At 32.6% G+C, this 72,089-nt stretch overlaps 2 protein-coding genes across 2 annotated transcripts; both read left to right on the forward strand.

Annotated features, from left to right (window-relative positions):
• The first annotated feature begins 7,046 nt into the window (after nucleotides 1-7,046).
• LOC25497697 (beta-hexosaminidase 1) lies at nucleotides 7,047-14,841 on the forward strand. Its single transcript, XM_013592397.3, has 15 exons — nucleotides 7,047-7,617; nucleotides 8,370-8,453; nucleotides 8,775-8,810; nucleotides 9,449-9,560; nucleotides 9,674-9,744; nucleotides 9,867-9,997; nucleotides 10,492-10,508; nucleotides 10,658-10,706; nucleotides 11,345-11,445; nucleotides 12,340-12,399; nucleotides 12,721-12,754; nucleotides 12,877-12,975; nucleotides 13,917-13,976; nucleotides 14,067-14,317; nucleotides 14,446-14,841. Exons 1-15 carry the CDS (start codon nucleotides 7,222-7,224, stop codon nucleotides 14,619-14,621), a joined length of 1,677 nt encoding a protein of 558 aa, XP_013447851.1. The 5' UTR covers nucleotides 7,047-7,221; the 3' UTR covers nucleotides 14,622-14,841.
• Nucleotides 14,842-29,823: 14,982 nt separating this feature from the next.
• On the forward strand, nucleotides 29,824-43,680 carry LOC25497699 (separase). The gene is made up of 27 exons (XM_024770775.1): nucleotides 29,824-30,440; nucleotides 30,533-30,713; nucleotides 30,794-30,889; nucleotides 31,814-31,948; nucleotides 32,051-32,517; nucleotides 32,837-32,945; nucleotides 33,043-33,168; nucleotides 34,367-34,627; nucleotides 34,724-34,843; nucleotides 34,935-35,156; nucleotides 35,268-35,378; nucleotides 35,762-35,767; nucleotides 35,859-36,224; nucleotides 36,305-36,394; nucleotides 36,765-37,028; nucleotides 37,125-37,248; nucleotides 37,352-38,125; nucleotides 38,557-38,794; nucleotides 39,120-39,177; nucleotides 39,548-39,721; nucleotides 40,132-40,187; nucleotides 40,284-40,513; nucleotides 40,618-40,852; nucleotides 41,880-42,237; nucleotides 42,593-42,832; nucleotides 42,966-43,053; nucleotides 43,163-43,680. The coding sequence occupies exons 1-27, from the start codon at nucleotides 29,824-29,826 to the stop codon at nucleotides 43,678-43,680; spliced, it is 6,264 nt and encodes a 2,087-aa protein (XP_024626543.1).
• Nucleotides 43,681-72,089: the final 28,409 nt, after the last annotated feature.

A 72,089-nucleotide genomic window follows, 5' to 3' on the forward strand; every position in this document is an offset into this window, starting at 1 on the left:
GAGAATATTAACCGTGAACAATAATCGCAGCGGATTAGTAATAACGAATCAAGTGTTCTGATACCACCGTTGGGTATCAAAATAATAATAATCGCAACTAAAATAAAGTTGAAACTGTTTAATGTATTATTGTTTATATGCAGATTGCATTATGAATACATATTAGACTCCAGTTATACAGCAGTGGTTACTATTCTATTTATAGGTTTTTAAACTTATTCTCTTCCATACAATTCCTACGGTAAAAACTCTACCACCATTTATTTAGTAAAAAACTTTTATGGTGATGACCATTTCCATAACTTAAATGTGACTTTACATCTTCACAATCTCCCACTTAAAGTTACTTTTGTGAACTTTCGATCATGCCGTAGGAGGATCGACACCATGTAAATTTGTCAGTATTGATTGACTTTGTCATAACATCTGCTAAATTGTCTTTGGTGTGAATTTTTTGCATATCAACACTCCCTTTCTCTACCACTTCTCGAACAAAATGGTATTGAACATCTATGTGTTTTGTTCTCGAATGAAAGACTGGATTCCTTGCAATGTGCAATGCACTCTGACTGTCACAATACACAACAATTTGTTGTTGACTGTGCACGAGTTCTTCCATTAGTCTTTGTATCCAAATAGCTTCCTTGCAAGCTTGCGTAGCTGCCATATATTCAGCTTCTGTAGTAGATAGAGCTACGACAAATTGTAATTTTGACAATCAACTTACCGCTCCTCCTGCAAGTGTGAACACATAACCAGTAGTAGATCTTCTTTTATCAAGATCACCTGCAAAATCTGAATCAACATAACCTTTGACAATAAATTCCAATCCTCTGAAACATAATGCAACATCTAAGGTTCCTTTTATATATCTCAGGATTCTCTTAACTAGAGCTGTCAAAACGGGCCGGCCCGTATGGGCCGGCCCGAAAGCCTGAATAAAATGTAGGGCTTGGGCCTAATAATTGCAGCCCGAATTTTTCCAGGGCTTTTTAGCCCGGCCCGTAAAAGCCCGTTACCCGTCCGGGCTAGCCCGGCAGCCCGAAAAAAAATACAAGTGGGTTAAGTTTGGTGTGGTTTTGAAGGCATGGCTTTTAAAGTTCTATCATTTTTATAATTTTTTTTAACAACTAATATTATTAATGGCCTCAATCCACTCAAGCTGAGCAGAAAAAACACAAAAGCCTCTGATGTAGCAGTAGCAATCTAACATAAGAAGCTTACTGCACATCCACCAAATTAATGTTGGCATCAATTCACCAAAAGACATTAAACAAGATAAGTATACATATAACAAAGAAGCCTATGGCAGTAGCAAAAAACACATGCTCCCTAAACCAACATCACACCGTCCAGGAACTACACAATCACCAGGCCATATAGCAGCGGCCTACCATGACAGTAGCAAGTGATTATATGGTTATTATTTCTGCAGCAACTGGTTATTTCAATTTTCCAGTGACTCGTTTTTTTTTTATTTTTTTTTTATTTTTTTTTATAGCTTGTGCAAGTCTTTAAAGAATAAAAAAATAAATAAATACGTGCGGGCTGGCCCGGGAGCCCGTATAGGGCCGAGCTCGGGCTCTAATATTCCAGCCCGTATTTAAACAGGGCTTTTTAGCCCGGCTCGAAAAAACCCGCTGCCCGTTCGGGCCGGCCCGAAACGGGGCGGGTAGCCCGTTTTGACAGCTCTACTCTTAACAACATCCCAATGCTCTTTACCAGGATCCGCCATAAATTGACTAGCCGCTCCCACTGCTTGTGCAATGTCTGGCCTTGTACATATCATGGCATACATAAGGCTTCCCACCGCTGATGCATAGGGTACTCGAGACATTTCCATCCTATCTACTTCATTGCTAGGATTCATACTAGAGGATAATTTATAATTGATAGGAAGTGGGGTAGATATTGGCTTACAGTTTTGCATGTTGAAGCGCCGCAAAATTTTTCGTAAATAATTTCTTTGAGAAAGCCAAATATTCCTATCTTTTCTATCTCGATGAATTTGCATCCCTAAAATCTTGTTTGCTGACCCCAAGTTCTTCATATCGAACTCCCTAGCCAATTATGCCTTTAATTCTTGGACTTGATCTTTGTTGGGTCCTACCACCAACATGTCATCCACATACAATAACAAAATGATAAAATCATTATCACCAAACCTATTGTAGTATGTACAATGGTCTGAATTAAGTCTGTTGTATTCAAGGCTAACTATGAAAGAATCAAATCTCTTGTACCAACATCTAGGCGCATGTTTTAGACCGTACAAAGATTTGGTCAACATGCAAACCAAGTTTTCCTTTCCTTGTTCTTCAAAACCTTCTGGTTGAGCATATATATTTCTTCTTCAAGCTGTCCATGAAGAAAAGCAGTTTTTACATCTAATTGTTCAAGATGTAAATCAAACGCAGCACACATAGCCAAAACTATTCTGATGGTAATGAGTCTAACAACTGGGGAGAATATTTCATTGAAATCTATGGCGAGTAAGCTGACTCGCCTGGCGAGTAAGCCAAACCATCGCTCGCCTAGCGAGCAAGATCGCTCGCCATGGCGAGTACCTGAGGGGGAAAACTTGATATTTCAAAATGTCGTTATAGGACGTGGGTTGGATGGGTTTGGGTGCCTGAATATATATGGAGAGGACTGGGCAAGTTTTTGGATAAAAAACAAAAGATTAGGGAGCTTAAAAATGAGGATTTAGTGTGAAAAATGTCAAAACTCCCGAGAGCAACTATTTCCTGCTCGCCATAGCGAGTAACCATTCCTTCAGCTCGCCATACCGAGCAGTGCACTCGCCTGGCGAATTTGCCCAGTGGTTGATGCCACATTGTATTTTTTTCGCGTATTGTTCGCATACGTTGTTTTCGTTGGACTTTTGGGTAGAATAAATAATTATGATTAATTATGTTATTTTTACCAGAGCTGTTGATTTGAATATGATGGATTGTTGATTGTTGATTCATGTGTAATTGCATTTAAATAAAATGTACAAAGTATTGAATGCCATTGTCAAAAGTTTTTGTGTCACAAGTTGATCATGTTGAGGTGTAAGTCATATTTAAATATGCACTGTTGTATAGTAGATGTTGTTGTCCATGTTGTCGTTCTTGTAGATGAGTTGTATGTTGATATACACAAAGTTGAGTCCATTGCATACTCATAAATTGTTGAGGGCTTATGCCCTGTGAATGCCTTGTCGTTCAAACTGTTGAGGGTTCATGCCCTGTGAATACTTAATTATTCAAACTGTTGAGGGCTCATGCCCTGTGAATGCTAGTTCATTCAAATTGTTGAGGGCTTATGCCCTGTGAATGCTCGTTCATTCAAATGCGTTAAAATGGTACCACATGCATGTGCATTGTCGCATTTGTCGTTGTGTCGTTACATTGTTGTTGTGTTGTTGCATAGTCGTTGTTGTTGGTTGAGTTGTTGTCGTTGTTAATGTCGATAAAGTAAGAAACATGACTGTAGAAATATCTGTTGTTTATTAGATTGTTAAATACAGTTGATGAATTATATACCTATTATTATTTTTTGTGAATCTCACCCCTTCTACTTGTAAATGTTGCCCTTCGTATGAGTAACTTGCAGGTGATCCAGAATAGTAGCTGTTAGTTGTTGTTGTGAGTGGACTTTTCCTCACATGTGTCTTAGGTGCTCTGATACGTAACGGGATGGGAAATAATGTCGTTGTATTCATCATTTCTTATGTATCATTATGAACATGTTGGTGTTGGATTAAATCTTTACAAATGATTATGTTGAGGCCATGTGCCAGATTTATTGGAAGTTGTTTAATGTTGAAAATAATTCCGCTGCGATGAATTGATATGGTTTACCAAAGCTATTATTTAATAAATAACATTTTATTCCATTTATGAATTTTTAAAAAGCAGTGTGACATTCCGTTTGTTGATTAACTCTGATTTTATTTAATATTTACGTTGTTGGGTTAACGGGGTGTTACAAGAATTGTTAACCCAGTTCGATGACAAACACACCTACTTTTGGGGCTACCAAGCCAGGAAGGAAATCCACTAGTGTAGTCTTTATTCTAAGTTCTCAAAAAACTCCTCGTTTACAACTCTAGACCTAGAACCTATCGGCTTGACTTCAACCTAGGAACTCCTAGATCTGAGATCCCATCTCACTTCCCTTAATCAACCACAGCCCCTGTGATTATCAGATTACTTGTTCAATAAGGTGAAGTTACCTTCAAACACAAACTACTACCTTGCTTCAAAGCTTTAGTGCAGCAACAACTTACAACTCAATAAACAGTCCCAAGCTTGCATCAAGATGATACAAGAAAGGCTCACAAATAACAAACTAAAACACAGTCCTGATCATGTATCAAAACGATACAAGAAAAGGCTCACAATTAAAAAAGACTCAAAACCCTAAAAACATTATTCTTTAGAATGACGGCTTAAATGAATAATTAAGTATTCTAGTATTATATAAATTCTGATGCAACACAGGCTTGATAAGCTTTTTGAGCTTCAGAACATTGTAGATCCTTCAACTGATCCACGTAACAAAATAGAAAACAAATATAGCAACTCCTAAAATGTAGGAACATTATTAGGAACCGCCAAACATAACACCAAGGATCCTAAAATATTATCTATACTTGAGATTTGTCTTAATGTTCAATACATCTTGACAATTTGGACTCATGCACTCCCCAACTTATAAACAATTTTAAACTTACAACTTGCAAGAGACCTTAGAGTACATGTTTACTGTCATAAATCTAACTGATAGTAAGTATGCACAGTCAAAGACTTAAGAGTACGTTGATATTTAATGGAAGGTTGATTTTGAACAAGAGAGTGAATTAAATGATATTTAGGGATTTGAGATTTAGGGGTTTAGGGATTTGAGATTCAATTTGGGGATATTGATTTTTGGTTTAGGGACCAAAGTGACTATTTTTCTACTTTCACTTTAGTCCATATGACACATCATATTCCATGTCATCGTATGATGTACCACATAATCACTTAACAAAATTATTTAACGTCAGGGGTTAAAGTAATAACGGAAGTGCAGAATCTGAGACTTCTTTATATTTAATCATGAATCAAAGACCTTTGTGACAACGAGGTGTATAATCATGGATTAAGTGACTATTTTCTCATTTTTCTTAAAATGGAAAATGAAGATAAGACTAAGTTATTTTGGAATGAAGCGAGTATGATTTATTTCGATGTTGAGCTGTATCACTTTGTTGCTACTTGCTAAGCTGTGTCATGTTCATGCTGTAATAACTATCTATTTATTTCTTCTCAAAGTGTGATGCGGTTGAGGTGTTTGGATCTTCACAAAATATTTTACTGGAATTTTTTCTTCCTTTCTTGGAAGTCTGTCAACCCTTACCGATGGTGATAGATAGATTTAGCTTTAATCCATTGGTTGCAAAGCTTACACTACTAATTTGGTGTATTAATTAATCGATATGTATGGGTTGGATAATAAAATATAAATGATGAATTATTAAAATATTACTGATGTGAATCATGTGATTGAATATTTTTTTAAAGAAAGATTCATGTGATTGAATTTGTTATTAATCAAATGAAATATAATATTTTGTTAAAAAAAAAAAAAAATTATACAGTTCATCTCTTAATTTGATTATAGGTAAAAAATTATATTAGTCCATGGTTGTTGTAACATGTAAGCTGCTTGTTTTTGTTGCTTTACTTAAAGATTTCTACAGCCTATATTATATTATTATATTATTGCTAAATAGACGAACATAAGATTGGTCTTATAATTGGTTAAACTCAAAATTATAACTTCAAAGTTAAAATTATTTAAAAAATAGAGATTTTTTTTTTCTTCTGTTAATTATCCAAATTTTTAGAAAAAGTGGATCTTATCTAGAATTTGATCAAAGTAACTTAAAGTTGAGAAAAAAATTATTCAACTCAAGAATAAACTTGAATTCTCCTAAATAATTTGTCTTAAGTGAAATTTATTAACAATTTCACTTCAATTACTTAATAATGGAGAGTTTTTTGTGAAAGGTACTTAATAATGGAACTAAAAATTATTTAGGAGGAACTAAGTTAGTTCAATTGATAATGGAACTAAAATGTAATTTGTGAAAGGTACTTAATAATTTGTCTAAAGTGAAATTGATTAGAAGTAATTTTTGTAACGAATTACACTGTAATCTATTAATTTAGACACAAGTGGTTATTGAATTTCCCTCAATAAATTATTTTGAACAACCCAAATTTCACTTCTGAATAAAACAATTCATAACCAAATTTTACAACAAAACAAAATGAATCCGTTCTCCAAAAACGCAAGGTTTACAACAAAACAAAATAACATGAATAATGATGTCTTAATTCATACTCAACCGATATTAGGCTCATTTAAGCAAATTATTTAGAAAATCTAACTTTTACTTTCTTTCTTTTTTTTGGCAAATATCTAATGGTTAAAATTCACTTTTTAAGATGAATGAATGGATGTTTATGGTTCAAACTTTAACCCCATATATATAACAATGCATTATTTCTATCAATTGAACTATCCTCGTACTAATTACCTAACTTTTACTTCTAAGATAGAACTAAAATAAAACAATTCTTAACCAAACTTTATTGAGTAAACCATCAAATTGGTCCCTATCTTTGTACCAAATTCTCAAATTGGTCAATGACTCTGTTAATAACTCAAAATGGTCAAACGTTTCTCAGATTGGTCCCTAACTCTATTAATTGTTTTGTATTTTAAGTGTTAATAGTTCAATGTCTTTGAATATTATTTAGTAGTTAATGACATAATGCTTTTTAAATCTTATTTTATACGTTAATGACTTAAAATACAAAATAACTAATAGAATCGGGGACCAATTTAAAAAACATTTAACAAAATAGAGACCATTTGAATTATTAATAGAGCAGAGACTAGAAATCAATTTGTTCATTTACTCAAACTTTATTTATCTTATCAAAGTACTTCAAATAATATTAGATGTCAACAACAAAACAAAATTCTCCATTACCATTTTTCATCTCAAAGTAATCACTTTTTCCACATCTTCCAAAATAACAGACTCAAAATTGTTACCAAAGTAACACAATTTCCTATATACTCTTTTCTCTTTCTTATCTCTCTCTCACTACAAAAAAACAGTGACAAATCATCCTCAAAACAAAAAAACACAACATAAAGTACACAGTAAGTACTATGATGATGTTTCATTCCAAACCCAGAAGAACACTTTCACCTTCATTCATCTTCTTCTTCTTGTTCTTCTTCATTTCATTGTCCTTTGCTTCAAAAACAACACCAAAACACCACTCACAATCTCTCACATACCTATGGCCACTTCCTTCAAACTTCACTTCAGGAAACCATTCTCTCTCCGTTGACCCTTTACTCACTCTTTCAGTCATTGGAAATGGTGGTGTTGCTTCTTCTCCTATTCTTGATGCTGCTTTTGATAGATATAAAGGGATCATTTTTAAACATGCTGGTTTTGAATTTGGTAAAGGGTTTGTGAGAAAGTTGAGGGAGAGGATTAGTTTGATTGCTTATGATGTTGTTGGTTTGAATATTCTTGTGCATTCAGATGATGATGAGGTGAATTTTGTTTGTGTTTGTGTTGGTCAATTTTGTTTCTTTTTGTTGTTTGGTTGATGGGTTTTTTATGAGTGTTTTTTTTTTTTGTTGAGCTTTGTTGTTTTGAAACAATGTTTTGAATTTTGATTGACTTATTTAAGCTTATGTATTGACATAAGTTTTTCAGCTTATTTTTGTAAGTTTTTCATATTAGCTTATGAAAACAGCTTATAACATATACAAAAAATGTTAACTTTATTTGATCATTTCCTATAAGCTGTAAATAAGTTGTTTATCCAAACAGGAGGATTTGGAAAGTTAACTTAGTTTAAATACATTGTTAATTAAGTTCAGTGGATGATTATTAAATATAGCCATGATTTTGAACATTATTGACCACACAACTTTCAGATATATATTTGAACATAAAATTAAATTGTGGTTAATTGATATCATGTATATTTGACCATCTGAAAGCAAGATGTTGCAATTTAATGATCACACACAACACAATTAACCACGATTTTGAACATCATTAACCACGATTTCATTTGTATATTTGAACACAAATCGTGGTTAAGGGATATCACATATATTTGAACACAATTTAGATGGTTAATTGATATTATGTATATTTGACCAATTGAAAATTTTAGTGTATGGTTAATTAGTTAAAAACCTTATTAGTTTGAGAATTGGGATTTTTTAACCATCCAACTTGTTGTTAAATTTGTGATTTTGGATTTGAGAATCGGGATTTTTTTGGTTTCCAGCTTCAACTTGGTGTGGATGAAAGCTATACCTTGTCAGTTTCTAAAGCCAGTGAATCTTCTGTTGCTTGGGAAGCCACCATTGAGGTACGTTGTGTCTTACTCATTGCAGTTTACAATTTGTGGATTCTATTTTATCTACGGTGTTTCTGGATTTGGATATTCAATGATGCTTTTTAGTTTTTTGTGTGTTTTGATTTAAAGTTGGCTGTTAGAAACTCCACAATCTCAGTTATATATCGAATTCCTAAAGGCATTTAGGAACTATTTATTTGAAAAGGTTGAGTGAATGTTTGGATTGGCAGTGAGTTTGGTGAAATCACAGCTGCGCCATGATTTTGATGTGCTTTCATGCACTCATTCTATACAGTTGTTATTTATCTTATTCTGTGGTTTTATTTACTGTAGGCACATACTGTTTATGGTGCATTGCGTGGATTAGAGGTATGTAAAGAATTTACAAAGATTGATGCATAGAGAGAAGTTAGTTCCTGTTTAACACTTAAAATATTCGTGCTTGATGACTTTATTTCATGTCTGTTTACCGGAGCAGTAGATACCATACATTTATTTATGCATCAGCAGACATATACTGTTTATGAGAATTTTTAACATTTATCTGCATTCTCCATTTTCATCTTTTAGTTCTGTTTTTCTGCATAGGAATGACTACTTTGTCATTGCATAAGAGCTAAGATGTTAGAAATTCTTTGAGGCCATGTTTGGATAAAAAACTTAACTAAGCATGTACCATATAAGTGCTTATGTATAAGCTATTTTTAAGACAAAAGATAAAATAAAGAACTTGTTTTCATAAACTGTTTTCTTAAGCTTTCCCAAACAATGTCACAACACAAGTGCTTATGCCAGTAGATAAGCTCAAATAAGTCAATTCAAACCCTCCTTGAAATGTTTTTCCTTCTTATACCCTTACGTTACCAACTTCATATTGTAGAAGTATAAATGTCACATGTATATGTATTGGCATATATATTGTAACTTTAAGTTCCTTAAAGTGAGTTTGTCTTCTTTACCTTGAAAATTGAAAACTGAACTATTTTTGTTTTTGCATGATCAACCAGACATTCAGCCAGCTGTGTTCTTTTGATTATACAACTAAAACAGTACAAATACAGAAGGCACCTTGGTCTATCCAAGATAAACCTAGGTTTGCATACCGTGGTCTTATGTTGGGTAAGCTACAATGTTTAGAATGAGAAAAATTAATATACAATGTGTGATTTTACACTATCATAAAAGGATATTATTGATTGATACATATGGTTTTTTGATTATCTATTTTGCAGATACATCGAGGCACTATTTACCAATTAATGTAATCAAGCAAGTTATTGAATCTATGTCCTATGCCAAACTTGTAAGATAAACGTCATAAGTTTCTTTTGTTTTCCTTCAATGCTCTTTTCGACACTTGGAAACCAATCTTAATGTTTTGTTTCATGTAACGCTGAATATATATAAAAAATAAATGCTTCGTAGAATGTTCTACATTGGCACATCATAGACGAAGAGTCATTTCCTCTCGAGATACCTACATATCCAAATTTATGGGAAGGTTCTTACACAAAGTGGGAACGTTATACAGTGGAGGATGCATATGAAATTGTCAAGTAAGACTCTCCTTTTCCAAATCATTTTTGCTTCGAATTGTTTGACTTAAATAGTCCTGGACATGATTCTAAATTGTGGTCTGCAAGCATAATTGCAGATTCAATATGAAGTCAGTAATGTAAAGTTTTGCAGTGTAACCGCGATTGCAACTGCAATTTAGAACCATTATCCTGATATGACAACTGTTCTATTGTAAATGGGTTGCTAACTTTTCTATGTCAAAATAATTTTGAACTGAAAATTGTTATCTGTAAAATTGTGTTAACAACTGAAGAGAAAGGGAAAAGAAGTATTAACTGGAAATTATGTTTGTATAATCCAATCCTAACATTATAATGTAATTTCTTTGGTCAAATGATCCGTGATGATGTTTTCCATTTATCATATTGCTACATTCTAGTTACTAACTTATCATCTGCGAGTTCTCTTTCTTAATCTATCACTAACAGATATTATGATTTCTTTTCATGTTTCACATTGTGATGATCTAAAGCTTTGCCAAAATGAGAGGTGAGGTATTTTCAAATTCCTTTTGAAGTTTCTGCTACATGATATCCTCAGCATTTTGCAGTTGATCGCGATTTCAGATTTTGTTATCCTTTTGCGTCTGTCTCTTTCATCATCATATATTTAATGAGTATTTACATAACTTATCACAGGCATAAATGTGATGCCAGAAGTTGACGTCCCCGGGCATGCAGAATCATGGTAAAACAAACATCTCAGTCATTATTTTCCCTTAACTATAGCTTGATAGTATCATAATAATTGGCTTCGTTACTGTGTTGCGCAGAGACCCAAGATTTTTTCCTTTTACAATTTATTATACATATTTCATTTGAGAAAGACTTTGTTTACCATAAAAAAAAAACTGTACACTTTCTACCTTGTTACCTGTAAAAACATTAAATGATCCCTCCAATGATTGCTATAGATTGACATTGAATTCATAATTTTGTTTATAATTAATGTAGCACCGGCGCTTCAGATTAAAGATGTGTCAGATATCTAACACATATAGTTACATTGAATCACTTCTATTCTCTCAAATTTTTACCGGTATCTACATGTCTGTGTCAATGTCATGACTGATGTCCTTGTCTGTGCTAGTGCTTCATTGTTTATAACAACAATTTAGTTGATTATTTATTCCCTTCCATATTTCCTTGCTTATTCCAATCATAACCTTGAGATCAAGTACTTCTAGAAACCTTCTGTTCAAGTATTAATCAATAGGTTCTATTAATTTGGACCATAACTAGTTGCACCAGAAATCTAATACTTCTACTATAACAAGTAGCGTTCATCGCACACATTTTAAGTTTTTATTTTTGTTTTCTGTGCAGGGGTGCGGGGTATCCTGATCTTTGGCCATCACCTTCCTGCAAGGAGCCACTAGATGTTTCAAAGAATTTTACTTTTGATGTCATTTCTGGTATTCTGTCAGGTTAATTTCCTATAAAACCTTAAGCCCCTTGATATTTTTACGCTATGTATAATAACTTTCTCCTCTGATGAACATTGTTGATGACTTCTTGAATTCATGGTAAAGTCTTCGGAAGATTATATTGATACAACTTGAATTTCTTAGTAACGTAAGATTCTTAGAGTCTGAGACACCATTTGATATTAAGTAGCATATCTTGAATCACTTACTACTCTCATAGTTTAATAATCTTTGATAAGTTTTACATTGGCAAAACTACACCAGGGGTGCCCTTCAACTTAATTTAAAGTTTCAAACAGGTCATTTGTCTTTTTTCGTGTCAAATTAGTCATTTTTCATTGTTTGTTAATGAGCATGCAAATGCTTGAATTCTTTAAAGTTGGGAGAATTTGGAAAATAGGGAGAGGGAGAAGGGAAGAGAGGAAGAACTGAAACAACTGAACAATTAACAAGAATCCTGAAAATAGACTAAAAATCCAAAGCATATAACAGTTATTAAATAGCTGAGCCACTAGCTAGTCCTAATAAATCCTCGATTCGGTAGACGAGTAAGCCTAATTTGGTATATATAATTAATCATTAAAAAATCTACTGCTAAATACCCATAAATCGTAGTTTTTGTAAATCTAATATTCCTTTCCCCTAAATTGTTATTCCTTCCCCAAATTTGGATTTTTTTTGGGAGATATTAGATACAAATATAGGTTTGGAGGGTTCTAACTTAAATCCATGCATTCACAACCATAAGATTATGAAGTTATTAGACCAAGGAGCTGAATTAATGATGCTTCTGTGTTGGATAATTGATTAGAAATTCAGATGGCCTCTAAGTATAATAGATTAGTTCATCTAACATTTCTATCTCTTATATTTTTCTCTTTCCTTAATTTGCAGATATGAGAAAGATTTTCCCATTTGAGCTATTTCACTTGGGTGGTGATGAAGTTCATACAGGTCAGTATGAGTGGTTTTCTTCTTGCAACATACCAAAAATCAATTTGATCTTAAAGCTTAAGCTGTTAGATAAGGGATTAAAAATATATATATTTTTATCATTATTACAATTTAAAGTGATAAATGCAATATGAGAGCTATGAATAAATCATGTTGTTGGATAAATCCAACTTTGTTCCTTGTTTTAAATCTTAAGAGCTTGTTTGGTTTGATGAAATGTTCTTTTTATTTTGTAACAAATCTTGTATTATTAGTGGGAATTGGAACTGAAGCCATTCATATTAATGCTAATTAATGAGAAATTATGTTTTATTTTGACAGATTGTTGGACCAATACTTCTCATGTAAAGGAATGGTACAGATTTTAATCTGTTTTATTTCTAAAGTGATTAACTTACCTTCAATTTTGGATATTTAAGTAAAACTTTGTATGCTTAATAAGTAATGACCTGCCACAATTTTGACTATTTATTGCAGGCTTCAGAGTCACAACATGACCACTAAGGATGCCTATGAATACTTTGTACTGAAGGCTCAAGACATAGCCCTTTCGAAAAAGTGGACTCCAGTTAACTGGTATGATCAGTATCTATACGACAATCTGAATAAACAAACGGATTTATGCCCTTATTTTGGCCTTGATAGTCCTTTCACCTTAGTTCCTGTCGAAAACTGGCTTGCTTTCAAATGCCGTTTATAGTTTGGATATGTATTAGACAGCACGTATGTTGTTGTGTGCAAGTGTGAGTTATATGTCCCACATCGGATAAAAGAGTAAAGGTTGAACACCTTATAAGTAAGAGGACCCATAAACCCATTGCCTTAAGGTTTTGGGTAAGAGTGTGGTGTCTGTCTCACTTGTGTGGTTGTTCTAGCCTCGATGTGGGTGGTCCCCTTGGCTCCCCTCAGTAACCCAACACCGATGTCTCTCTCACTTGTGTGGTTGTTCTAGCCTCGATATGGGTGGTCCCCTTGGCTCCCCTCAGTGACCCAACAACGTAACACTGACACTTTAGATTGGAAGTGTGTCCCAACGTTCAACACGTGTTGGTGTATGTCACCAACATACTATGATACTTTTGTGTGGTTACGTAGCAGTGATGTGTCTGTACGTGTCTGTGTTTGTATGGATGCTTCATAGCCTCGATGTGGGTGGTCCCCTTGGCTCCCCTCAGTGACCCAACACCGATGTCTCTCTCACTTGTGTGGTTGTTCTAGCCTCGATATGGGTGGTCCCCTTGGCTCCCCTCAGTGACCCAACAACGTAACACTGACACTTTAGATTGGAAGTGTGTCCCAACATTCAACACGTGTTGGTGTCTGTCACCAACATACTATGATACTTTTGTGTGGTTACGTAGCAGTGACGTGTCTGTGTTTGTATGGATGCTTCATAGGGTCACAGTATAATATCTGAGCATATCAAGAACTATATTTAATTATTCTATTTACTACATAACCTGCCTAACATACATATACATATTTTGCATGTGACATTTTCTTTTGTAACTTCTCAGGGAAGAAACCTTCAATACATTTCCATCAAAGCTTCATCCTGAAACAGTAGTGCATAACTGGTGAGTTCCCTTTTCTACAAGTAGTTTTATGGTGGTACGAAACTCGAATATCCGAGTTGCAGAATAAAATATTCAAGGTAAATTCTGTAGGTTGGTCTCTGGTGTTTGTGCAAAGGCTGTTGCAAAAGGTTTCAGATGCATTTTCAGTAACCAAGGTGTCTGGTATCTTGACCATCTAGATGTACCTTGGGATGAGGTCTATACCGCTGATCCACTAGAATTTATACACAAAGAGTCAGAAGAAAAGCTTATACTTGGAGGAGAAGTTTGCATGTGGGGTGAGACTGCTGATGCATCTAATGTTCAACAAACAATTTGGCCTCGAGCTGCCGCAGCTGCAGGTAAGCAATGCATGCTGAGTCCATATTTTTCATTGTTTTCATGCAAGTCATAAGCTGTTTTAATAAACTATCCTAGAGAGCTTCTGAAAATAAGCTGAAAACATATAACTGCTCATTGTTTCTGACAGAACGCATGTGGAGTGAGAGAGATTTTACTTCTACACGAAATGCTACCTTAACGGCATTGCCGCGGTTGCAACATTTCAGATGTCTGTTAAATAGACGAGGGGTTCCAGCTGCTCCTGTCACAAACTACTATGCTAGAAGGGCACCTGACGGTACAGGCTCATGCTATGATCAATAATCTGTATCATGTCTAATTTGTATTTGTAAAGCCTGTTGTGAAAGTTCTCTGGTTGATGAGCTAGAATTTTCAATCTGGTGCTCAAATGCTTAGTAGCTATGGTCATTGTATATCAGATCTCTCCAATGATGGTAACAGTCATATTGTAATGTTAATGTAATATCTGTAAGAAATAAATTCAAAGGCTATAATGTCTGAAGTTTTTTTTTCTTTCTTTTCAGTAACCATTCTATTACCACGAAGTATCTTCGCCGAGAAATTTGGCTAGCCAATTTTAACGGGGTCTCCCCAGCCAACCACATTTTTTCTATCAACAAGTCACAACCCGAGACCTTGCTTAAGAAATCCGAGTTTAATCACATAAAATGATATCATCTATCTTTTGATCCTATTGCATGAATTTAGGACACCGTAAATAATGATAAGGGTGAAAAATACTTAAGTCATTATTTTGTTACTTGTGCGATATGGTACACTTGTCAAAATTTCCGGTATGCGTATGTGACAAATAACACAGGTAAATTGTTGTGACATCAATGTAAATACCATTTTTCAAAAAATCATAACACTTTGGTCCTTTGTTCAAACACCATGAACCATTGGTCCATTTCGACCATTTAGACGAGGTAAATCCATTGTTCAACTCATATCAACATGATGACGCATACAAAATGAGTAAAATACCCCTAAAGGATCAGCAGGTACAAATTACATAGCAAAATCAATTTTTTGAAAAACTTAATTAGTACAAACAATAGATATGTTCACTGTAACACTATCCATGATATAAAAAGAGGAATGTTAGGAACACACATTTTAATATTAGATATGCTAGCAACACACAATTTCCTTTAGGTCAATGTGTATCAATTGTCATATCTTAAATGCATATGTGATTCTTCTTCTCATGTTACATTTCATCATATGGATATTCCTTTGTTGCTCAATTTCCTTCAAGATAATCCAGATGCTCCCATTTCTTCTCCATGGAAACAAATATACGATGTTGAGGTATATCTCTCTCATATATTAGATTTGTGAAAACAAAAACTCACATATCTCATATTTTGTTTTTTATTTTTCACATGTTTACATGGTTAAAATCCAACAAATGAATGTATTTTTATTTATTTTACTTTTTATTTTTTATTTTTTCCATATCATAGACATGGCTAATTTTCTACAAGAACAATGAGAGTGGATTCTCTATATATGATATTAGGTCGTTGGTCAATATTCAAAGGGGAGTTTTATGGGACAATTCTTCTTATTATGCAACTATAGATGTTCCTTCGAATGATACCAAATATTCAACAATCAACTGATTTTTCAAGTGTTTATCTTTTTCGCATTACTTGTTACTTGTTATCCATCAATACAATTGCATAACAAGCATTGAAACACTGGTTGCTCCACAATACAATGAATAATGATATCGGAACAACAAGTAATGTGAAAAAGATAAACACTTCAAAGATAATTTGAATTTTGAATATTTATTATCATTTGACGGATATCAGAAACATCTATAGTTGCAGAATAAGAAGAATTATCCCATAATATTCTCCCTTAAATATTGACCGGCGGCCTAAAATCATATATCAAGAATACATTCTCACTGTGCTTGTAGAAAAATAACTATGTCTATGATAAGGAAAAGTTCAAAAAATAAATGAATAAAATACATTGATTAGTTGGATTTTAACCATGTAAAACATGTGAAAAATAAAAAACTAAATATGAGATATGAGTTTTTGTTTTCACAAATCTGATATATGAGAGATATACTTAAACATCATATATCTGTCTCCAAGGAATGAGAGCATATGGGTTATCTTGAAGGAAATTAAACAACCAAAGAATATCCATGATGAAATGTAACAATAGAAGAAAAATCACGTATGCATTTAAGATATGACAATTGATACAAATTGACATAAAAGGAAATTGTGTGTTGCTAGCATATCTAATATTTAGAGTAAATTTTACCATGAATAATTTGGGTATTTAAACCTTAAAACAGAGGCGGTTTTGTAAATCCACCACATCCCATTCTTCCTCTTGTCTCTGCATGTGCTTTTCTTACTCCATTCTTCCACCATCCTCCTCCCTACCACCATTATCTTCCACCATTCTTATCAGTCATCACAACCAACATCGTTATCAACAACGACCACCACTGTATCTGAGAACGAATGAAAATCATATAAACACAAATAATCTTAAATAATGATAGATGAATACGAGATATGGAACGAAAGAAAGAAGACGGCAGAAGGTGGTGATGCGCGGTGGTGACGGTGGTAGTTGTGAGGGTGGGAGCTCAGAAGGCAATGATTGTAGGGATAAATGGTGGTGGTGAGGACGGTGATGACAGTGGTGACGATGGATGGGAGTTGTATCTGTGAAGAAGGTTGGTGGATGGTGCTGTGAATGCAGATCTAAGGAGAGGGATGACAGTGGTGATATAAGGATAGTGGTGATGGTGGTGAACGGAGATCATAAAAGAAGGCTGAGATGGTAAAGCGACGACGGTCGTCGGTGGTCAGAGAGATGAGTGGTGGATGGTTGGTGGGGGGGAGATGAGAGAGAAAGGAAACAATATGGGAGGGAGAGAAGAGAGAGACGGATGGGAAAAAAACAAATAATACGGAATCTTTATGGTGAAGTTTGTATTGTGTTTGAAATTTTGGGTTGAGTTATCATAACTCATCTTATACCTTTTATCCTTAGAGCCTTTGACTAAAAAAAGTTATTTTGGCTTCCTTTTAATTAATGATTTATATTTATTTTTTTAAGAAAGCTATTAATGCATTCAATTTGTATACCAGTGTTAGGTTGTAATTTCGACATGCTCAATTAATGTAATCAATGTGTGTTGACTTTTGTCTTTTCAAAAATCAAAGTCTTTTTTCAAACATGAGGAGTTCGATATGATCTGGACTTAGCGTTTGAAAGAGATAAACATGTCTTGAAGTTCGACAAAGACATGAGTTAAAATGTAAATTGGTCGAAGCGAAGCAGTTGCTGTGAAAGAGGGAAGAATTTGAATTCAAAAGCAGCGGTTTCCTTAATGAAGACGTGGGGGTTAAGCGGTTTTCGATGGAGGAAGTGTTGTTCGTGGCAGTTAGCTTTTTCCAGTTGTTTTTACTATGTATAAATAGTAGTTTTTCATATGGAAAATAGGTCACAAATCACTTATAGAATTATAGCACTTCAAGTACCAGCGTATCGAGAAAAGAGTCATACATAATTTATGTAATCTGATTTGTCGAACCACCTTTACATTAATGCAATGTAATTTACATTTTTTTAAGTTTCTGCATTTTAAACTTTTAAAGTCTTTTGCTTCTATTTCCTTTAAAAAAAAATATGTCGAAAGACACTACACAAATCCGTCTTGTTCGTAAAGCAACCTATGAATTTGATGAACACTCACTTACTTTCTGAAAAAACATTGCGCACCATGTCTTAGGATTTCTGGTTTGATCCTACTTGTAATAACCAAAATCAGTCCTCTTGTTTACCAAAAACACTGGTAAAAAATGAGAGAATTTAATCTTTTAAAACATTTATACAAAAAATAAACCATGAAAACAAATCAAAAAATTAACAAAGAAAGCATTAAAAAAAATTATATCGATTATTTTCCTATAAATAACCAAATATATCCATTTAAGTAAGATTCATGTTTGACTATAACTTTACTTCAAAAAAATGTTTGACTATAACTACTTATATAATTATTCTTTATCCTATATATAGGTTAGGTCAAGTTTTAGATTTGCATTGGCAGACCATCATCATGACTAATAAATGTTTCTTTAAGGAAACCCCCACAAAAGGCATACAATTATTTATTTTTGACCAAAAAGTCATTTATACTTCTATACTATATATATAAAGAAAACTAATCCCCGTGAGTTTAGTTCAGTTGGTAAGGATATTGCATATTATATGCAGGGGTCGAGGTTCGAATTCCGGACACTCTACTTCTCCACAATTAAATTGTGTGAGCTCTAGCCACTAGGTTACTTGACAAAAAAAAAAAAAAAAACTACGTCTTTCGGCACTTTTGGGTTGGATTTTTATTTCAAAAAATATCCTCAATTTTCAATACAAATAACACATGTAACAAATAGATAAGAATAAATTTAAATATTAAAAAAATGTAACAAACACGATATGAATATATATATATGTTTTATTTTTTTTCCTTTATCATTTAAAACGTGTAACAAACTAGATGAGTATATTTATACTTACTTTTTCATTGTCCCGATTATACCCTTAAACAATTTTTCGGATAATAAAGATCGTTGTTGGTGTCATTAAAAAAAAAGAATTTAGATTATACTTTTTATGTTATATTGCCAATGTCATTGAAATAAATAATCATGATTAGTTGAGTTTGTTATAACTTAAAAGCAACAAACATTTAATTTTTTAGTTATAATCCAAATAAATATTTAATAAAAAAAACACTGTTAATAATTTTCAAATGTTAACGAACTAAAAAGAGCGGAAAGACGATTAGTTGACTTATGCCCATCTTTTTGCTAGTCATAATAAAAATAGAGAAATGCTAGTAACACACATTCTAACACACACTCACTTTGATTTGTTAAAATTCACATGGATCCCACCAAATTTATATGAGACCAGCATGATTTGGTGAGACACATGTAAATTTTAACCAATCAAAAAAAATGTGTTACAATATGTGTTAGTAGCATTCCTCATAAAAATACGAAGACTCTCACACTCAATAGTCAATGCAAATACCATTTAGTATAACTCAACCTTTTATCTTTCGTCCTATATAAAAATCCTTCTCCTTCCTTTCTCATTCAACAACTCAACAACCTTTTTCTTCCTTTCCTAATTCTAAAATCCCAACTCTCCTCTCAAAATTAAGACTCGTCGCAAAAGTCATCCCAGCTTTCCAAAACTGCCATGGCATCAAACAAACGTTGCGAACCATCATCACCATATTGCTTGGAGCAAAAAAAATTGAAGAGAGAAAGGACGGGCACAGAAGAGTGTATGTTGGAGCCGACTTATGCCAAACAGTTCAAGAACTTGCAACCAAGTTTTGACAATGACTTAGTTCAGAAACAAAATATGCCGATTGTCCTCACTGATGATGGTAAAGTACAGAATCCAACAGTTTCTGAGAAGAAAATGGATCCATCTTTCAAAAAATCATGACCGATAGTGAAGTTTTAGTTCTCCAAGTAGTGTTCTTTTTGTTCATGTTATATTTTATCTCTTAATAATGGAATTAATTTAGCTGGTAATTTATGTTTGTACTGTATACATTTCATTCAATAAAAAATGTGTGTTTAAATCTAGAAACTGATTCATGCCTTCTACATTCTGCAAGGTATGTCATGTATGTGCACATATATCATGCATGCCACGTATTAAATTGTTCTGAGGGAGATATAAGAAATAGGTAATAATGCAAAACATTGGGTTAGGGACTCCTTAACAAAACTATCATGTCATGTATTAAATTGTAGATAAAGCCAACATATATATATTTGAGTGTATTGGTATACCAAACTCTTAAATTAATAGTTAAATGAGTTTTTTTTTTTTTAAAAAAAATAAATAAATATTTTACCCAACACTATCATCAAATAAAAAAGGAAAATGATTGGTAGACCACTCATAATTTCGTACCACCCATACAGCCCCATATATTTGAGAGGAGAGAGATGGATGAAAAAAAAAAGAGACAAAGTGTTTATGGAGTCTAGGCCACATGTCACATGTTTGTGTGGAGGTTTAAGTGTGTATGCCACCAATGAATATGCATGTATCACCCCTCAATAAAAAACCATGTTTCCGCCATGTCATTTTAAATCAATTTAAGTTAATTTAAAATAATAAATGACTGTTTAATATCACTCACAATTTGTTTGTCTTCTTCCTCACATGATTTGTTCATCTTCATCCCCACCCCATCACACTTAATATATGCATCTATGAACAAACTGTGGAACTTCTAAGTATAATTTTCGATCCTAGCAACATTTTATTGTTTCGACTTCATTGACTACAAAAGAGTTCATTTCTATTTATAGATATGTTACATTAATTATATTTGTAGGTTATAAGAGATTTACTATTCTAATGATTTTATTGAGCAAGAAAGATTTCAATTGAGGTTGCAATTAAGTCATTATTACAATGGTGACATAACTTAGTCTTTTCAAAATATAACAATACTATCTGAGTTGTGCAAAAAACTAGTAGAATATGCTATTTCAAAGCACTATCAATTTAATTGATTCATCTTGTTTTGGTACAATCTGCTATTCTATTATGACTTTTTTAATACAATTTGTTATTGCCGTATTTTTTGGTATAATATGTTCTTGTTGAATCAAGTGTATAATTTATGAAGAACATTTTATATAAAAGTAATAGTTATTGCGAATTTTTTTTTTCCTACTAGATTAGATTAGTCAAAAAAAATTATATACCTCATAGAAATATTGCTAGCTTCGCTGCTAATTGTGTGGTAATACAATTGAGATTATAGCAATATAATATAACCGAGAAAAATTACATGAGAAACATTTTCAAGAAAAATACTACAGTTATATATGTGGGAATATGTTGCACTTTGCAATATTTAAATCTATAAAAATATAAGTTCTGAGTTTGACTTATTACAATCATAGGACAATTTACAAGGTCTAACCTGCTCAGTGTGACAAAGTATAAAAGTATGTTTAAAAGTTTATTTTACAACGTTTTTCTCCTCCTTTTTTACAAAATCATACGTCTTTGTGTTGACTTTTGTAAATAGACTAACAACATATTAAGTCAATGAGGTATTAAAAAAGGAAAAATTTCAAGTCAAGTGTCAACTTTAACATTCCTTTTTTAAAATTCACCATAATTGTCCATCATTTTTATTTATAGGTGAGGAGGTTGATGAAAAAAAGGAAAATTAGTTTAATGGAAATGATGGACAATTATGGTGAATTTTAAAAAAGGAATGTTAAAGTTGACACTTGACTTGAAATTTTTTTTTAGACCTTGGACATTTTATTTTTGGACCTATTGACACTTTGTCTTTTTTTTTGACACTAATTAATTAAAAAAGAAATAAATAAATAAAATAAAAACAAATTAAAATAAATTATGTAAAGTAAAATAAAATTAAAAGATGGAAAATAAAAGGTAAGATAAAACTAAAAGACTAAGAAAATAAAAAAGATAAAAAGGTGAGAAGAGGGGTCGGAATCGGTACAAAGATGAGGTATTTTAAAATACCTCCCTGCTGAATTTTTCACTGAAAAGTCATGGTCAAAAGGCGTATGAACGTGGGACCTTAGGTCAAAAATTGGGATATGACATCTCTTGTTAGGTTTCTTTCTTTACTTTTTATTTCAAAAATATTTTTGTGTTACTTGAACTTTTAGAGAATGATAAAATCTTATTATTTGTATTTCTTACAGAATAAAACTATTTTTTGCATGTGGTACCATTTTAACGTGTTTGAGTGAACGAGCATTCACAGGGCATAAACCCTCAACGATTTGAATGAACTTGCATTCACAGGGCATAAGCCCTCAACAATTGGAACGATTAAGCATTCCCAGGGCATGAGCCCTCAACGGTTTGAACGACAATGCGTTCGCAGGGCATAAGCCCTCAACAATTATGAGTATGCAATGGACTCAATTTTGTGTATATCAACATACAACTCTCCTACAACGACAACAGCATGGACAACGACATCTACTACACAACAGTGCATATATAAATATGATTTACACATCAACATGGTCAACTAGCAACACAACAACCTTCGACAATGGAATTCAACAACTTGTATAATTTATTTACATGCAATTATACATAAATCCACAATCAACAATCATTTATATTCAAATCAGCAACTCTGATAAAATAATATAATTAATCAGAATTATTTAATATACCCAAGATTCCAGCCCAACAGTACACAAAACGCAAATACGGCTCTCAGCCATTGTGCAACTCGCCAGGCGAGTGCACTGCTCGCTATGGCGAGCTTCAGAAAAAGGGCTACTCGCTATGGCGAGTAAGTTGTTCAGCGTGGCGAGCAGAAAAATGGTGCTCTTGGGAGTTTTGACATTTTTCTCACTAAATCTTCATTTTTAAGCTCCCTAATCCTCTTTTTGATCTAAAAACTTGCCCAGTCCTCTCTAAAAACATCCAAGCACTCAAAACCATCCAACTCACGTCATATAACAACATTTTGAAAAATCATATTTCTCACTCAGGTACTCTCTATAGCGAGTGGTTTTGCTCGCGAGGCGAGCGATGAAATGGCTTACTCGCCAGGCGAGTCAGCTTACTCGCCATGGCGAGTTGCGTCAGGTCAGACTACGGGAATTATGCAGTTTTTCACCAAAACTTCCAATTTTCCCCAATTCAATCCCCAAAACTGATTACAGAAGTGTTATAAGTTTCTGCCTATGACCTAAACACAATCTAACACCATTGTCATGGTTTCTACTTTCTTCAATTAAAAAAAAAAATCATAATCAAAACCTACCCCCAATTTCCAAATTCAACTAGAACTCTTGCTAAATCAAAATCAGAAGTATACAACTGTTATCATTGAGAGTTAGTCTCACCCTTACCTTGAATTGATGAACAAAGCTCTACAAAAATCAGATTCTCCCCTCTTGGCTCTTCTCTTGGTTTTTCTCCTAAAACTTGTTTGTACGTGAAAACCGCTTCTGACTTCTCAATTTTTCTAACTCCTAAACTTAACTCCCCTTTATTTTATTTAACTCCCACTTAATTCACTTAATTAATAATTAACCCCAAAACTCCAAATAAATTATAATTCTCACTTATTCTATTAAATAATAAAAATAGTTATTTAATAAAATACACCACACCATAAAATCAACATAAACCATTTAAAATCATATAAAAGACTCTAAATCAACTAAAAATAATTAAATAACAATTAGGGCGTTACACTTTTGGTTCTTTTTCATTTTCAATTGTCCAGGAAAAATCTTCATCTCTCCTTTGTTGTACAATGGTAACCTACAAGAATTTAGCACAGTAGCTGTAACGCCCTCTCTAATTATTTGATTATTTTTAATGAGTTTAGAATATACTTATATGATTTGTATGATTTATATGATTTATTTTGATGAGTGATATTTTGTTATGATATATGTTGGTATTTATTAGTATAATATATATGCTATTTGATTTAGAAATATATATATGTTATTTGTTTTAGAAATATATATATATTATTTGATTTAGAAATATATATATATATATATGTTATTTGATTTAGAAATATATATATATGTGATTTGGTTTAGAAATATAAATGTTATTTGTTATAGAAATACATATGATTTGTTGCAGAAATAAATGTGATTTGTTATAGAAATAAATGTTATTTGTTGTAGAAGTATATATAATTTGTTGTAGAAATACACATGATTTGTTGTAGAAATATATGTTAATTTGTGTAGAGATATATGTTATTTTGTGTAGAAATATATTTCTTATTTGGTGTAGAAATATATATATATATGTTATAGAAATATATTTTTTATAGAGATATAATTGTTATTTGTTGTATAAATATTTTATATATATATATATATATATATATATATATATATATATATATATATATATATATTAGAATAGAATATTGAGATTTTGGTAGGCAATTTAATATATTTCTGTACTGAATAATATATTTTTGTACTTAATATAATATATTTTGGTACTCAATTGATATATTTAATTACTAGATCTGATAGGTGCATTACTTGTTTCCAAAGTTTCTCACTTATTAGTTGTAAACTATCTCAATAAATAGAGAACTCACACAGTGCATTCTACACACCGACAGTTGATGCTTCCTGTGCTTTTCTTCTCTTCTCCCTCTTTTGACTTGTGTTGACGAGTCTTTCTTCTTTTTCTACTCCTTTCTGTCCCTTCGGAATTAAAAGTGTTCTTCAGACCATAATCCCTCTTCGGTTTAATATCCTTTTAGAGAAGAGAAAGCGGTAGAGTCCTTCGTCGATCAATCCAAAGGTAAGGGTGAGACTAACTTTGCAATTCTATTAAGTATGTGGATCCATGGTTAGGTTTAACATGATGTAGGATGAGTTTTTGAGGAATTGAAAAGTAGGTTAAAATGGTAGAATTAATGAATAAACGGTGGAAACTTGTTAAAAAGATGTAGAAACTGTCCTTAGACCTTAGATAATGATTAAGATGATTTGATGATATTTATAATGTTATATAATTAGATATATATTGCATGAATTATGTTTGATGATTGAGATGTTGATGACGTGCATTTGTAATTGTTATATATGATGATTATCATTATTGATTGATGCTAATTTGTTGTTGTGATGAATATGATTTACTTTGATGATATGATTAATGAGAGAATATTATATACTATGAATTAATGATTAAATGCATTACTTGAAATATTATTGAATGATCAAGATGTTGTTGAAATGAATTGTTATTAAGCTTGATGTGATTTGATTATGCTGCAATTGTTATTTAACTAAGTTGGATGAGTCTGAATTAAATTGATGATGAACTCCAAATTATTGGATGTATAAGTGATAAGTTGATTAAGATGTTCTGTTGATAGAGTCAATGCACATTGAGCTTTGTCCTCCGCACGATAGGAGCTTTGTCCTCCGCACGATTAAAGTATATTAATACTTATGATGACGATTGGTACCACATGCATATAAGTGTCTAAGTTGCATTGTCGCATCTGTCAAGTCAAAGTCGTTATTAAGTTGTCGATGAATTATCATCTATGAGTTGTCGAGTTGTCTTCTACCCATGTGTTGTTAAAGAAGTACCTATGAAGATTATACGATGTTTATGATGTGAATTATATGATGTTGACTAAGATGTTGCTATGTTGTTTAAGATATTGATTATGATATTGTTATGTTATGATGTTGTATATGATACTTATTATAATGTTATGATGTTGTTTACGATGTTGATTATATGATGTTATTATGATGCTATATGTTGTGATGTATATAATTGTTATTATTAAGTGATGAATATGTTGTACTATATATGATTAATTAATATTAAGGGAATATTATGTTATGTTGTTGTTATATTTTTATAAGATGATGTATATCTTGTTATTATATTAATATAAGACGATTAATATGTGTTGTTCATATCATTATAAGATGATGATTTATGTTGTATTGTATATGATTATTATTATTAAGCGATGATTATGTTGTGTCGTATATGATTATTATTATAGTGAGATGTTGATTACATTGTGTTGTTTTAAAGTTATCAGTGATGATGATTACATGATGTTATCTATGAGTTGTTAAATGTACTTGATGATGATTATGTTAAGTTGATAAGTTGTCTTTTATTCATGAATTGATAATGAGATGTTTGATGAATAAATTATTATTATGAAATGATGATGTTACGTATAGTTGCTAAGTTGTCTTCTATTCATGAGTTGCTAATGAGATGCTTGGTGGAGAAATGTTATTACGAATTAATGATGTTGTTATGTTGTATATGAACTATGATTATGATGTGATGATCTATGTTGTTATGATTTGGTTAATATGTGTTATATGATGATGTTTATGATGTGATGAATATGAAGTAAATGATAATTAGAAGTTGGTTGAACTATTAAGAATTATTACATGAAGAATTATTATTACTAATAGATGAAGTTATTTATGTTGTTAAATATAATTATTGAATTATATGTTTGATATTATTGTTTAGTGAAATCTCACCCCTTCTGCTTGGAAATGTTGCTCTTCGTATGAGTAACTTGCAGGTGATCGAGTTTAAGTTGCTGTTAGATTGATGTTGTGTGTGGATTAGCTCTCATGTGTGTCTTTAGGTGCTCTGATACGTAACGGGATGTGAATTTTATTGTTGTCTTTCTATTCCTTACGTATTGTTTTAAGAAGAATTATGACTATGGTTTTAGATTGGATTATATGAGAAATTTATGAAGAGGCCTTCGTGCCAAAGACTGTTTAGTTATTGAATAAATTCCGCTGCGAAGTATTAAAGATTTTGTTATTGAATTTTAAAGGATAAATTGTTATTTATTCAGTTTATGATTTTAAGAAAGAAGTGTAGCATTCCGTTTACGTGAATAACTTTGATTATTAAATGGAATTTTTATGTTGGAAAAACGGAATGTTACAGTAGCAAAATAAGCAAATCTCTATCAAAAAGGTAAAACATATTGCTCTATTTGTTTCTAGTCCAATTTTTTGTGTATGTTTACTTGAGTTTTCTTAATTTATCTCTCATCTTGTTTTGAGATTCTTGTATTCTAATGGTAGTGTAGCATCAAAATAAAGGGTAGTTTTTCCCTCTTTTGTATAGATGCCCATGATTTCGACTATTGGATTATGATGTTATTGTTTAACACAATAAAAACTTTTCCCTATTTTTGTTTAGCTTTTTTTGTTTATAAGCCAAAAATAATGATATTGGGATGAATTTTGTTTATAAGCTTGTTTTGTTTGACAAAAAAATTTAACTTTTGAGTAACGTGATTTGAATAAACGAACTGAACCTATCGAGCTGAACCGAACTGTTCGTAAACTTTAAACGAGCCGAACTCGAGCTGAAAAAAAAATTCGAGTCGAACTCGAGCCGAGTTTCGAGCTGAACCAATTCTTATCGAGTCGAGCCGAGCTCAGACGAGTTCGACTCAACTCGGCTCATTTCCAGCCCTACTTAACACAGTCTTCAATTAAGATGGAGGAGCATGCCGAAAATCCTCTTTTGCCATGTGTAACACCCCGTTTTCCCAATATACAAATTTCTTAAATCATTTATCAGAGTAAACATCATAAACAACGGAATATCACATATAACATAATCCAAACAGTTAAATAATAATTTAACCAAATATCTTAAACATTGCAGCGGAAATTATATCATAATCCATAAGATGTTTTGGCATGCAGGCCCCATCAAAATAATCTCAAAAGAGTTAGTTCAATATAACAAATATCATATTATTCACGTAATAGAACGAAGCATGCATAACATAAAGCCTCATCCCGTTACGTATCAGAGCGACCTAGACGACACAGTGAAGGCAAGGCCACTCACGACGGAAACTGCACACTAAGCACGATCACCTGCAAGTTACCCATACGAAGGGCAACATTTTCAAGCAGAAGGGGTGAGATTTCGTAACAAAATAATGTTAATCAAAGTAATTTGAATCATAATTAACATCATATCAATCTTAAACAACTTTGCATATTTGATAAACAATCATCACGTAATCACTATTCAATCGTCATCAACAACATAGCATATTAGACATGGCAATGCGACAATGCTCTTAGACTCCTTATATGCATGTGGTATCAATCGTCATCATAAGTATTAATATACTTTAAACGTGCGGAGGACAAAGCTCCTAATAAATCGTGCGGAGGACAAAGCTCCTAATAATCGTGGTGAGGACTAAGCTCAATGAATGCTAATGCATGAACTCTTATCAACAAATCACCGTAATCAACATATCAATAAGCATCCAATAATTTGGAGCTAAACGTCATCTTATTCATCATATATAGACATTATGCACTTAGTTAAATAACAGCAGCAGCATAGTCAAGTCACACAACAACATGATGATATCATTATATCGATTGCAATTCAATGGCATCATAACATTTCATTCATATCTTACGTAATGTATAATACATTAATCCATGCTCGATTAATATCAACATATCCTAAACGGCTTTACAGATTGCATTAAACGTCATCATTAGGTTCTATTACCAATAAGGGTTCGCTCTTGAATCAAAACGTGCGACACAGATCGCACAAACACTCAATGCACTCCAATCTGGAAGTGCTCGCGAGGCGAGAGTTCCTACTCGCCATGGCGAGTACCAGACAAAAACCAAACTAAAGCTGTTCTGGGTTTAATCTTGTCCTACATTCATCCCTAATCATTACTAGGTATGTTCAGGCACTCAAAGGCACTCAAGGTCCAACTAAAAAGTCGAAATTACAAAATCTAACATGCTCTCTGCCTTAGCTCGCTATGGCGAGTAAGGTTGCTCGCTGTAGCGAGCTGTACCAAAAGAACTCGCGAGGCGAAGGGAAGGGCTCGCGTGGCGAGCGATGAAGTTCATCACTCGCGAGGCGAGATTCATAGCTCGCCATGGCGAGCGATGAATTCAGGCTCGGACATGATGCACTTTCTACACGAAAATCATCATCTAACAAGGTTCTAAGCCTAATTTCAATCTCAGAATTCATCCTAAACATATTCTAAGGTTGTAGGATGGTTTCTACATCAATCTAACATCATTATATCGTTTGATCATCAATTTTTAGGGTTTTGACCTAGTTTTCGTTTTCTCCAATTCAATCCTAATCATCAGAATTACATTCAATTACCATTACTGAGTTATTAGTCTCACCCTTACCTGGTTATGAAGAAATCGCAGCTCTCTCTTTGATCTTCTCTCTTCTAAGCTTTTTCTCCCTTTTCCAAAAGTTTTCACGTACAATAGTTTTTCTAACAATTAGGTCTTCTCCTATTTATATCTCTTCCTAATAACTTATCTTATCTCACTTTCTCCCCCGAAACTCTCTAAAATCTCAAAACAACCCTTAACTAAATATTTTATATTATTTTCAAATCTTTATTTTATTTAACAATAAAATAAGTCCCTTAATCTTATCAAATCTTCCAAAACTCATAGCTTATCACAATATCAACCAAACCCTCAAGATAGTCGTAAATCATTCAAATCATACCAAAATCATGCATATATTATATAAATATAATATAATCGCCTAAACTCGATTAAATAAACAATTAACGAAAGTGGGCGTTACACCATGTCATCATCTCCGCCGCCGTTAGACACACAAGTATTTTTGTAAGAGACGATGACGGCACCAAAAACACCCGAACTTAAAGGACAATTTAGAATTTAATCCTTAATTAATTTAAGGGAAAAAAATATATCCTGACCTTGTGAAGAAGGCCGTTATTTTTTAAATAATTAGAAACCGGAAGGGTTGGCGCCTTGGAAATTAAGCTCTCTGAGCACGCTTTCAATATTTTCTAATTCTTCACATCATTTCTTCTCGCTCTCTCTTTCTCTCTATGGCTTCTCCTCTCACTGAATCAACTCTTATCTCGAAGCTTGAAACCTCTGATTCCCCTGGAATTTACGCCCTAGTTTCCGATTACCTCCGTCCCTTCTCAGATATTAATTCTCCCTCTTCCAACAATGATCAAACCCTAATTCGACAATTAGCGAAACATTTTATTTCATTCATCAACACCTCCCTATCAATTCTCCCGAAACGTCTTCCAGGTATTTCAAAATCCAACGAGGTTTTAATACTCGAGTTATTCAAAACATATTTTCTGTGTTTGGATTGTTTAGAAGTAGTGTTTCCTCATTTGGATTCCAAGCCCTCAGCAATCCATTTCCGAAGACTTCGATTGGTTCGTTGTTTTGAGTTATGTGATCGGTTCCACGAGGCTGAAGCTGAAGGATTTAGGCTTTTAAAGAGGCTGCTCCCAGGAGTGAAAAGGAAGAAGATTCTTCCAGATATTGGCAAAATTGGTGGAGATGATAAAGATTCATTCTCGTTGTTGGTTGTTGAGATTGTTGTGACCTTAGTGAGGTGTGCATCAAAGGCTTCTTCTCATAAAGAGGATGACTACTTCAAAAGAGTGCTTCAATTGATGGATGAAGTAAAACCATGGCTTATGTAGGTTAATGTTTTGTTGCTTCCATTGCCACTTTATTTTATATGTTGATGCTTTATAAGATTTAGGTATTTGTTTGTGCTTACTGTTTCAGGGGTTTGGATTGCAATTCGTATGAAAAGTTTCATAAGTTGTTAGTATATCACTTGGGTAAATGTGCTTTAAATTTACTCGAGAAGAAGACGTCATTCTCTGATAAAGACTTGCTGATCACTTTTTGCCGAACGGCATTGATTAAGTATGCAAAATCTTCAATTAAAGATCAATTGTTTAAGGTAAACTAATTATTATTTACTTTTGGTGATGCAAATCAATAAATGTTTCACTAGCCATGTTGATGAAATTTTGAATGCAGATTGCCCAAAACATGTGCTCCTTATTTTTCAAGTGGGAGGAAAATAAATTCTTGTATGTCATGGATATACTGGACTGTGTTGCTCCTAAAAGCAAGGTAAGGTTGTATATGATGAAAATTCTAAGGCTAGAATTAGGTGATTCCTGTTCAGTTTTGTTAGCTATACTGCTATTATGTATCGGAATTTGGGGATAGCAGATATGATATGTTAACTCACTAGATTTCAAATAGCGGCGCTTTTTTTTTTATATTGGCAAGGAAAAAATAACATAATAATGTGAATCTTTATGTTGTATACAATTATTTATATTTCAACCGCTTTGCGACTTCCTCTAATTGCCTGCTAGGCTATCCATTATTTCTCATGTTTGATTTTTAGCAATCCTCTATTTTCTATGATCCACTAATATTAACACTGATTTTGGATCAAAATTTGCAAATCTAGTGATGCTGTTTGTTCTTAATTTGATTCAATTGAATGCCATTAAGTTCAACTTGTACGAACATTAGTACAAGTAATTTTTTTTTTTTAATAAAAGCAATAAAATATAAAAGACAGGAGAGGCCTGAACCAATACAACAGAGATACATAGAGTAAAACCTATGAAAAGAGAAACCGGGTCTATCCCAAGAAAAGAAAGGGCCTAATGTAAGAGGTGTCAAATACAGCCACTGAACAGAAAACTAGTCAAACTATGACCATTCTAGGCCAAACAACAGCTAAAAGACTGCCCTCTATGAAAATTTGAACAAAAGTATTGACATTCTCATCTAATGTTTTGGCCTAGATATTGGCCTATATGGCCTATCACCATTTGAGCTTCCACCTAATGTTTAAAGTTTTATTGTTCTTGAACTACTCTTAGAAGAAGTACAATCTGATTTTGTTCATTTGATGAGTTTTTGTATAAAACCACTTTTTAGTTACTAATTTTGTATGTTTCCATCTAAACAACAATGTTGGTATTTTCTTGTTGGAGTCTTGATTCTTATATTCATTAATTATATTTATCATTGCAGGTTGAAGAAAAAAATGCTGGAATAGAGTTTGCTAAACTTGTATATCATTGTGCCGTTAAATGTCAGACTGCAAATGCAAGTTTTTGCGATACATTTGCGGCCTATCTGAACAAAACAGCAGAGCATTATAAACAGGTTTTTTTTTTATTTCATGTTTTTTTTTTGTAGTTTTTATTCATCCAGCTGTGTCAACCATTTGTATTCCACTTTAATCAAAGTAATTTGGCACTTTGGCAGTTTATGAGACCCCTTAATTCAATATTGCGGCTCTATGCTGCGGGGTTGCTCCTTGTTAACTGTAATTTGAGGTCAAGAGCCGAAGATCTTGTATCCCCGGGCATTGTGAAATTTGAATGTTTGTTGGGAGCTTTACTTGAAAATAAGAAAATACTACAAAGTTCACCACCTTTGCTCGGCTCCTTGCATATTTGCAGCAGAAGTAGTTTTATGTCATCCAGTGTTGTAGACCCACAATTTGACGGCCACACATGCACACAGTCATCTTCTGATTGTGATGATTCCACCACATACCTATCCTCTTACATACAAGCATTGGACTTTCTATGCCAACCGCTTGCTAAAACAATAAATTCAGAAAGGAAACAGTTAGTAACTGGAAAGGACGATGCTTCTGCTATGACTATGCTTTCAATTGTTGAAGACGTATTTCATGCGTTTTGCCAATTTACTCTTCATAGTCCGAGGTATATTCAGTGAATATCTAAATTATTTTGGTCAAGTAGATTTTTTTTTCATATTTGGCCTAATTGTCTTTCTATATTTTATTGTACATCGGCTGTTCTGTTCACTTTACGCAAAAAAAGTGTTCCCATTCCTCTGGTCACTTGTCTTCTATCGATTCACTCGCTTTACCGATTCTTGAGTAGTTTCAAACATATGTTTTTACCATATTGGTTATTTATAAGATATGGCGACAAGTTTGAAAGATTATACCTTCTGTTTATTTCATCTTGTGGTAAGTGTGATGATAAACATCTAAATTCCACTTCATTCTTACTGCAGTTTGAAATTTGAAAAGAATGATAACATAGTTGACAAAAGTAGTAAAACAGTGCCCTCGGTAACTTTGGCAGCTTTCACTCTTTCCATCAGAACCAATCTTAAAATCCAGGTTCTCCTTACTATCATGAAGTGCTGTTAAATGTTTGCATAATTCTGTAAAGTTGTTTGTTGAAAAATAAAACTATTGCCATTGGCCTCTATTTCAGGAAAGCAAACAATTGATTAAGCATATCAGTGATAGCAAGTGGATTGATACAGAATGGTTTAAATACATAATTGATTGTCTCTATAGTATCGGCATAGTTTTGTACAAAAACAAGCAGCCAAAAGAGGTATTTCCCTCCTTCCATTTTTTTTATTTAAATCTTTCATGCTAAAGAGTCCAACATCGGATAAGAGATGCCTGACAATGTGCTTATAAATGGGGGCAATCACGATTTCTAAGATTCCATGCAATGTAGAATATATATTTCTTGCTTCATAAAATATTTTTACAAGCATTTGAGCTCCTGATATGCCATGCAATAGAACCATTACACGAATCTTACTTAGTGCATGTTGTTAACTAATGAATGCTTCATGTATTTAGAAAGAACCCACAAATGATGCATTTCAACTCAACTATGGGTCATATGAAAGGCCAATTGGGTTGTTATGTGACTGAATAATGAAACTGAATGTTGAAAATAAATCTCTGAATGATAATATGAAAAAAAGGATCGCAAACTAAGCTGGAACACGGTCTATAATATTTGAATACTAGAACAATGAAAATATTATACAGCTGTGAAGCACAGACACGGACACCAGTAATAATTTGACAAAATGACATAATTCAATGTGATCATATGGGTTGGTGTCGGACATGATACCTATCTAACACCGGGACACACGCCTAATCCAATGAGTACCTGTGCTTCATACAACTCTCAGTGTTGCGAGTCCAATACTATGGCTTAAAATGATTCTAAAGAATATCTTCCTGACTACTCTCTCTTCCACTCAATAATATGTTTGTAAAACTGTTTTTGGTAACATAATATATATGTTATTGATACTGCGAATCAAAATAGAAGAAAAACATATGCATAATGTTTGATTATATTAAAATGGAAATGTTTACAAGAGAGGGGAGTGTGTCTTATAAAAAATGGTGGGTAGATTTTAACATAAGAGGAAGGGGAATATAATTCAATCATCTTTTGCCGGAGAAGAACATAATTTTTCAAATATTTTTCTTAAGAGAGGAGGGGGGTGTATATTTTAACACAAGGGAGGAGGCTAAGTAGTGTAAAATGAGTATCTCTAAGAGGAGGGAGTGTAATTTACTATAAATGAAATGGAGACCCAGAATCATTGGTTAAGAAAAAAGAAATTGAAAAATAACCATACTTAAACTATGAGTAAAACACATCCAATCATGCAAGACTGATGCATTCTTTCAATTGATTACGACTTTGCAAAATTAAATAAGTTGAAATATTTATAGTAATTAGGTAACTTTTGTTCTTGTATGATGTATCACTGCAGGCTTCAAAGGTTCTAAATTTGTGCTGCAAAACATCATGGCTTTATATTAAACACCATTGTGGTAATCTCTCAGAAGGTGCTTTGAACGAGTTTGTAATGGATGTTTACACAAGAAATGCCACACTTTTAGTTATTCTTGATGAAACCAACAATATTAAGATAACAAAGAAATTGATTGACACCCTTAAAAACTGGTCGAGTGCTAACGATCTGTTTGAGAAGCTTCCAGTTCCTATACCTGTGTTGAAGATGTGGGTGAAGGTAGCATTACAAAGCATTTAATTTTTGTATTCAGCATGTTACAGTTTTAAGTTTGTTTCTTCCTATTGATTATGATATCATACTATATGCATGTAGAAAGAATGCAAACGTTTTCAGGATGTTGGTGAGAGAGTTGATTCTCCAAGCTTATTATACAGCCTATTGTCGTCTAACACTGAATTTTCAAAGACGAACATTGGCACAATCTTAGAGCAGGTTTAGCCGCTTTGTAGACATTTCCGTCATAATTTACGTGCTATCTGTTCAGGATGTTTATCTTTTCTTTTTCTCCTTCATGTCTGTTTAGGAGCTTACTGCATACGAGGAGATGACTGATTACTGCCCAGAATTTTGTCAGAAAATGCAAATGAAAATCACAAACATCCTCCTTCAAAAGATATATATCACGCCAAACAGTTTCTTTCAAAAGGCACAAACTCTAGTCAGAAAGGGAAAGGCATTCAGGTTATACGGCATAGTTGGTCTTCGGGACTGCATTCAGTGTTTGTCAGAAGCAATCATAATAATGGTAAGCTGTTTGGTTCTTCTAGTGTCTCCCTCAAATATCTACTGCCTATTTTCTGTAAAGCTCTTTGTATTAAAGATGCATAAGCCATTAATATGAAGTCCACTTCCACAGAAGGAGATTTCTGGTGAGATGTGTACCAAATCAATTCCCATTTATCATGAGTTGTGTGTGGCATATTGTCTACGTGCACTATGTACCCAGGAAGCTACACCTTGTTCACAGGTACTAAAACATGCTGATAATTTTCACCTTGTCATTAGAGTATTTCTCTTTTATTTATGTCGAGGAACTTGGCAACTTCTTTGATGTATTATTTGTTCTATTTTCTTTGAGTTTTCTTACAAATGTGAAGGGTTTTTTAATTCACCTCTTTGTAATCATCTTCTAATTATTCATTTATTCAAAAAAAAAAAAAAAACTTCTAATTATTCATCAAAAAAGCTTATCTTTGACTGTACCATAAGCAGCAAATTTTTGAAGATGTCAAGGCTGCTTTGGATCTATGGTTAGGCATTTCTTGTTTGGATCACTTTGAAGAGGGAGAATATTCTGCATTGTTCGACAATATAATGATTCTACTTTATAACATAATTGATTTATTACAGTTAAAGGTCTGTTTTTCTTCTTAAATAGTATCGGTTCATGTAGTATTTGCATAAGATATATGGTGACAGTTTTTTGGTTTCAACAATATCTGTTTAGGGTTTCATGGAGCTCTTCAATGATGCATACCGGTTGGTTATCAGATTGTTCAAATTGAAGAATGTCTCAACTGAGAAGTGGTTGACCTTATTGTGGGAAAGTAGAAGGCTCAGTTACGCTCTTTGTGTTTCACCTGTGAACGAGGCATTCATCAAGAACTCATTGGATGAGTTCAGCGATCTTTCAAATATTAATTTCTGGATGCATAATCTTAAAGGAAACGAATCCTCATTTATAGGGTTTCAACAAAATTTCTCATTTTTGTTTGCAAGCTCTCATAAGAATTCTTGCGATCATGGGAGCACTTTTCAAGTAGAAATCACAGTTGAAGAAGTTCAAAAAGCTGTCCTCAAACTAATTTCAAATGTATGTCCTTCTTAGATATAATTTATCATTCCTTATTTTATTTTAACTCATCACTCTATTCTTTGTTAATCTTCTCCTAGGTTCCTGTTCCAAATCATTGCACTTTTCTTGCTGGATATCTTTACGGTGACTTGAGCCAAAGACTCGTCGCAAATGGGAAGTTATTAGAGGTAAGTAAAAATGATTTTGATTTTAGTCCTTATAATAGTGATCATCATCCCTTTAGCTTAAAATCTGATATGAAGTGGGGGAACTTCTCAGGGAACAATTTAAGCTTAGATGAAAAATAAGAATGTTAATGCAGACATTGATTTGATTACTTATGATACCTTGTCGTTTTTTCCTTCATATTTGTTTCCTATTCAAACAGGCAGACATTGATTTTTAAAAGCCAAAACTTCAAAGCTGTGTGTGTTTTGTTTTTTGTGGGCATTTACGGATGACCTATCAATGAAAGTCATAATTTTGTTTTGTTTTACATCTCTTTGCCCTTGCCTTGTTTCCTGACTTATATTATTTCATGTTTTATCATCTTATTAGGCTCTTTCATTTGCAAAAGAGGCTCATAGATTACATGACCAGCTCTTTAAAGTGAAATACAGGCACATTTTTCAGAAGCATATTGAAGCGAACAATATACCTGTTAATTTTTCGAAGAAACTTATGGATCGTATTGATCAAATTGAAGTGGACATGTCAGTTGTCAGGGAAATGTTTCTATTTGATTCAAAATCATGGGACTTGAAAGACAATTATTTGAGTCCGTGGAAAATTATGCAGTGTTACCTTGAGAGCACTCTTCAGGTTTGACATATATCTTGTCATCCTATCATTTTTGAAATTATAGTATTTGTATGAGACCTTTCATAGACTTCACTTTAATGTCGTATATCCATGCAGATAGGAAACATCTATGAAATTCTCGGAGATGGAAATAAGGCCGAAACCTATCTTCAATGGGGGAAAGCAATATCGTGTTCACTTCAATTGCCTTTGTTTATAGTTGCTTTTTCTTCCCTCTTAGGTACGTAAGTTACTTGTAGCCTAATTCCCCCCAAAGATTGATAGTTTTTGTTCTCCGTTTTCAGTGTAAAATTAATTTGCCACTTTTTGGTTTGAATTATTAGGAAAACTGTACGTTACGAAAAAAATTTGGGATTTGGCAGAAAAGGAACTTCTATATGCTAAGAAGATTTTGGATGATAACAACACGCCATTTTGTTGTTCAAAGTGTAAACTAATACTTGAAGCTACTCTTTATGGTTATCGTGGAGATTTATTTCAAAGTAAATTTAACGCCCGTGATGAGGGTATTTCTACAGAGTTTGCAAAAAAATTGTACATAACAGCTATGAATAAATTAACTATTTCTGAATGGAAAAACCCTCTGAGTTGTCCTGAAGACGATGGTGATGCAACTATAACAGATGCAAAATGTGCTGCTGGAAAGACTTGTACTTGCTCCATAATGAATGAAGCAAAATTAGGGCCAGGAACCAAGGTTGGACCTAAACCAAATACAAAGTCTAAAAAAGAAGCCAAAGTTATATCCAAGGAACCAAACATAGTAGTTGAGAGTACAACAAGGATAACTCGTTCTCGATATAGAGCTATGCAGAAGCAAAATACAAGCATTTCTAGGAAGTTAGAAGTCAATGAAAATGTGGAAGGGAACCAAATTTCTGGTCCATCTGATATGCTTAGTCAGAAGGAGTCAATTTTGACGGGGATAGGTTGCAGCATTTCTTCAAAGTGTACGATAACATGTGATTTATCTAAAATGAAGTGTTGGAACTGCCTTCCATCTGAAGTTTTGAAATCTGGGTTGTTAAATGATTTTATTATTCTTAAATGGGAGTTTGTCCGCAGGAAACTTTCAATGAAGCTACTCACTCGAGTAGGTATGTGTACCATTTCATATTTTCTTTCTCGTGTAAGTAGAGTGGTAACAAAATGCATAATTTCCAAGCACTGGTTGTAAATTCACCAGAGTAAGCATTGGTTCAATAACTAGCTTCCCACTAAAATCGTGATATGTGTCTTCATGCATTTGAAGACACTTTCTGGAATATGAAAGTTTACCCATGTTGGCACGTGAATTGCTCTTTACACACACACACACACACACACACACACACACACACACACACAAAATATCGCTCACTACTTTGAGTCATGTATTTTTTAAGGATATATTTGGATTGATAGTATAATTTTTAAATGAATGTAATGTCGTTCTACTCCATTCCACTTTATCATCAATCCAAGCATAACCTTATGTATAAAAAAGCTTTTGCTTCCTTCTGTTTCTTATATGAATGTTCATCTGCAGTGAAGTGTTTTGCATATCCTCGTCAAATCGATGAAGCACGGGAAATTCTTCTAAGTAGCATATCACTTCTGTTTGGAAGAAACTCATTCTGCCACACGTTTTCATCAATTCCTCTAGATTATTTTCACCAAATGGTTGCAAAGGAGATACCAGGAGATGTATTTGCTATTGAGCGTGCAGAGATAGTTTATAGCATAAGTTGGCATTATTTGAAATGCTATAATTCCAAATTTACAAGGTAGGCATTGACATCCAAAACATTCTGATATTGACTTGCCTCTCAGTCCAGCAATGATATAAGAATGGTTTACTAAATTGCGATGTATACAACTATACTTTTTGACATGCTTTCAGATAAATGTGCCAGCCTTACAACTATACTTTTTTTCCTTGTTCTTCTAGATTACTTATGCTCTTGTGGAAATCTTTATTTTTTTCCTGTTTTCCTACAATAGCACCTTCCTATGAGTTATGTTTGTAAAATTGCTACATTTTCTGCTTTGGGAACATAACATTGTATACTAACTTTTATAGACTTTCGACATTTTGGTTTATCCTTGCAGAACCATATTTTGTGATCGATCTCACATCAAGTTTGAAGACATAGCTTCTTGGCTGATGGTAGCTTTTGTACTCTGTCGCGAGGTTCCCATAGTTTTTCAAAAGGTCATTTTCTCAATCTTCATGTCCTTATTCTGTGACAATTTTCACCTAATTGGTTTAATTTTTTTAATTTTCTATAATTTCGTAATTATAAACGCCATAGACGTTGATACATGTCTTGGCAACTTTTAAAGTATAAAATAAAATTGAATATGAAGAATGTATATTTTGGCTATCTACAACTGTCTATTATGTAGTTGAAATCCACACCAAGCTGATAATAATCCTGACTCTTAGCTTTTTGATCTCTTTCTTGGTTATTATTGTTTTATCACTATAGTTATTTTCGCAGTTTTGTGATCTTAGTTTGTTGATGATCCTGTAATAGGTGTCTAACTTACTTGCTGTGGTGTATGCGGTTTCTTCATTGAGTGAACAATTTTCTATGCCGTCTTTAAGCAAGGTTTTAGATGAAAACTATTGGTCTTCGTACTTCCACCAAGCTGCAATTGGAACTTATCCTACATACCAATTTATTTCACATTTAACTGAACGATGCAAGGTATAATCTCTTGTTGATGTTGTGTCATATCTCCTTAAATAGTAAAACTTGTGTTGAGATAATATGCTTTCCTTGTCATTGCGTATGCTTTGTTTTATTTTATTTGTGTTTAGCAAAAGCAACGTGTTGCTTCCCATAATTGTCTCTGATTTCTATTTGTCTTTTTCTCTTCTCAACAAACCAACTATACCATCCTGTTGGAAAACCAGCTTTATTGCGGTCCGCCACTAGTCGCCTAATTACGACATTTGAGTTGCCTCGTGTTGGTATCCATAGGACAAGTAGTTTACCACTGGTTTTTTCAATAACAAATATAAAGGCATTTGTCATATGCTTCATCTTTTGTTTTATTATGCTGCATTATTATGATATATATGACAGGCACAAGGCATTAAATTATTCAATTTCAGGGTCCATTTGTTACTGGATCTTCTTGCATGAAAGAAGGCACAATTGATTCACTAAGGTAAAATATTGTTCTTATTTCTTAATAAACAAATGAATAATTTCAAATACAACCTGAAGCATTACTCTTAACTGTATGTGTTTCTTCGTGTTGCAGAATTGCTCCTGATTCCACCATAGATCTTACAGAATATGTGAAGAAGTTTTTTGCTAGTCTCCCACTCACAATCATCATCAGTATAAGTTTGCTTCAAAATGAATATACTAGTTTACTACAGGACTTGTTGCCTTGTCCTACACGTGTTCGCGCATGGATGTTGGTTTCACGACTGGATTATAAGACTGAACCTGTTGTGATGTTATTGCCACTAGATTCTATTTTACCAGGTATATATCTCTTTTTGGTACAAAGTACCTTATATCAGATCATATACATATAAATTTCATGAAGTTTGACAAGGTAATTTATAATTGTTCATCGCCTTTATCAGACAAGGGTGATCTGGATACTAGTTCAGAATTTTTTCAAATGTGTGGGAAACCTAGTAAAACTTGGCGTTGCCCATGGGGTTTTGCAATGGTTGATGACATTGCACCAGCCTTCAAAGCCATTTTGGAAGATAATTTCTTGTCATTTTCATCTAATTTTGAAAATACAGAACATAATAGGATGTTATGTTGGAAGCAAAGACTCAACATTGATCGTCGTCTTGAAAAGTTTTTGAGGTGCACTACTGAATGATTTCATCAATTTGCAAACTTTGATTTAAGAATGTATCATGCATCTTTTGCATCATTTCTCTGTTGTTGAACAATTATGTAACACTCGCTTTATATATTCATACTAACAAACTTGAAATTTAATAGCAGTATGCACGATGACATCTGTTAAAATTAAGAATCTTTAGATATTCCTTTAATTGTATTTGTTGAATATTAGCACAGAATCAATCAAATTTTGTGCTGTTTGACTTATTATAACTGGTTGTAAATACTAATTAATTGTAATTAGCTGTATTAGAATTAGAATTTAAAGGGAGAATAAGTAGCATTTATAGACAGAATAATTTGTTTTATTTTCTGGCTAGACTAGTACTATGCCTACGGTCCCTTGTATTCTATAAATACCTCCTATGTACTGTTTTACATATCAATGAAATGTAGAGCATATTTCCATATGGTATTAGAGCCCCGTTCGATGAAGGGTGCGATTGAGGCAGTCGGTCCGTTTGCGCAGAAAGCAGCAATGGCGGTGCAAGCAGTGTTGGTCCGTTTGCAGAGAAACCAGCAACGGCGACACATGCAAAGTAAGAGCTTCCGCTTGAGGGGGAGCACGATGAATTGATGGACTCACACTTGAGGGGGAGTGTTGTTGTGTGCAAGTGTGAGTTATATGTCCCACATCGGATAAAATAGTAAAGGTTGAACACCTTATAAGTAAGAGGATCCATAAACCCATAGCCTTAAGGTTTTGGGTAAGAGTGTGGTGTCTCTCTCGCTTGTGTGGAAGGTCCCCCGAGCTCTCCCCCTAGGTTGATTGTTATTATTCCTAGAGTGATCGCATTATAGACACACAATTCACACAAATAACATACAAATTTTACAACATCATTGACAAGGTAGAAGTAGTTTTGACCTTAAAGAAACTAGTTGTTATTCTGTCAACAAAAAATAGAAACAATTAACTTCTTTTTTTGAAAGAAGAAACTATTAATTGTTTTCTCTCCTTTTTACAATTGTCATACCTTACCAGGAATATTGAAGATTTGTGGTTTGGTTCATGGAAATGCTTGCTTCTTGGAGAATGGTTGAATCGCAATTACTTTGACTCCGTGCTTAAAAATCTTGTGAATGATCTACGGTCTAAGTGCAACTTAGAGGTAAATGAAGGTCTTCTTAAAATTATTCTTGGAGGCTCAAAGAAAGACTTCTGCTTTGATAAAGGAGGTTATTGTGAGGAAGCAAGGAGTGGAATATTTGGAAATGCAGCCCATAAATTAATTTCATCAGAGGTTGCTTTTGAACTATTAAATGACGCCTTTTATGTGCTAGAAGTGGATGACTCTAGGAATAGAGAGCCTGTAATTCTTGTGTTGGATTCTGAGGTGCAGGTAATTCAATTGTTTCTGACTTGCTTATTATGTTGTTTTGAAATAGTTTAAAGTATAACTTCAACCTTTTGTAAATACATCATTTAGTGATATGATATAATAATAGGTTAATAGAATGCTTATACTTTTTAAAATTCATTTCAACCTTGTATGTAAAAATGAGAAATGACTTTTCCCTATTTCATATTTCAGTAATCAATATATGCGATCATTTTATGAGTTCAAAATAGAAGTATTTTTAACATATACAATCAGACTCTATTTGTATATATTTTTGTTTTAACTGATGGTTATGTGTGCTTTTAATCAAATAACTAATACAAACTTCAATAACAAAACTTTATTGATGCAACAGATGATCCCTTGGGAAAATTTGCCGATACTAAGGAATCAAGAAGTTTATCGCATGCCTTCAGTTAGTAGCATCTTTGCTGTTTTTGATAAAGGCAACTACCAAAAGGTTCAAGTGGGAAGGAATTCGGCGCCCTTTCCTTCTATAGATCCTCTTGATGCTTTTTATTTAGTAAATCCAGGTGGTGATCTTGTTGGCACTCAAATTAAATTTGAGAGTTATTTTAGAGATAAAAACATTGAGGTATTGTATTTGTTTAAATTTGATAAGAGTAACTTCGAAGAATAGTTATGTCTAGTTGTATTCCTGCTAGCTGTTTTATCTACAAATCTAGTGAATATTTATGTCTTCTTTTTTTTGTCTTGTTACTTTACAGGGAAAGGCAGGATCTAAACCGGTCGTAAAGGAAATGATTTCTGCATTGGAAAGTCATGATCTTTTTATATATGTTGGACATGGAAGCGGTAAAGCTTAAGAAAACATCTAAAATAATACATAGTGCATACATATTATATATTGTTATTCTATGTGTCTTATATTTATAAGATGGTTAAACCATATGTCTCTTCACAGGAGTACAATACATTCCCATACATGAGATTCAGAAACTTCAGCAATGTGGGGCTACATTTCTAATGGGGTGCAGCAGTGGTTCATTGACCTTATATGGGAGCTATGCGCCGCATGGTGTTCCTTTGTCATATCAGCTGGTTGGTTCTCCATTCGTTGTTGCCAATCTATGGGAAGTAACAGATAAGGATATAAATCTATTTAGCAAGGTTATGCTTGATGCTTGGTTGAAAGAAAGGTCCAAAGTTACAATGCAATGCTTGCAGTGCAACTTACTATCAGAAAAATTTGAGGCCATTAATTTGAAGGGCGGGAAGGGTAGAGCAAAGAGAAAAGTCCCAAAGAAGAAATCATTAAAGTCGCCTGAGAGTGATTCACTTGAGAATAAGTGTAGCCACAGACGCACGATTGGGGCTTTTATGGGTGAGGCGCGTAATGCTTGCGTCCTTCGTTTCTTAAATGGGGCAGCTCCCATATGCTATGGTGTTCCTACTGGAATTTCGAGGAAAAAGGATATATAGCCTTCACAACCACTATGGGTTTTGAATTGTATTAAAAAGGTTCAATCACAAGTAGAACTCATTTAAAAGTCATCAAATTTATCATGTTAGTTTCCAATTTACCAAATATTGTTTTTGCTAATAAATTTGTGACGATGAACGAGTTTGCTTCCATGTACGGAATCTCTATCTATCTATCGTCTATCTATATCTATCTATCCATATTATTACTAAACCAAACATAAGTTGTTTTTAGACGAGTAATGTGATGATCTGACTTCTCTAGAAAAGCTTCTCACCCTCTCTTATTCCATCTCTTTTGAATTCATGAGTTATACATCTTCCTCAAAATATCATCTGATACCACTTCAGTTCTCTTTAGACACTTCCTCTTTGCTAACAATTTTTTTTTTTTGTCCCGGATGAGAATGTTATTCTGACCATTCTTATTTCCTTTAAAGGTTTGTACAACTCAATATTTTGTCAACTTCTGTGTCCTTCACAAAAACCCACACCCAAGTTAGTTCTTGAAACACTTTGCAACCCCATATTTGTTCAACAGTCGGTGTCTCCAATCTTCCAATTTCTTTGTTCCCTGACACATTGCTCACCTGCCTTGCTTTTCTTTACTAACAACACAACATAATTTAAATCTTATAAAATTATCATATAACTTATTCCAAAATTGTAAGTCTGACTTCAAATCCTTATAGGTTTTCATCACCCATACCATACTCACTTATTTTCGTTCACAAACACTTACTCCTTCGATTTGCCGAAGACGGAAATTCACATCGTCAACCCCCATGAAGTAACGCCTCATAACCCTTAGTTCAATACCACCGTAGAAAGTTCCAAAACCATTCTTGAGACAAATCCCTTTACAACCCTCAATTGTCACAAACAGTATTTTCCTTCTATTATCAGAATGAATCCTAAACCTTGGCATGGTCGATCGCCCTAAGAATTTATGTTAACATCTAACTATGGAAACGAATAGGTATGTCATCCTCCTCTCCAACGCTTAGATTGTCTTCTTACTTCCTTTTTTGTGAAGAATGCCAACCCTTCGGTGTGACCATCTTGTTGATGCTACAATCTTCGCAGTCCCTTTAATCAAACTCTTCGATAAGTACTCATCTTATTCTTATGAATTTCGTCCAATGGAAAATCACTAAACACTTCCCCAAAGTTCTTGTTTACTAACCATCGATACTGACAACATCAAATTGTTTCTTCTACTCAACGTATATGTTACAGCAATAGCCTTTTATGGATGGCACCATATATGTTTCAACATCAAACCAAAATCCTCTTGAGTTCCCATTTTCCACTAGAGTATAGTACCAACTTAAATGTCTTCCATAATTTTACACTCCACAAATTTTGCCTCAAACTCCCATAGCAATTTTCCATTTACGTAAGTCTAACCTCAGAACTTAACCCCGCATCTACACAAAATTATATGCATAAAGCCACATACTTCACTTATTTCACAAATCATTAAAACACTTAACCCAAAATAAACACTTAATATCTTCAAGAACATCGCATTCGACCATGAAGTATTTGATAACTGAGACACCTTGCTCATACTCAACCCTTCAATGAATTCCAACTCAACTCCTTTAAACCTTCAATTACCCTTTACGCAGACTAAAATCAATGCATACATCTCAGACTAAACAAAAGTCTTAACCATCATCAACTCTCATTATCTTAGACATATCACTAATGCTATCCATTCTTCTCATTCCTTCAAAAATAGGTTTCTTTAAATAGCCCCAACCATTTTCATTTGTAACTTAGTTGGTTTAACACATACCTTCCTCAATTGCCTTGAGTATTCAAGTCCAAGGTTTTACTCGACTCTTCGTCCAAACCTAATCGATTAAAATCATTTGCTTAAAGGTTAACCTTCTTAGGGTCACTAATCAAACCTCAACCTATTCCTTCCAACTGTTTCAAAAGTTCACACTCTTTCGGTGTTCAACAGCCCTTAACAACCAACTAAAGCTTACACTATTCCAATATATGAAATTCTCGTAATCCATGCTTCCAATCATTACTTAACAACTGCATCTTTCTCGCCACTCTAGGCTTATCACTTAAACGTTAACTAAAATTAGTCTACATTAAACTCTTGCTAAACCATAAAACACCTCAAAGACTTATCTCAAATCAACTTCCACACTTACTATTTTCCGATTCATGTAGAGATCAACACTTACTTCAGAAGTATTTGATCTTAGACTCATGGTCACTACAAGTTTCATTCTTAAAAGCCTAAATTCCAAACTGATTCAAATTTGAACACTTAGTTCAACCTCTCAAGGTAACAACCAAATTCAAAACCATCACTGAAAACCTCGATATCTTCTCACTTCAACGTGAAGCGTCCCTTAATTTCCAAAACATACATCTATGTTGATATCCAACACCTTTCAATGGTCGTCAATGACAACTTGGTTCGCTACATTAGTCCACAACGGTCCCATCACTCCGATAGTTACCACCTCCATCCGGTCTCCCTCTAAGACTTACATGAACAAACATCCTTAAACCCTTCAAAACCTTAACGTTAACAAAACAATCCACAGAAATTTTTTTGTCCGAAAGACATCTTATGAACATTTTGAATTCAACATATTTTCTTAAAATATCTCAAAAATATTAATTGAAAATATTTGACAAAATTTCAGCAGTCTCCTCTGTGTTTAAGTCATTCTCCTGAGCCTCTGGCTCAGACAAGGCTCAGACAACCAAACACAATCTCTCAGACAACACATTTAATCAATTTGGTGCGTTGATGTCTCTCATCATATAATGTTTTTAGGTGTTTAATTGAGTCTTTTTGCTAATTCAATCTAGGTTTTTAGTTACTAATTACATGATGAAATGCAACAAGAGAAGAAGAATCACATATGACAATTGATATAAAAGAAAATTGTGTGATGCTAGCATATCTAAATTTTTGTAATAAAGATAACCTTACTTCTACTATATATATATATATATATATATATATATATATATATGAATAATAAATGATAACTAAAAACAAATTTTTTGACACAATACAGAAATCATGGATAATTTGTAGCAGGGGTAGTTTTGTAAATATACCAGACCCGTTGTTCCTCTCTTCTTTGTGAGTGTTTTTCTTTCTCCATTCTTCCACCATCCTTCTCCCTATTAACATTTTCTCCCACCGTTCTCATTACAACCACCATTGTTATCAACCACCACCGTCACAGAAAATGAATGTTAATCATATAAACACAAATGGAATCAAAGAACGATAGATGAATACGAGATCTAGAATTAAATAAAGAAGACGATCAAGGTGGTGGTGATGATGCCGCGGTGGTGGAGGTCCAAATCTGAACAGAAGATGAAAGGGTGGCCGCTAATGATGATGATAATGATAGATGTGAGGGCTAGAGCTCAGGCGGCGGTGGTTGTAGAGAGAAATAGTGGTGGTGAGGATGATCATGACAGTGGTGGCGGTGGGTGAGAGATGGATATGTGAATAAGTTTGGTGGGTGGTGGTGGTGGCTCTGTGAACGTGGATCTAAGGAGAGGGACAGTAACGGATCTTGAGTTTTTTTTCTAAACATTTTTGAAATATATATTAAACTGTGCTAAGAAGTTATTAATAGAAATAGTGGTAAATTTTGCTTGAATGCAGTGCAGTGGTGCTGGTTCGAGTCATAAGACATCAGGGGGTGCTGAACTCGCGACCTGTGATACAATTCCCAAGCGTTTTTCCACTAAAACAAGCGAAAGTTTGTGATGTATTACGGCTAATATCATATATATAGAAACCTTGGGGGATACCATGGCACCTGCAGGTCCCAAGGAAGATCCGCCACTGGAGAGGGATGACGATGGTGATCCGAGAATGGTGGTGATGGTGGTGAATGGAGATCGTAGAAGAAGGCTTAGATGGTGAAGCGACGACGGTCATCGGTGGTTAGGGAGATGAGTGGTGGATGGTTGGTGGGTGGGAGATGAGAGAGAAAGGAAGCAGCATGGGAGGGAGAGAAGACAGAGAGAGAGGGGAAAAAACAAATAATACATATTCTATACGGTGGTGTCTGTATTGTGTTTGAAATTTTGTGTTGAGTTATCATAATTAAAATCGAAAGAAGAGAGAATAATAAATAGTTAATGGTATAATAGTTAATGTTGAAAAGTAACATTAAAATTTCATTGGTATTGTAAAACGACTTATAATTTGGAACAAATTTATATTCTAAAGCGACCTATAATTTAGGACGGAGGGAGTATAACCCAACCCTTCTATTCCCTCCTATTTAAAACATTTCCCCTTCCTTTTTCATTCAACAACTCAACACCCTTTTTCTTCCTTTCCCAATTGTAAAATCCCAATTCCCTTCTCAAAATCAAAGCGCATCCCAAAAATCATCCAAACTTTCCAAAATTGTCATGGAATCCAACAAACGTTAGGAACCATCCTCACTATTTGGATTGGAACAAAAAATGTTGAAGATGTTGGAACAAAATAGGATTTATACGAGTTTTGATGATAACAAAGTATTAAAGAACAATTAGATGAGTTAATATATATATTCAAGTATGCAGGACCATAGATTAAAATTCATGGTATAAAATCAAGCTTTAATCCTGGAAGAAAATATACAAGAGCATTTGGAATAAAGAGAAACTGAAGATCTGCATCAAACTCTGAAGACCATCAGACTCTAAAGGGTACCAGACTATGAAAGACATAAGACTCTGAGGGACCCAGAATCCACGTCAGTCTTTGTCCTTGTCTGAAGTTATCTTTATCAGACTCAGATAGTACAATTTGTCTTCTTCTTATCGTGTGCAGATACAAACAAATCATTCTAGTTCCAGTAAAGGAATTTCAAATGTTCCATCAACGACATTATCCATATCAAACAATATTCCAACATTCTTGATTGAAGCTTCTAAATGACTCTAGATGCGCTAACACTCTCCAGCGTCTCTCAAATCATTGCCTATAAGAGGAGGTAAAGACTAGAAGAACAACAATAAGACTCTTCAATTTTAAATGTGCCATTACTATGTCAAATTCAAAAGCACATAGAACACTTAAGAATTTCTTACTAAGTTCATATCTTAAAAATTTAAAAGTATTGAGAGTATGTTATGTTTGAATTGTATATCAAGTGTAAGAAAACTCGTTTATTTGTAAACTCTTAAAAGACTCTTTCCATTGTGATTGAGAACTTGGAAGTCTCTTGCTTGTGTCAATAAGCATAGGAAGTATCTTGGTTGTGTCAATGGGCAATTGCAATCAATTGTGATTATAGTCAAAATCTCTTGGAAGTGCAAGGGGTTTGAACTACTCCAGGATTGTAGGAGTAACCAATATAATTACCTCTCTCTATCTCTCTCTCTATATATATATATATATGAGGTCTGCTAACTTACACACACCCAAAAATACTAAGGTGCAAGTTAGCATCAAGAGAGAATGCATTATCTATGTGAGAATGATAAGAATATCTGTCAGTCCTTTGATTAAACTTCGATGGTGGAGATTAAAAACTTCAGTTTATACAACACCTGCATCGTATAATTTCCCCTCACCCATTTTTATATGTTTAGAAATAAAAACAAAATAAAAAAAAAAAACGAAAATAACTCGTCTTCTCTCTCGCTGCTTCCACCATGGCCATCTCTGTCAAGATCGTACGACGCCATCGTCATTGTCGCATCACTGGCTCCTTCAATGTCTCTCTCACCCATTCGAGATCTAGCGAATGCAACAACAGCAATGATGAGGGAACAACAACATCAAATCCATATAAACATGATCTAAAAGAGACATATAATCCCAGCCATCTATTTTTTGATCTAAAGGTTCATAATTATTCTCATCATTCTCATATAAACATGTCATTCTCATAGTGTATATATATATATATATATATAGTTTGATATGTTCACCTGAAGTGAATTGGTAAATGTCTACCATTTATTTGTAAGAGACACATATTCAACTGAAGTGAATTCAAGAATTTTTTCATACTTGATTAAGTTCAGTAGCACATAAAAGACTCAAATTATATGAAAGATGTGCTACAATATATTTATATTGCTCACTGGATAGTGATATATGAAACTCCTTGAAGGATTTCATTTGTGTAATACATACTATCAAAATTATTGAAAAGAAGACATCATTTGTCCATTTTAAGGATTTGAAAATGAATTCGTTATAATCGATTTTATGATAATGGTATAAAATATTATTAGAAATCTTGAAGAGATTCTAAAATTTGTTATTATATAAATGTTGATATGGACAAATCTAATTGATTATGTACTAGAATGATTGTGATGTCACTTGATGTGAGTAAAGATCATTCCGTCAAGAAAATTATGAACAACTGGAATTGGTCAAGTAAGGACACTAATGTATTTTGCTTATTATATATATTTATTTTTTTGACAAGGCTTATTTTATATATATATATATATATATATATATATATATATATATATATATATATATATATATATATATATATATATATATATATTGTGGTATTTTAGTTTTGTCAATACAGATATTGCAACAATGTCAAGCTTACAATTTGTACCTTAGAGAAAGAACAATATCACCCGATCGTTTGAAAATGCTAACACCACATCAAGGAAGTGGAGAATGCTCTTCATTAAAGATTATGATTTTATACATACAAGAAACTTGCGGTTTCCTAATTTTAAAATGAAGTTCTTTCAACAACTCAATATGAAGATATCTCAAGAGTCACTGATTTGGACAAGAGTACGGAGATAAATCATATCTTTATACAGAGTTACCGCCAAGTAAAGATTTTGAGTAACTAGTATGAAAGATTATTTAAACTTCTTCGTTGTCTTTATGAGGTAGAGACAAAAATGTGTCTTGCACTTTTTTCCCTTAACCATGGTTTTATCCTACTAGGTTTTCCTAGTAAGGTTTTTAATGAGACAGATTACGACACAAAAAGATGTCGTACTCTTTTTCATTCACTGATTTTTTTTCCATTGGGTTTTTCTCTAGTAAGATTTTAATAAGGCATATCCTATGGACATCCAAGGGGGAGTGTTATGAATAAATGACTTTAGTGGATGTCCATCCTTAGTCTTCCACCTTCCCATAAGTCCCATAAGTGAATGGATGGTCAGTGGTCCTTAATTACTTTGATCATTCACTTGCTTATATTGTATCCTATAAATAGGACTCATATTATAGTATAAAGACACACTTGAGAAGCAATACAACATACTTTTTCACTATCTCTTTATACTTTTATCTCTACTCTTATATGTTGTACAATATCTTACAATACTTTAGATTAATTTCATAACAGTTTTCAACAACAAAATATTAGAAAAAAGCAAATTACACTGATGTCCATCCATTCAAGTGGTGTTTATTACTGACATAATAAAATTTTGGCTTAATTACTTTTTTGGTCCTCTAACTATTTAGTTGGTATCGGATTGGTCCTCTAACTAAAAATTGATTTATTTCGGTCCTCTAAGTTTCTCAATGTTACTTCATTTAGTCATTTCTGTTAGTTTTATTCAAATAAACGTTAGGGTTTGTGTTATGTGGGTACCTGACCTCCTGTTTTACACATACATATGAACCATAACAGTTACCAATAATATCAATCACTATTTAATCATAATACCTTAACAAGGAATAAGACCAAAATGATACTAATAAATAAAGTTAGAGGACCCACATAACAAAAACCATAACGTTTATTTGAATATAACTAAAATAAAGGACTAAATGTAGTAACGGTGAGAAAATTAGATGATCGAAATAAATCAATTTTTAGTTAGAGGACTAATCCGATACCAATTAAATAGTTAGAAGACCAAAAAGATAATTTAGACTGAAGTTTTTAGTTAAAAGTAAGTGAGAGTGGGTTTGCTAACTTACTCCTTCATGTGTTTAGGTGGTAGTAAGTTATATATATATATATATATATATATATATATGACTGCTAATTTACACCCACCTTAAAACACTAAGGTGCAAGTTAGCAAGCTACACTCACTTGTATTTTAGTAAAACACCACTTTGTCCCTATTCAAATTAATTTAAAATTGAAGGGCAGTTTAGTAACTAACATATGGACAAATTTATTTCCCTTGTTTTTCGACGGAATTTGCATGAAAAATGTTGATTTATTCCGATTAATGAACATGTTTTCAATGCAGTTCCAAGTGTTAAACTTCAGAGCATTAAGTAATACTATTTATTAACATACTGTTCGTTAAAAAGATAATGAAGTAACAATTTTTTTTTTGAATTCAACTAAAATGTTTTTCTTAGGGATCAACTGAATGTTTTGAATAAACATGTAATAATATGAGACAAACTTTTAATGAAATAATATTTGAAATGATGAAAGTGTGTGTAAATTATTGAGGTGGGTGTAGATTATTTGTTAAAATTTATAAAAATGAGTGTAAATAATTAAGTGAATGTAGGTTGTTAACTTGCCGTTAATAATTTTAGGTGGATGTAGTTTGCTAATTTACACCTTGGTGTTTTGGGGTGGGTGTAAATTAACAGACCCCGTATGTGTGTGTATAATTTTTTTTTTTTTTTGGGGGGGGGGGTGGGGGGAACTTATGATAACACAAATATAATTGAAAGACTAAATTATTAGCAATAAGCTACTTGAATAAATTTATCAAAAAATGTTTTAAGCTAGTAAGAATAAATTATAAACTCTTGAAAAAAATAAACCTAGTTACGTTGTCTTTTTAAGTGATATGAATTTATAAAAAAAACAAACTATCAACTATATGCTAAAAGAAGTCACTTTGCCTTCCATTATAATTGTTGATTCATATTTATTTTTTTTACAAAGGTAATTATTTAGACTTCACTTTAGTAAATTCTATACGAGAGAATTCAAACTTTGAAAACATTTATACCAAAAATAAACCATGAAAAAAAACAAAGAAAACATTAAAAAATTGTGGATCGATTATTTTCCTATAAATAACCAAATATATCCACTTAAGCAAGATTCATGTTTGACTATAACTTCCTTCAAAAAAAAATGTTTGACTATAACTTCTTAAATAAATATTCTTTATTCTGAATATAGGTTAGGTTAGTTTTAGATTTGCATTGTAAGACCATCATCATGACTAATAACTGTTTTCCTTCATCAAAATTATTATTTTAAGAAAACCCCCAAACATAAAAGGCATAAAATTATTTACTTTTGACCCAAAAGTCATCATGAAAAAAATAATAAGAATCACTTAATACAAATACTATTTAGTAAAACTCAACTATTCTCTTTCCGTCCATATAAAAACACTTCCCCTTGCTTGCTCATTCAACAACCCAACACCGTTTTTCTTCCTTTCATAATTCTAAGATCCCAATTCCCCTCTCAAAATCAAAACTCATCACAAAAATCAACCAAAGTTTGCAAAACTGTCATGGCATCCAAAAAATGTTGCAAGCCATTTGACTTGGTGAAAAAATGTCCCTCCAAGACTCATGTAGATAAGGACGATAATATGTTGTACGTTTATGAGAGAAGATCTTGTACTGAACCTCGTTATATTAACACAAATGATCTTGTTTCAGATCCACGAGGTTTGTTAAGTATCTTTGATATGCTCCTATACTTATGTATTATTTTTATAATCTCCTTACTAATTTCTGTTATTTTCCTGTTCGTAGGTACGATGTCGGACCTCCAAGAAAAACTTAAGAAACAAAGCAAGAAGAAATATAAGATCCAAAAGGGCTCGGTGAAGGTGCGCTCGCAGATAGACAAAAAAATTGATGTCTTAGAGAAGAATCTGGAAGGATCAAGGAAGATTGTTGAAGAGCTAAATGGCAGGTTGGCGACTCTTGAAGAGGAGAATAGGGATTTAAAGTTGTTGTTGAATAAAGCACGGGGAGACAATGATGCTCGTGGAGCTCATGAAGTTGTCGACCTAAAGAATATGGATAGGGCTCAGTTAACCGCCAAGATCGAAGAAGTTCAAAATGACTTCTATGATGATGTTGAGCATAGCTTTTAGAATGCAGTGGCCCGAATCAAGGTGAAAACCCTGAGGTCGAGCTAGTGGCTGAAGGTGTCAGTTTCATAAAGGAGCTTAAAGATGGAAAGTTGGTGCCCAAAGAGATCGAGGAGGATGAATAAGGAGAAGAAGATAAGCATGCCTGAATAGCCATGTACTTCATGTTTTCTTCATAAGTGATGTAGTTTTCTTGTTGTAACCAGGCGTAATGCTAATAACATTGTGTAACCCTTTGTGGTTTACACCCATATTGTACAATATTATTTATTTCGCATTCATATATCATGTTCATCATACTTTATATACAAGCTTCAGAAATAATTTAATTCTCAAGTATTTTGTGCGACCGGTTAAGTCGAAGTATATGCGGTAGATAATTCAAATTTTCTGTTTGCATGCTCATTTATTATGTCAGTGCTGCTTTGTGATGCACTTGTATGAAAAGTATGAAGCATACTCCCTCTTGCTTTTGATTAAAAAAATCTTAACTACAAAATTGAACTAGTGATAACTACACGTGGAAGTAAATTAGGAACCTCCATACAATTTTATTTTATAATGTGCCAATAAATATATATATTTTTTTTAACAAATCAAAATGGAATATATTGCTCAAAGGAAAAATGATTCACCCCGCATAAGGTGTGCTAAAAGCGACAAATCACTCAAAGTCTGTTACAAAAACTAGGTGAGTGACACCGAAACATGTCACACCAATTAAAAAGAAATTTTTTTAACACTTAGCCAGCACCTATACAAAGAAGTGGGTGTCTCCACCAATCATGAAGAGGAAACGCCAATGGTACACCATTTGACGAAAGCCATAAAAAAGAATTCAGCTTCACCTTTTCGACAATATTATACGGATCAATAACCACATTTTTGAAGATGCAATTATTTCTCTCTTTCCATATTGCTCATACACAAGCAAGCCAAATAAATATTTGTCTCTATCCTAAGATTTTATTTTTGTTATAAATAAAAACTTCCAGTTTAATTATTCGTTATTTCTTGAACATAGAGATAATATGTAGCAAAAACAAAAAAAAAAAACAGAGAGATAATACTAAAAACGTTTTGCTTTTTTATTCAATTTAATTGTTAAAAAAAATTGAGGGGAATTTTATTTATTTTTGGTTAAGAAAGTTTAGGGAATTTAATTGGGTTTGTGTAGGTGAAAATTCAATGAATGAAAACACAGTAACTGAAAACTTTAATAAATCTTGATGGGAAACGGGATAAATATCTTTTTTTTTGGTTACTGGAAAAAAAGGGTTGAATTGAATTTATTGAAAAGGACATAAAATATAAAATGTGGTGTAGCATTAAAAAAAACAATGTTTTCAACTACAAAATTTAGAAAAAAGAAAATTACAATAATGGCATCCATTTAAGTGGTGTTTATTAAAGACTTAAAGAAGTTTTTAGTAAAAAGTAAGTGGGTGTAGATTTGCTAACTTACTCCTTGATGATGTGTTTAGATGGGAGTAAGTTTTATTTTTTATTTTTTTAAGGAGATGGGAATAAGTTAAAAGCCCAATATATATATGTTAGATGGCGTTGGCTACAGTAGGTGACCTTAATGGGTCTCTGTACCGTAGGAGACTCAATTTTTATTTTTATTTTTGTTGCTGAAAATTGATTGTTAGCCTTTGGATATAGTAAGTAGCTATTGAATGGCATAGATCTCTTGACAAGTTGATCCATTAAAATTGTACTCCCTCCGGTCCTTTGTACAAGAAACAAAAGACATAAAACATCAAGACCAAGGAAATACATTGAAAATAGTCATCTTCATTTAATACATTTCTACATTTAAAAAAATTTCATGAATACCCCTAAATTAATTACTCTTTATTCCACCAACTTACTTACTTTTAATATTCTCTTTCATAATAAATAAGGGCACAAATGAAATTTACCTTCAAACATACTTGAAACTTGATCAATCTTCTTATAAATAGGTTTTTTTAGATATTATTTGATTTTTTTTAGTTTGATTTTATTTAGAATTTTGACATTATGTGGTATTTTACCCTCATATTTAAAATTGAAACAATAAATCACCGTTTATAATCACTTTATTTAATCACAATACTATCAGCGGAGAATATTTCCAAATTTGTATCACTTTAATCTTAAAATTTTGTTGTTTAGAAATATTCTAATTTAATTCATTACATGTTAAAAAAAATATATATTTTTTTATAAAACAGTTCCTTAATGCTCCTAACATCTTTGTACCTTGAGCCATTGAAGCCTACCTGTTGCATTGAATTTTTTCCATTTTTTAAGCCAATTTTGAGCCAATAGGTTAGACCCCGTTGTTTCGGTGATAAACCATATTACAAGACAAGAGACCTTAGGATTTTAACCCAATTTTTGAAGTTAGGCAATTTTTATGTGTTTGCAAAAGTCTAAGTTTGGGGTTGCTCATGGGATAACAACATTTAAAGTTTGGGGTGTTGGATATAGAGAACATGAGTAAATAGCTCACATTGTCTCAATTCAAAAATGAAAAAAAAAATACATATAAAAAAAAAGAAAAAAAAATCAACTCAAAATAATGTGTGTATATAGTTATGAAATAAATTGAGACAAAGGCTTGTAAATTGAGTGAACCGGAATTTCCGTTGTGTTCTCTATTTCTCAAATTTTAACAAATTATTTCAGGTTATGGTGTTCTAATTGGCAAAATAAGTAGAAAATGCTTAACTCCAATTTGTTATTTTAAGCCTACTTCCCTAATAATCCTACCTGTGACCTTAGCCCCGTTACACCCTGAAAGTCCTTAAAAGTGTGTATTGTGATGTAAATTTGATTGATGTTTAGAAGTTTTTCAAGTTTTGGCAATATAGTGATTAGTATGTCGACTGTGAGTACCCTTTCATTCATAATGTTGCGTGAAGTTGTGGAATGGATGTTTTGGCAAGCAAGTTAGCCCACAAATGCTAACCAGAAGATGAACTTTTTGATACCACCATTGATGAGGTAAATGCTATTTTACTGTTAATTTTTATTTTAAAGTAAGTTCCTTGAGGAAAAGTAACGATGCAAGTTTGGGGTTTTGATGACAGTCAGTCATACCCTATTTTTAGAGTCACTTTTAATTAAGTTTTTAATCTATTTTAATTATTTTAGAATTTAATTTAGAGTCATTTTAAATAAATTATCGTTGTTGATGTATTGAGTCATGTAATGTATTATTACTATTATTGGTCAATTAGTGGCTAGTAAAGAAAATGAAACAAAAACATGGTTCTATGATGAATGTGATTGGCCAAGGAAAATGATATCAAGTTGAAATAAAGGAAGATGAAGCCACATGTGCAACATGGTTGGGGTGCTAGAATTGATAAACTAATTGGGTTATTGGCCAAAGTTATGGGCTTGACCCGTATTGGAAAAGAAACAATATGTGCAGAAAGAAAACTAGGTTAGAGGAACCTATTAAAGGGAAGGAACTAGAGGAAAGAAGAGGGGAGTTTGGAGACGTTTTGGAAAATAGAAGGATGGTCACGCAGCACGAGGCAATATTCCAAGGAGGGAGGTGACATCATGTTCTGGGAAAAAGTTCTGAGAACGAGTTACACACATCAGTGGGAAAACAACAACAGGAGACAAAGAAATTCATGAGTATTTTCCTTTTGTCTTGTTTGTTTATTCTTATAGATATGATTAGTTAATTTTCTATTGATTAGGTCATAGATGATTCTGTTCTAGCTCATGATCATGTAATATGTAACTCTAAATTATTATGAATGTTATTTCATTTTATTCAGTATAAATTATGTGTAATGCTTTTATGATTCTGACCCAATATAATTGATCTTAGAGATTATAGGACTGTTGACACCAGCTTATAACTCAGACCTATTTATATTGTTCAACTTAACGGATGATCTAGGGATAGAAAATTGTTAGGTTGTGATTCTAAAATTAACGGACTTAAAACCTTTGATGGTTATAGATTCACCTAAGGAATTAGGGAATTATAATCAGAGAAGAGGGCTCTGAGTCAAGGGATTGACCTGAGCTATTTTGTTAATTGTTGTAAACTGAATAACAATCATATGAGTTAGATACAGATTACAAATGAGTGATGGACAGATGAATCGAAAGACTTAATCCTTTCTCTAAACATATTTCAAAACCAATTTTATTCTTCAGTCATTTATTTACTTTTTATGCAATCAAATCAACTACTGCCTAGGGCAACCCCCATTTACATACATCCTAAATATTAATGAAATTTCTAAGTAGAGATTAGAACAGTCCCTGTGAATACGAATTAAATTATTACTTCGATATAAATTAGTACACTTGCTAATTTTCTATCAGCAAGTTACACCCACTTGTATTTTACTAAAACACCACTTTGTCCCTATTCAAATTAATTTAAAATTGAAGGGCAGTTTAGTAACTAACATATGGACAAATTTATTTCCCTTGTTTTTCGACGGAATTTGCATGAAAAATGTTGATTTATTCCGATTAATTAACATGTTTTCAATGCAGTTCCAAGTGTTAAACTTCAGAGCATTAAGTAATACTATTTATTAACATACTGTTCGTTAAAAAGATAATGAAGTAACAATTTTTTTTGAATTCAACTAAAATGTTTTTTCTTAGGGATCAACTAAAATGTTTTGAATAAACATGTAATAATATGAAACAATATTTGAAATGATGAAAGTGTGTGTAAATTATTGAGGTGGATGTAGATTATTTGTTAAAATTTATAAAAATGAGTGTAAATAATTAAGTGGATGTAGTTTCATTAGGTGGATGTAGGTTGCTAATTTGTACCTTAAATGTAGGTTGCTAACTTGCCGTTAATAATTTTAGGTGGATGCAGTTTGCTAATTTGCACCTTAGTATTTTGGGGTGGGTGTAAATTAACAGACCCGTATGTGTGTGTATATAATTTTTTTTTTTTTTTGGGGTGGGGGGATAACATAAAGGACTTATGATTTCAAAAATAAATAAATAAAGAACTTATGATAACACAAATATAATTGAAAGACTAAATTATTAGCAATAAGCTACTTGAATAAATTTATCAAAAAATGTTTTAAGCTAGTAAGAATAAATTATAAACCTAGTTACGTTGTCTTTTTAAGTGATGTGAATTTATAAAAAAACAAACTATCAACTATATGCTAAAAGAAGTCACTTTGCCTTCCATTATAATTGTTGATTCATATTTTTTTTTTTTTACAAAGGTAATTATTTAGACTTCACTTTAGTAAATTCTATACGAGAGAATTCAAACTTTGAAAACATTTATACCAAAAATAAACCATGAAAACAAAACAAAGAAAACATTAAAAAATTGTGGATCGATTATTTTCCTATAAATAACCAAATATATCCACTTAAGCAAGATTCATGTTTGACTATAACTTCCTTCAAAAAAAAATGTTTGTCTATAACTTCTTAAATAAATATTCTTTATTCTGAATATAGGTTAGGTTAGTTTTAGATTTGCATTGTAAGACCATCATCATGACTAATAACTGTTTTCCTTCATCAAAATTATTATTTTAAGAAAACCCCCAAACATAAAAGGCATAAAATTATTTACTTTTGACCCAAAAGTCATCATGAAAAAAATAATAAGAATCACTTAATACAAATACTATTTAGTAAAACTCAACTATTCTCTTTCCGTCCATATAAAAACACTTCCCCTTGCTTGCTCATTCAACAACCCAACACCGTTTTTCTTCCTTTCATAATTCTAAGATCCCAATTCCCCTCTCAAAATCAAAACTCATCACAAAAATCAACCAAAGTTTGCAAAACTGTCATGGCATCCAAAAAATGTTGCAAGCCATTTGACTTGGTGAAAAAATGTCCCTCCAAGACTCATGTAGATAAGGACGATAATATGTTGTACGTTTATGAGAGAAGATCTTGTACTGAACCTCGTTATATTAACACAAATGATCTTGTTTCAGATCCACGAGGTTTGTTAAGTATCTTTGATATGCTCCTATACTTATGTATTATTTTTATAATCTCCTTACTAATTTCTGTTATTTTCCTGTTCGTAGGTACGATGTCGGACCTCCAAGAAAAACTTAAGAAACAAAGCAAGAAGAAATATAAGATCCAAAAGGGCTCGGTGAAGGTGCGCTCGCAGATAGACAAAAAAATTGATGTCTTAGAGAAGAATCTGGAAGGATCAAGGAAGATTGTTGAAGAGCTAAATGGCAGGTTGGCGACTCTTGAAGAGGAGAATAGGGATTTAAAGTTGTTGTTGAATAAAGCACGGGGAGACAATGATGCTCGTGGAGCTCATGAAGTTGTCGACCTAAAGAATATGGATAGGGCTCAGTTAACCGCCAAGATCGAAGAAGTTCAAAATGACTTCTATGATGATGTTGAGCATAGCTTTTAGAATGCAGTGGCCCGAATCAAGGTGAAAACCCTGAGGTCGAGCTAGTGGCTGAAGGTGTCAGTTTCATAAAGGAGCTTAAAGATGGAAAGTTGGTGCCCAAAGAGATCGAGGAGGATGAATAAGGAGAAGAAGATAAGCATGCCTGAATAGCCATGTACTTCATGTTTTCTTCATAAGTGATGTAGTTTTCTTGTTGTAACCAGGCGTAATGCTAATAACATTGTGTAACCCTTTGTGGTTTACACCCATATTGTACAATATTATTTATTTCGCATTCATATATCATGTTCATCATACTTTATATACAAGCTTCAGAAATAATTTAATTCTCAAGTATTTTGTGCGACCGGTTAAGTCGAAGTATATGCGGTAGATAATTCAAATTTTCTGTTTGCATGCTCATTTATTATGTCAGTGCTGCTTTGTGATGCACTTGTATGAAAAGTATGAAGCATACTCCCTCTTGCTTTTTGATTAAAAAAATCTTAGCTACAAAATTGAACTAGTGATAACTACATGTGGGAGTAAATTAGGAACCTCCATACAATTTTGATTTTATTTTATAATGTGCCAATAAATATTTGTCTCTATCCTAAGATTTTATTTTTGTTATAAATAAAAACTTCCAGTTTAATTATTCGTTATTTCTTGAACATAGAGATAATATGTAGCAAAAACAAAAAAAACAGAGAGATAATACTAAAAACGTTTTGCTTTTTTATTTTCAATTTAATTGTTAAAAAAAATTGAGGGAAATTTTATTTATTTTTGGTTAAGAAAGTTTAGGGAATTTAATTGGGTTTGTGTAGCTGTAAGAGTTAATTAAGTTTTTGATCCCTATAAATAACTGCAATTTTGTTTTTAGTCCCTATAAAAATAAATCACACTTTTTAGTCCCTACAAAATTTTCCGTTAGTGTTTTTAGTCCCTGTTAAATTAAAATTTGTTTAATTATGCTTAAAATTTTTAATTTTTTAATGATTTTTTACATACTTATTTAAAACATTATAAAACGTTCCGCCACAATAAATTAGCTCAAAATTTTATTTTTAGTTCCAAATTTTCGTTAGTTTTATCTTGAATTTTTGGCGTTTTAAAAAATTCATATTTAATTCATTACATGTTAAAAAATTCTAATTTTTTATAAAAGAGATTATTATAATGTTCTTAACATGTCTGTTAAAAATCATTTAAAAATATAAAAGTTTAAGTATAATTAAACAAATTTTAATTTAACAGGGACCAACACATACTTTTAGTCCTTGTAAAATTAAAATTTGCTTAATTGTGCTTAAACTTTTAAATTTGTAACATATATTTTTCACATACTTACTTAGAATATTATACAAAGTTCCTCCGCAAAAAAAGTAACTTAAAATTTGATTATTAGGTCCAAATTTTCATTAATATAATCTTGAAAATTTGGCTTTTAGAAAAATTCATATTTAATTCATTACATGTTAAAAAACTAAAAAAATTTATAAAAGAGTGTCTTACGATGTTATGAACATGTATGTAAAAAATCTTTCAAAAATTTAGAAGTTTAAGCATAATTAAAAAAAAAATTAATTTAACAGGGACTAAAAACACTAACAGAAAATTTTGTAGGGACTAAAAAGTGTGATTTATTTTTATAAGGACTAAAAACAAAATTCAATGAATGAAAACACAGTAACTGAAAACTTTAATAAATCTTGATGGGAAACGGGATAAATATCTATTTTTTTGGTTACTGAAAAAATAAAAGGTTGAATTGAATTTATAAAAAAGGACTCAAATATAAAATGTGGTGTAGCATTAAAAAAAACAATGTTTTCAACTACAAAATATTAGAAAAAAGAAAATTACAATAATGGCATCCATTCAAGTGGTGTTTATTAAAGACTTAAAAAGTTTTCAGTAAAAAGTAAGTGGGTGTAGATTTGCTAACTTACTCCTTGATGATGTGTTTAGATGGGAGTAAGTATTTTTTTTTTTTTGAAGGAGATGAGAGTAAGTTAAAAGCCCAATATATATATGTTTTTTTTTTTGAACTTCTACGGTACACTCAAAAATTTTAGTGTACCAGTACTCTTGTTTCACAAAACTTATAAATTAACGATCATTTTTATGAAATAAAAATTTATTTGTCAATATTTATATTTTAAAAAACGTCATATCATAAGAAAAAACATCATTTCATTGTTTATAAGGATCATATTAAAAAATTTATATTTTATAATAAAAAATAATCAATATTCATTGTTATGAGTAGTAAAAATTTGTAAAAAATAACTTTTATTTCGTCGAAGCTTTTGGTAAATAAAATTTAATTATTATAGTTGTCAATGATAGAAAATAATTATTTTTCTTCAAAAAAACAACTAATTTATTATTAATTTAACGGATTGGTGTACCGATACATCCAAATTTATTGGATGTACCATAGAATTTGCCTTTTTTTTTTTTAGCAAACAATATATATGGGAACTTCTACGGTACACTCGTAAAATAAGGTGTACCGATACTCCTGCTTCTTAATTTTATAAATGAACGATAATTTTTTATGTAATAAATAGCTATTTATCAATATTTATATTTTATAGAACAACATTTCATAAGAAAAAACATCATTTAATTGTTTATAAGAATCATAGTAACTTTTTTTACATATTATAGTAAAAAATAATGAATGTTCTCAATTATGAGTGATAAAAATTTAAAAAAATAAAAACTTATTTCGTTGACACGTTTGATGAATAAGATTTAGTTATTATAATTATAAATGATAAAAAAAACAATATTTTTCTTCAAAAAACAACTCATTTAACTATGAATTTTAAGAGTGAGTGTACCGATGCACTTAAATATAGTGGGTGTATCATAGAATTTGCCAATATATATGTTAGATGATAATAAGTTAGCAACCCAATATTTTCTGTGTGTGTGATGATGACATAAAGAATTTATGTTTATTTAATACTTACTTTTTAAGAAATTAAGATAAGACGAGTATAATTGAAAGACAAAGTTATTAGCAATAAGCTACTTGAATAAATTTATCAAAAAATGTTTTAAGCTAGTAAAATCAATTTACAAACTCTTGAAAAAAAACGCAGCTACCATGTCTTTTTTTGTGATATGAATTTATAAGCAAAAAACTATAAACCATAAAATAACTTATTTTAAAACTTTTATTCTTTGACTAAGAGAAGTCACTTTGCCTTCCCTTTTAATTGATGATTCATATATATTTTTTGACAATGGTAATTATTTAGATTTCACTTTAGTAAATTTTATACGAGAGAATTCAAATTTTGAACACATTTATACCAAAAATAAACCATGAAAACAAGCCAATAAAACAAAGAAAACTTAAAAAAAAAAAATGTGTATCGATTATTTTCCTAGAAATAACCAAACATATCTATTTAAGCAAGATTCATGTTTGACTATTTCTTCTTAAATAAATATTCTTTAGTCTATATAGGTTAGGTTAGTTTTAGATTTGCTTTGAAAGACCATCATCATGACTAATAACTGTTTTCCTTCATCAAAACTGTTTTTTAATGAGAACCCCCCAAACATAAAAGGCATACAATTCTTTACTTTTACCCAAAAATCATCATGAAAAAAATAATAAGACTCACTTAATACAAATACTATTCAGTAAAACTCAACCTTTCTCTTTCCTTCTATATAAAACACTTCCCCTTTCTTGCTTATTCAACAACTCAACACCCTTTTTCTTCCTTCCCTATTTCTAAATTCCCAATTCCCTTCTCAAAATCAAAACTCATCACAAAAATCATCCAAACTTTGCAAAATTGTCATGGCATCCAAAAAATGTTGCAAGCCTGACATAGTGAAAAAATATCCCTCCAACACTCATGTAGATAAGGACGATAACATATTGTACGTTTCTGAGGGAAGATCTTGTATTGAACCTCGTTATATTAACACAAAGGATCTTGTTTCAGATCCACGAGGTCTGTTAAGTAATCTTTGATATGCTCCTATACTTATGTATTATTTTTATAATCTCCTTACTAATTTATTTTATTTTCCTGTTCCTAGGTACGATATCGGACCTCCAAGAAAAACTTAAGAAACAAAGCAAGAAGAAATATAAGATCCGAAAGGGCTCGGTGAAGGTGCGCTCGCAGATAGACAAAAAAATTGAGGTCTTAAAGAACAATCTGGAAGGATCAGGGAAGATTGTTAAAGATCTAACTCGCCGGTTGGCGACTCTTGAAGAGGAGAATAAGGATTTAAAGTTGTTGTTGAATAAATCACGGGAAGACAATGATGCTCGTGGAGCATGAAAATGTCGACCTAAACAATATGGATAAGGCTCAGTTAATCGTCAAGATCGAAGTAGTTCAAAATGACTTCTATGATGATGTCGAGCATATATTTTAGAATGCAGTGGTCCAGATCAAGGTGAAAACCTTGAGGTCGAGCTAGTGACTGAAGGTATCAGTTTCATAAAGGAGGTGAAAGATGGAAAGTTGGTGCCCAAAGAGCTCGAGGAAGATGAATAAGGAGAAGAAGATAATCATGCCTGAATGCCTGACAAGCTTCAGAAATAATTTGATTCCCAAGTATTTTGTGGGACCGGTTAAGTCGAAGTATATGCGGTAGATAATTCAAATTTTCTATTTGCATGCTCATTTATTATTCCCGTGTTGCTTTGTGATGCACTTGTATGAAAAGTATAAAGCATACTCCCTCGCTTTTGACTAAAAAACCTTAGCTGCAAAATTGAACTAGTGAGAACTTTAGGTGGGAGTAAGTTAGGAACCTCCATACAATTTTGTGTTTGTTTTATAATGTTCCAATAAATATTTGTCTCTATCCTAAGATTTTTTATTTTTTATTTATAAATAAAAATGTCAAGTTTAATTATTCGTTGTTTCTTGAACAGAGAGATAATATGTAACAAAAACAAAAAACAGAGAGATAATACTAAAAACGTTTTGCTTTTTTATTTTCAATTTAATTGTTAAAAAAAAATTGAGGGAAATTTTATTTATTTTTTATTAAGAAAGTTGTGGGAATTTAATTGGGTTTGTGTAGGTGAAAACTCAATAAATGAAAACACAATAACTAAAAACATTAATAAATCTTGATGGGAAAAGGGTAAATATTTATTTTTTTGGTTACTGAAAAAAAAGGGTTGAATTGAATTTATGGAAAAGAACATAAAATATAAAATGTGGTAGTAATATCAATTAAGCTTGTAAATTGATATGAATTTATAAGCAACAAACTATCTGTCGGATATTTATTTTGGCTGCATTATTGCTAAAACAAATATCCATGATTGTGATGTTGGATACTATTTTCCAACATGTTTTAGGCATTTTTATAAGATGCGGGATATGATGTTCCAACTTCCTGGTACGGTTCAGTGTGCATGTTTGTACGTGCGCTTTATCTTATTGAGGAATCCACGTCCTCATATCTTGCTAACCAAGAAACACACATATTTAAAGAATCAGTTGTGTTTTGATTCATAAAGGAGTAACAATATTTTAGGGAATCTTTGAATATGGACGTTCCTAAAGATGTTCCTACATTTTAGTTCTTTTCATATTTGTTATTGATTCTTGTTACGTAGATCAGCTGAGCGATCTACTTTATTCTGAAGCCCAAGAAGGTTAATGAGCCCATATTGCTTCAGTATATAAGGAAGACTTCAAGATCTAATTTGGTATTCAAGCCGTCATTCTAAAAGAATAGTTTTTAGGGTTTTGAGTCATGTTCTTTGTGTATTCTTCTCTTGTATCGTTTTGATGAAAGTCTAGGATTGTTTGTTATTTGTGAGCCTTTCTTGTATCACCTTGATACATGTTAAGGACTGTTTATTGAATTGTAACTCGTGTCCTACACCAAAACTTTAAAGCAAGGTTGTAGTTGGTGTTTGAAGGTAACTTCACCATTTTTTGTTTAAATTTGATAATCACAGGGGTTGTGATTGACTGTAGGATAGTGAGATGGGATCTTAGATCTAGGAGTTTCTAGGTTGAAGTCTAGACGGGTAGGTCCTAGGTCTTAAGTTGTAAACGAGGATTTTGCTGAGAAGTTTAGAATAAGGACTACACTAGTGGATTTCCTTCCTGGCTTGGTAGCCCCAGAGTAGGTATGTTTGTCACCGAACTGGGTCAACAAATTGTCTGTGCCTTTTACTTTCTTGTCAATTATTTTCTTGCGTAATTTCTTTTTATTATCATGATGTTGGAACATTGAACAGAACATCCGGTTTATGTGTTTCTGGTGTTAGAACATCACATTGAACATCTTATTACTAGTGTGTTAGAATTTCAATTGACATCAGAGCAGGCACCGTGCCTGTTTTAGGATGAGCTCTAGGGAAATTTCTTTCTAGCATTATGCACAAGGAAGGAGGATTTGTGAATAGACCACCTCTGTTGGATGGTTCAAACTATGACTATTGGAAATCACGTATGAGTGTTTTTCTCAAATCTATAGACAGTAAGACCTGGAAAGCAGTTCTAAAAGGTTGGGAACGTCATGTGGTCCTTGACAAAGATGGAAACAAGACAGCTGTCTTGAAACCAGAAGAAGAATATACCACTGCTGAGGATGAACTGGCACTAGGAAATTCCAAAGCATTGAATGCATTGTTCAATGGGGTTGACAAGAACATGTTCAGAATGATCAAGCAGTGTATAGTGACTAAGGATGCTTGGGAGATTCTCAAAACTGCCCATGAAGGCACATCTAAAGTGAAAAGTACAAGACTTCACCTTCTCACCACAAAATTTGAGGATCTAAAGATGATGGAAGATGAGAACATACAAGAATATCACTTGAATATCCTTGATATTGCCAATTCCTTTGACTCTCTTGGAGAGAAAATCTCTGATAAAAATCTTGTTAGGAAAATTCTCAGATCTCTACCTAAGAGATTTGACATGAAGGTAACTGTTATTGAGGAGGCCCAGGACATCTTAAGCTTGAAGGTTGATGAATTGCTCTAGTTTTAGATATTGATACTGAAGAAACACAAGGGGAGCTTGAGGACAATGAAAGTCTATAAGAAGCTATTGTGTTACTTGGAAGTCAGTTCAACAAGATTCTAAAACAAGCTGACTGGAAATAAAAGTGAAATGGTCAGAACATTAGATTATTCAACATTGAAAATGAACAGAGTAATGTGAAGAAGGTAAAATCTGATGACAATAACAATCAATCCAAGGGAGTTCAATGTCATGAATGTGAAGGATATGGTTACATCAGAACTGAATGTGCCACTTTCCTCAAGAAACAGAAGAAAAGCTTGGTTGTTTCTTGGTCTGATGAAGATAACTCAGAAGGAGAAGTGGAAAATGAATATGCTAAGAATGTCACTGCCTTGACTGGTATATACATGTCTAATGCAGAATCATGTGATGAAGAATTAACATATGAAGAACTAGACATCTCCTACAAAGAACTATATACCAAAAGTGAGGATATATGCAAGCTGCTTGAAAAACACAAGAAGACCATCATCAGTCAACTGTATACTGAAAGGGACAATCACCTGACAAAAATATATGAACTTAATGATGAGGTAACCGAACTTAACTCTCAACTTGAGCATTTAAAAAAGCAGGTAAAAATGATGACCATAGGAACTGATGTTGTAGAAGAAATTTACCAAATGGTATAGGATTTGATCACAAAGCTCAAAACAAAAAACAACAACACAAGAATTTTTCCTATGCCTTGAAAGATTATGGAAAGGTTAAGAAGAAAAAGGAAGCTCAAAATATAAAATTTGTTGTTGCTGGAGGAACATATGATCCCACCACGAGTAAATCAATGTTGCAACATCTAGAGGAACATCATCAAATTCCCAAAAGCAAGAAGAAATCTTGTAACGCCCCGAATTTTTAGTCCAAGACATTACTTAAAAATATTCATTTTCTTTAAAAATTTGAGGCTATTTTTTTTTCTTTCTTTCAAATAACTAATAGAAGGAAACTAATAGAAAAATAAATTAATAGAATATTACTCTTTAACATTTGTTATTCCTACCGGAAGAAAATAATACACTTCAAAAATATTTTAAATTACAATTGATCAATAAAACCCAACTTTGTCCTCGTACGCGATTCAAGCAAACACATCTCTTTATGGGTACCTAAAATATTGATGTAAGGGATTAGCTTCCAACCACAACAAAACTAAACTAAACAAAGAATTAAAAATCAGAAAATATACATATACTATCCATCTGCCAAAAAATTTGTTTGGTTAGAACATTTACCAAGTTTTCATAAAAATTGAGACAGTTAAAACAATTTAGACATTACTGCTGTCGAAGACTTTTACCTTACATTGTTTTATATAGCAAAAGAGAATCAGAAGAAAATGAAACCACCTAATTAACCCATCAATATCATTCACAAGTACTGTCAAAATAGGAGCATAACTAACCACACTAATTTCTTTATCTTTCTTGCGTACCTCTATGTACAGTACATATATATTATGATTAAGTGTTAACCTTCTTTGTTATCATTATGTTTCTTTTATTTTGCATGTGCACGTGAACCATGCATATGCCATGCATGATCATGAGAATGCAAACCAAATCCCCCACCACTTAAGCACCACAAAAAATTATAAATTTAACCCGTCACTGAGGGACACTAAAAATGCATGTCATGATAATAAAAATAGATGCATCCCCGCCACCAAGAGGACCACACAGGAAATAATAACACATTATAATGCACATGACAAAAGAGGTCTTCCATAAAAGTCTTATTTCTTTTTCTTATTTCAGTTCTATGACAGTTTTGAATTTATGTTCAACGGTCAAAATATATACCCATGTGTATATATTGATCAAGTATGCAAACAGCCTATGAAAATTTAGGCTTCTATAACATTAATCAAGTATACAAACAGCCTATGAAAATTTAGAAATATACTAAAATTTAGGCTTCTATGATATAATTCCATTACTAAATTTCATCATCTCTAAAATTAATATCTTTTTCCTTTTAAGCATACAAGCAGCATATAAATATTTACAGACCTCTAATTCAATGTCTAGTTTTGAGTTGAATGGGGAAGTGCCCTTACCTCATGCGTTTTTTTCTTCTAAATCACGACTCTTCTAAGTCGCCTCAAACTTGCAGCTACGGTGCAGACACGATTTCTTTTACTCCCATAATTAGCCTGATCGAATGGTGAACGAAGGAGTAGTTGCAAATACAAAATTAGACAAGATGAAATGTTAGGAATGGATTGATGGACATTGAAAATTCGGACGAAATGTGTAAGCCGAGAGAAGGGTAGGAAAACATGTTTGTAGACTTGTGAAGATGGTAGGGAGAGATTTGGCTTACAAAAACTTACCAAGAGAATAAGTTTGTCTTTGGTCTTGATTAAGGCACGATTAATGGATGGGTTTATTTAGTGTAATTGTCACAGAAGAAGACAAAGGCGTGTGACAATAAGAAAATTGGTGTCTTGGTTTTAAATAGAAATAAGGAATAAATAATGTTTGGTACCATGACGATCTTTTAGAGAGATGGGTGTGTATTTTGTGTAGCATACCATGAGAATTGTTTAAGTTTTTTTTTTTTTTGTCAAATAGCGTAGTAGCTAGAATTTAAGGTGAATAAATGGGGTGTCCGGCGTGTTGAGACAAAATCCTTATTTGATGTTTTAAAGATTACAAACATATTATATTTATTTAATCTTGTTATCTACTAATTCGTTTTGTGAGAATTTGTTTCATGATAATGAAATGAGAACGTTCTGGCGAAAACGATGAAAATGGAACAGTACATCAAAAGCGAACAAGTCTGCACAGCAAGAAAGCTTGGCTGATTATGTTTACTTGGGCCATAAGAAAAGCTTTAAGCCCATTAAATGGATAAGATCACATGGCTTACTTAAGCATGACATCACTAGAGCAAAAGGACATGACATCATCAGAAGTGGGCTGCAAGTTATACAGCTCAGTACAGCTGGTTATCTCATGCGCAAGCAAAGCAACAGTGCTTTCAAAGTCAGGCAAATCAGAAAAGAACATTCTGAGAACGTTCTGGCTATTTTAAAGAAGAAAAGAGAAATCAATTGAGACTTTGGATAGCTATCAAAAACGTGTCCAACAGCTCTATTTTCTCCCTTGGTCACCAAGACACTCCTCACCTATAAATAAAAGGGCCTTTGAAGGTCATAAGCAAGAGTTTTGCAAGCTAATATCTCTCAAAGTGAAAATCATCACTACAAACAAAGCTCTTCGCATACAAAGCAAATTCCAAGCTCTCTCACTATATCTCTTGGATCATCTCTCTTGAATTTGCCTCTTGTAAAACTCAAACAAAGATTTGAGTATTTATTCGATCCAAACAAATCTCTTCATACAAAGTGTGTTGTATTTCTCAAAGTCTATTGGGCTTAATAGTTTTGAGATAGAAAATTCCAACCTTTCTTTTGCTAGTGTGCAAAGAATTGTATAAGCCTGCTGAGGTTGATAATACAGGTGTTACGGACTGATCTGGTGTGATCAAGATATTGTAGTGCTAGTCAGAAGTTTCTGTTAGCAAGAAAACTATAGTGGATAATCTCACACGAGGTGTGGGGACTGAAAGTAGCCGGATTTGGTGAACCAGGATAACTCTCCTGTGTTATTCTTCTCTCTCTCTCTCTCTTTATTTAAAGTTACACAACACACACACATTATTTTATTAATCTCCAGAACATTCTGGTCCTTGCTAAAATGATCTTTTAACTCAAAATCATTTTTCTCATTCTGTTTATAATCATTCTTCAGAACGTTCTGTTCTAATTCAATTAATTGTTATATACTCTAATCTTGTTAAACTAACATTCACCAAGATTATTCTTGAGTATATAAATCTAAAATTAAGTTTCAGGAATAATTTTTAAAAGGGTCACAATTCAAACCCCCCCCTTTCTTGTGACGTTTATTGCTACTTCAATTGGCATCAGAGCCCGGGCTCTACAAAAACACCTAACAAGTGTTGGAGGAAAAGATTCAGGAAGAAGGCAATGTCAAAAGAAAAGTACATACCAGAAGGTCTATCATGCACAAGACCACCATTCTTCAATGGAAAGAACTATTATTTCTGGAAAGGAAAAATGGAACTATTCCTCAGATCCCAAGACGTGGATATGTGGAAAATAATCACAAATGGAGAACACATACCTATGACAACCGATGCAACAACAAAGGTGGAGACACTCACACCAGAAGCATCATAGTCAAAAGAAGATAAAGAAAAAGTACTTCTAAATTCTAAAGCTCGACTCTTTCTATCATGCGCACTAAGCATGGAAGAAAGTGAAAGAGTTGATGAATGTGTGACTGCAAAAGAAGTTTGGGACACCCTAAAAATTCATCATGAAGGAACTAGCCACATAAAAGAAACAAGAATAGACATTGGCGTAAGAAAATTTGAAATCTTCGAAATGAACGAAGATGAGAACATTGATGAAATGTACTCCAGATTCACATCTATTGTGAATGAATTAAGATCACTTGGAAAAACTTATACCACTCATGATCGGATAAGAAAAATCTTAAGATGTCTTCCAAGCACATGGAAACCCATGGTAACTGCAATCACACAAGCTAAAGACTTAAACTCTTTAGCTCTTGAAGATCTCATTGGATCATTAAAAGCTCATGAGACGCTACTTCAAGATGATAAACCATCAAGGAAAGGAAAGATGGTTGCTCTTAAAGCATCTCAAAGTGAACAAGAAGATGTCTTTTCACAAAGCGAAGAAATTAAAGAAACCAATGAAGAAGAAAACATCCAAGGTGAAGCAGAAGACGAACTAGCTCTCATCACAAAGAAGAATCAAAGAATGATGAGAAGAAGAGATCAAATAAAGAAATACTTTCCTAACAAGAAAGATAACTCAAAAGGAGAAGTTGACAAAAGTCAAGTAACCTGCTTTGGAT

Source organism: Medicago truncatula, chromosome 7 (assembly GCF_003473485.1).
Source record: "Medicago truncatula cultivar Jemalong A17 chromosome 7, MtrunA17r5.0-ANR, whole genome shotgun sequence".
In the NCBI taxonomy this organism is placed as follows: domain Eukaryota; kingdom Viridiplantae; phylum Streptophyta; class Magnoliopsida; order Fabales; family Fabaceae; genus Medicago; species Medicago truncatula.

Bases quoted from the DNA above. Each gene is read 5' to 3' on its own strand.
- LOC25497697 (XM_013592397.3), top strand. From the start codon at position 7,222: ATGATGATGTTTCATTCCAAACCCAGAAGAACACTTTCACCTTCATTC. The intron at 10,707-11,344 runs GTAAAACAAACA...TTTTCTGTGCAG, and splicing joins CCCGGGCATGCAGAATCATG to GGGTGCGGGGTATCCTGATC. The intron at 12,400-12,720 runs GTCAGTATGAGT...TTATTTTGACAG, and splicing joins TGGTGATGAAGTTCATACAG to ATTGTTGGACCAATACTTCT.
- LOC25497699 (XM_024770775.1), top strand. From the start codon at position 29,824: ATGGCTTCTCCTCTCACTGAATCAACTCTTATCTCGAAGCTTGAAACC. The intron at 32,518-32,836 runs GTATATTCAGTG...TTCTTACTGCAG, and splicing joins TTTACTCTTCATAGTCCGAG to TTTGAAATTTGAAAAGAATG. The intron at 38,795-39,119 runs GTAGGCATTGAC...TTATCCTTGCAG, and splicing joins TATAATTCCAAATTTACAAG to AACCATATTTTGTGATCGAT.